The following is a 72089-nucleotide window of genomic DNA, read 5'->3' as shown; positions in this document are numbered from 1 at the left end:
TCAAACAATATATGCATTCGGAAAATTTTTATTACAGTTTCGTAATAGGCGTCATTAGTGCTTTCGATTGGTTTATAAGCCATCTTCCACTTTAATATATAATCTCCCTCTCTTCCCTTGTGTTTTGGCGCTTGGTCAATTGATGCATAGGTCTACACCGTCTAATTAATTGTCTATCTCTCGAGTAGTTTCTAACAAGTTTTCTTCCCTTTCTGGAACAGACAAATTTATGTCTCTTCCTAAAAAAAATAATGTAAAACAGTATCACATCATCCATATTTCCCCGTGTATTTTCATGTATTTAAACATTTTGGCTGGTTGATGAAATTTGCCTTCTTTGTGAATCAGTTAAAACAATCAGAAAAATACACTTGAAAGAAACAAATAACTAGATTAAATCACACAAGCCTATCATTTGTAATTTTATATCTACCTAACCTACAGAGATAACATATATGAAACAAATGAAATTTTGTGTACAAAATATTTTGTTATAAGCTCGAAGACCATATAATTGAACCTAAGGTAAGAAATCAAGGAAAACATGATTGTTCTATAAACGGTCGCTGATACAGATTTGTAGATATTTTGGAACAGGAGCAAGCAGAAAATGAAATGACAATGTAGCAACTCGAGATGGGACACGTCGCTAAATCAAAGAAAGCGAAGTGGTGACGCCTTTATCGATGTATTGTGAAATTCAAAAGAAGGGTTGGATCACAAGAAATAGTCATAATACAGCACTTTGATGCTGAAGTGTCTCACTACATTTCATTTATGTGTGACTAGTGATTCTTGGTGTTTTATTTATTTTATGATTTATGCAAACTTTCGTATAATTTCTATCACTTCATTTTATGTTTTGTTTTCTGTAGGACATTTTGTAACTTCGTGTAACATTATCACAGCTCGATGTCAAGCGTACATATACCGTAATTGTGCTTAAGTTTTCTGTAGTAATTATGTAATTTCATCTAACATATTCATATTTCGATGTTAGACATATAATATCAGTCATATACTGTCATAGTCTAGTCATATACTGTAATTGTGCTTATACTTTTTAAATATGTGCCTTTTAAATGTACATTTTTTTTTCATTTAAATACAAATTTTTAAGTAATTTCTTGACAGTACTACCAACACAATTTCGCATTAGGCAAATTCAAGATTCGCCTTCACTTTTTCTTGAGTTAACATCTGTAAATTCCATTGCCTGGGGTTATTAGGCAAATCTTGAATAGGCGAAAGTTGAAGTCACCCTTTGAAGAGGATTAGTGTTTCGGATTTCCAAATTAATACATATATTTTTGATTTAATCTCTAGACTTTCAAAAAGCTATAATAGATGCATATCTTAAAACGTGACTTTATTTTAGATTTTTTAATACTAACTTAGTGGTTGTTTTATTTTTACTTTTAATTTTTGACGTCTCAGTATTTTAGAAATTTGACATACACTATCAGTGGTTATCTTTTTATCAATTCATGTTTATAAGTTAATGATTATTTACCTCTTTTACTATATTATCCGTGTAACGTGGGTTCCTGTCACCACGGCATGGCGTGTCCTCAGGTTGCGGATCGAGGAGAAGGCCTCTAGATATAGAGGTTAGCTGCGAATATACTGAATAAGCAGTCGCGGACAGCCGACTAGGAGTGGTCCTTCAGCTTGGGGGTTTGGGTAGGGCTAACAACCTCATCCTGTTAAAAAAAAAAAAAAAAAAAAAAAAAAAAAGCACTTGTTCAGAAATATTCACAAAAGCCTCGGACAAGGACTGATAACTTGGCACGACCTCAGCAAAAGAAAATGGACATGAGATTTGGAACATGGAATATTAGGAGTCTTTATAGGGCAGGCGCGTTAAAATCTGTAACGAGTGAGTTAGAGAAATACAGGATGGACGTAGTAGGAGTTCAGAAAGTTAGGTAGGAAGGAAATGGATCTGAGAATTCCGGAAATTTTACGTTCTTTTACGGGGAAGGAAATAAAAGTCACCAGTTAGGAACAGGGTTTTTCGTTCATAAACGTATATTACCAGCAATTAAACGGGTTGAATTTGTTACTGATAGACTTTCTTTTATTACTCTTAAGGGACGGTGGTGTGATATTATTGTTTTAAATGTACATGCCCCAACTGAAGATAAGGATGACGATATAAAAGACAGTTTTTACGAAGAAGTGGAACGAATATTTGACCAACTCCCGCGATACCATATGAAGATTCTATTAGGGGATTTCAATGCGAAGGTAGGACGAGAGGATATTTTCAAACCGATTATAGGGAACGAAAGTTTGCATTAGGAAAGTAATGACAACGGTGTTAGACTCGTGAACTTTGCAACATCCAAAAACCTAATCGTGAAGAGTCCAAAATTCCCACATCGCGACGTTCATAAGTACACTTGAACATCACCAGACGGAAAAACACACAATCAAATTGATCGTAGGCAATCTAGCATAATTGATGTCCGGTCGTTTAGAGGGGCTGATTGTGACACTGATTACTGCCTGGTAGCAGCGATAATACGAGAGAGGTTGTCGTTGAATAAAGGTAATATTCATTGTCCGAAAACAGAGAGATTCAATTTAAAGAAATTAGAAGAGAGCCAGGTAAGAGAGAAATACCAGATTGAAGTTTCGAATAGATTCTCGGCTTTAGAAGATTCGGAGTGCACTAGTGTTGAGGATACCTGGATTGAAATTAGAGATAGCATTAAAATTTCAGCAAAAGAAAAATTGGGACACGCGGAAATCCGTAGGAACAAACCATGGTTCGACCAGGAATGCATTAAACTAGCAGAGAAGAGAAAACAGGCAAAATTACGCTGGCTACAAAATCCGAATGAAATAACTACACAAAATTTCACAGATATCAGGCGGGAAACTTCCGAAACTTTTAGAACAAAGAAACGCGATTTTCTGAAAGCTAAAATTAAGGAACTTGAAGATAATAGTAAAAATAAAAACATCCGGGACATGTATAAGGGAATCAACGAATTTAAGAAAGGCTATCAACCTCGTGCTTATATATTAAAGAAATCTGACGGTACAGTTCTCACTGACACGGATAGCATCTTAAATAGATGGAAAGATTTCTTTGACGATTTGCTTTACGCGCAACCAAAAACTAGTGTGCGTGGAGAGAAGGTGATACACACCGCAGAACCGTATATTCCAGAACCCAACCGAATAGAAGTAGAAATCGCTATAAAGAAATTAAAGAAACACAAATCTCCGGGTGTAGATGAAATTCCGTCTGAGTTAATTTTAGCTGGAGGCGAAAAATTGTGGAACAGAATACACAAACTCATTCTCCTTATCTGAAAAAAAGGAAGAATTGCCACAAGAGTGGAAAGAGTCAATCATTGTGCCAATTCACAAAAAAGACGACAAAACTGACTGTAATAATTATCGAGGCATTTCTCTTCTGTCAACATCCTATAAAATCCTTTCAAATATTCTGTTAGCAAGACTGACCCCATACGCAGATGAAATTTTTGGAGATTATCAGTGCGGTTTTAGACGAAATCGATCAACTATCGACCAAATATTTACCATTCGCCAAATACTCGAAAAAAAGTGGGAATACAATACCCCGGTGCACCAACTATTTATTGATTTTAGAAAGGCGTACGACTCGGTTAGGAGAGAAACATTATACAACGTTCTTACAGAACTTGGAATACCGAGAAAGCTAATTAGATTAATTAAGATATGTTTAAATGAATCCCAAAGTAAAGTCCGGGTACGAAAATTTTTGTTCACGAGCTTTCACGTCGAAAATGGGCTGAAACAAGGAGATGCGTTGTCGCCATTATTATTTAACTTCGTTCTGGAATACGCTATAAGGAAAATCAAAGATAGCAACCAGGGCCTAGAGTTGAACGGCATTCACCAGGTTATGGCATATGCTGATGATGTAAATTTAATAGGGGATGATAGGAGAACAATAGAAAGAAATGCAGAGATCTTATTAAACGCGTGCAGGGACATGGGTTTAGAAGTAAATACAAACAAAACTAAATACATGGAAGTGCGTCGGGAACGTAATACGGCAAATTATGGATGCGTTAAAATATTAAATAATACTTTTGATAAAGTGGATAGTTTCAAATATCTAGGATCAATATTAACAGAAAAAAATCATATTCACGAAGAAATTAAATGTCGACTAAAAGCAGGGAATTCGTGTTATTATTCAGTTCAAAATCTTTTGTCGTCGCGAATTCTGTCGAGAAATCTGAAGCTTAAAATATACAAAACGATAATCATCCTGTTGTTCTGTATGGTTGCGAAACATGGTCGCTTACTCTGAGGGAAGAACATAGACTGAAAGTATTTGAGAAGAAGATCCTGAGACGAATATTCGGACCCAAGAGGAACGGGAATGGGGAATGGCGGAAACTTCATAACGAGGAACTACATAATTTATATGGTCTACCCAACATTGTTAGGGTCGTCAAGTCTAGGAAGCTTAGGTGGGCGGGTCATGTAGCTAGAATGGAAGAAAGTAGAAACGCTTTCAAAGTCTTGACTGGAAGACCAATCGGAAAACGACCATTAGGTAGACCTAGGCGCAGATGGGAGGATAATATTAAGATGGATCTCGCAGAGATTGGAATACAAAGTAGAAACTGGATGCAGTTAGCTAAGGATAGAAATCAGTGTAGAGCTTTTGTGAACGCGGCATTGAACCTCCGGGTTCCATAGGCCATAAGAGTTAGTTAGTTAGTTAGTTTACTATATTATAGTGATAAAATAATGTTGCAGAATATGACAAAGTGCTGCATTTCAGCCGTTCTCAGCATGTAAATAATAAATATTATTATTGAAGATTTGAGAATTAAATACTGCATTTAAAGTCGCAGAATGGATCAAATGAATAGAACGTATGACAACGAGCGAGAAGGATTGAGACCGCTAAGTAGGCAGAGTTGACGAACGAGGGCGCCACTTAAAATAGATTGAGAACTACTAATCTAAACAAACTCAAAGTTTTAGAGGATAACTACTGAGCATTGAACTACGGGTCTGCCACGTAATTCTTGGTGCACTACACACAACACACCACTCTTATCTAACACATTACATGCACTTCCTCTAAGCCATTTTGTAAATTCCAGTGGCTCAAAATGGTGCCAGTTGGAGTAAGAGATTTGCGCCAGTGCCCGGTAGGCAGTGGCGGCTTTAGCGGGTAGGCACGGGCCTACCCAAAAATTTTGAAAAAAAATATAAACGCTAAACGAGTAAATGTATTTTCCACTGTTTATATTAATGGTAGATTAATTATTTACTAAATAGCATGAACCATTACTGTAAAAGTACTGTAATTTCTTACTGTCATCAATCAATCAAATGTGTATATGTATTCATAAGCGGGGGACAGGGCTAGTGATGGGTAAATTCCCGGGAAAATATTTTTCGGGAATATTCCCGGAAAGATTCCCCAAAATGGGAATATTCCGGGAATTTATGCACAAACACAAACAAAATTGCATTTTATCACTAAATTATGATTTTGAAATAAAATTCCTTTTTGTCACAGTATACTTATTACTCTTTTCTCCAGAGGATTTTTTAAAATATATATTCTGAACGGTATTATGATATTTTATTATTATTTTATTCTATTTAGAGACTACTGTACGCATAAATGTATGTTTACTTGCAATATATTTTATGCGAGTAAATATGTAGGAAAACATTTGGTATAGAAAGTCCGCGTACCTTTACACCGCTAAGCAGTTTAAATTTATATATAAGTGGATTTTCTAAACCTGGCCCTGCTACTAATATTATAATCATACTAATTTTTTAAATATTATAAACAAATTAGGTTGATACTGCCAGAAAACATACGTAGTCTCTCGAAAAATTCGTAAGGTTGCCAGTGTATAGAATTGTATTTATACAGAATGTTGATTTGAGGTACACTGTGCTCTGTTACTGTGTTCTTGCTGTGTACTATTAAATCTCTAATTTTAGAAGATATGCTATTTCGAACAATATACACGGTGTTACAAAAATTTGCCAACAAAGCTTGGTACATGAATACAGACGTAAAAGGAGGCAAACAAATCCTAATTCTTTGAAATCTTTGAGTTTCACGTACCACGCTTATGCCGGCTAGACTAAAGGAGACGGTGATAGCTAATGGGAAAGTGGGAGGAAACGAGAGAACCCTGAGGAAACCCACGCACACGGTGTTTGTCCACCACAAAGTTCACTTGGCGCGAGCTGGGATCGAACCAGGGACCCCATGCACCAGAAGTGAACGCTCTACCACTGAACCACCGAGGCCCCTACAAATCCTAATTAACACAGACCTGGAAACACCGGTACTAATGAAACCTCCTGAGAAGCAACCCTAATTTTAATATGTAAACATTACATTTTGAAAGTATATATAGTTACGACTACAAACTTTTTATTCAATATCTGATTATTTCTCAAACAGCGAAATTCGAATCAGAGATACCAGTTATCGACATCTATTACTGACGTGGATCGGGGTGTCTTGATAGTACTTCACCTCCACCTCTACAGAATTTCTAGATTACTTTACAAACTGGTTCCTTTTGATAATTTATAAATGAGTACCGGGTACTTTGCTACTTTCTAGTGCAAATGGAAATGGAAATTAAAAAATCATACTATTAATTAGTTACCGGTATATATAGAACAGTCAACGAATTTCAATTTTTTTAAACTTTCAAATTATTTAAAACCTAGAAGTGAATGACAATAAATGAAAATAATGGAAACAAATTCCTTCCCGGGAATTTAAACGCCGAGGAAAAACCCCGAGAATATTCCCGTTTTTTTTTTTTTTTTTTTGCTTCCCAACGAGAATATTCCCACTGCCCATCACTAGACAGGGCCTACCCAAATTAAAATACTAAAGCCGCCCCTGCCGATAGGAGAACATTAAACGACATGGTGGCTCGGATTCCACCTTAAACTGTAGGCTCACATCTCATATAGCCTCGCTGCTGAAAAGGTACTCTAAATTTCAACAACCTAACCAAACAATAATCATATTTCATTACCACCTGTAAAAATACGGTACCGATGTTTCACAGTACAAAATTTCAAACTTTTCATTGTTTTCACAAAATTGGTACGTAAGTATGTGATACATAAAAAGTAATTACAGACTTGATTTTCTCAAGCAAAATACATATGAGAAACATTTCTATGTAAAGGACAGACTTCGTGTAATACAGTGTTACTTCAAAGTCAAGGTGACCGGACGTCCCGTTTTAGCCGGGACAGTCCCTTATTTTTAACCGTTGTCCCGTTTTTTTCTGATCCTCAAACGGGACACCTAAATGTCCCGTTTTTAAGCAAACATGACCCAGGTGTCCCGTAATTATTATTCAAAATATAAATGGTCAATGCTAATTCTACACTCTTCCATACCAACACTCATTGGGAAGGTTCAGCCGTGCCTAGAACTTCTCAATATTCAAATGAGAATTGAGTGTTCTGGGGTTCAAGTGGGAATTGAGTCGGAATTCTGAGTGTTGAAGTACTAAAATGTATTTTTGAGTAGTACTTAAGTTAGAAACGCTGTGTTATCATTCTTAGTTGTGTATTTTGTAAATTGAAAACACTGCTGAGTTCGAAAATGCAATGTGGACGTCACCCCCCTCCGCCCGTCGCCGAGTCGTATGCGTCCCGTTTTTGAAAGTAAAAGATCTGGTCATCTTGTTCAAAGTAGAAAGATCAGGTTCAAAATAATTCAGATAAATATATTCATCTATACTAACAGTATCTATGTACGTATTTTACTTTATAGTTAATATTATGCTCAATAGATGGCAGCACATAAATAACTTACAATAACAAACCAAATTTTCAAGTTTGCAGCGTACGTATTTTCAAATTATACATTACTCTAAAACAATTAATTTGTTTATTTTGAATTATTCTTATAATGTATTCCTTTGTTCAAAGAATACGGTTACTGCAATAGAACTTAAAAACTCTCATAATTCATAAACTAATGATACCAATACTAGTTCCAGACTAGAGTTTTTCATGTCAGCTTTGCGCAGTGGCGATATCGTAACCAATGAGGTTTAACCGAGGTGCGATTATTGCTAGTTGAAAACTTTTCCCAATACCCCGCCTGGGGGACGTGAAATACCGTCCACCAAGGCAATTTTTGAAAGCTCCTACGGGAGTAGTAAATGAATTTAAACGTAAGTTAATGATTAATACGGCAATCCAAAAGCTTAACAGCAATTTACTGGTTGGTACCTTCAACATGGATTCAGTCTAAGGATTCAGAATTTTAAAGGCATAATTTAAAATATATAGCACAATTCTTGGAAAATTCTGTTTAACTGCAAGTTTAACATACTGTATTAATATTTTTTTAAACCAATATTTACAGTGCAAAACCTTTGAGAGCATTAACAATGCAACAATGAAAAGCTTATTCTTATAACTGTAAACTTTTCGGTGTAATCCTTTGTAGAGAAAAGAAAACTTTCCACCAACAATGAATACACAATAGTTTTATTCAAAGTGTAACTACGCAGTTATGTATGATAATTCGAAATGTACAAAAAGTGCACAAGAACTCCACTTGTGTACCTCCTGAACTTGAGCACTTTTGGTGCCATCTTTTACTTTCTCTTTCTGCATATATGCACCTCAAATGCGCACAGAAGTGATTAAAAAAAACTGACTCGAGTAAAGCATATCTCTCATGCATTAAGTGAAAAGTTCATTAAATATGAAAGAAACAGGTTGCATAAAATATTAATAAATAGATCAAGATATTTATTATTTTTAATGTATAGTAAATATTATACATTATACACGATTTATGTTAAACACTCATTGAAATTAACAATAAAGCATAATTTGGAAAAATATAAAGCATAATTAAGCAAAAAATAAAGCATAATGTGGGTTGCTCTAATGATTAATATAGGATATTATAGACCTATAAAGTAGAGGGTTCACCTCCTGTGCTTGGGGTCCCTGGTTCGATCCCAGCTCGCGCCGTGTGGACTTTGTGGTGGACAAACACCATGCTCGTGGGTTTTCTCGGGGTTCTCCCGTTTCCTCCCACTTTCTTCATTCCACCATTTCATTCGTTTCTCATCGTCACCGTCTCCTTTAGCCTAACCGGCATAACCGTGGGACGTAAAACTTAAAAGATTTCATTTCATTTTTATAGATCTATAAAAATGGCTTTACAGGGTTCGTACTGATATGCAGAAATCTATTTCCCTGACTTTCATGACAGGTGTCGGGTGACGTTGACATAAATAACGGTGAATATTTATATATGAGAACATTTATTTCATAGAGACAAATAATCAATTGCTTGTAGGCACATTCCACTTACCACCCATAAAAATCTGAGCAACGTTCCATACTGTGATCATTAATGGTTGGCTAAGCTGAAATTGGTGTACAATCAATGTTAGAAAAATATATTTTAAAAAATAAAATTTCCCTGATTTCCAGTCAACCACAGGATTTGTAAGGGAAAACTCTCAACCTATGAAAATACTTAAAATGAGATTTAAAAAATACTTCAAATAATTAAATCATGAGATTTACAAGAAATTAGCGCAGAAGTGTACACTTTCAAACAAAAATAGGAACATACACTCGTTGAATTTGGTTAATACGATTTTCACACTATACCCGATGTGGTATTTCATAGTCTAGCACCGAAGACTGTAACACTATCTCGTTTAAGCACTTCAAAATTTCAGAACATATCTTTAAAACTAATGAAACAGGGAACCACCAACTAGAGATGTTAATGCAACTGCTGAGGGGGACGCAGCACTAGTCCTAAACGGCACAAGAACTAAAAATTATTTCGCTGCACAAGTCCTAAACGGCACAAGACAAAAATGATTTCGCAGCACAAGTCCTAAATGCCACTAGTCCTAAACAGCATAAGACCTAAACGGCACAAGACCTAAAAATCATGTCGCAGCACAAGTCCTAAACGGCACTTGTGGCGCTACCATCGCGTCCGTGCCGAGAATACTGTCAATCTGTTAATCAAAGTTTTAGATACACTGCTTCATAATACAGAACCAGATTCTAGCTTAGTTCTTACAAGTAATTTGTATAAATACATATTCTATCGTTCTGAAATTAAAATAAAGCCTATTGTTCTTTCTTAGCATTTGTATGGTGACAAAATATTAATTACCCATATCAAATGTGATTCCCAGATCTTTCATATTGTCAGTTTATATATATATATATATATATATATATATATATATATATATATATATATATATATATATATATATATATATATATATATATATATATATTGCCACACCATTGACCTCGTATTAGTACCACGATGTTGTGTTTTAGTTACATGTCATAAATTTTGCTTTCTTTCTGCTGATTTGAAATAAATTATTATTTTTTTTAATCATATTTAACTCTTCCTGTAATAAATAGTTGTCATACTCGTAATTAACTACTCTTTACTCGTTAGCACTATTAACAATAGTTTTATATTATTATTATTATGTTATTAATAATAATAATAGTATATTTCAGATAAGTTTTATGCTACATTTTTTAGACCTGAGCCTTGATTGTACGTAAAGTTAAAATGAAATATTGTCACAGACGGCAAATGATGGCTTAACACCCAAAACAAACTCTTGGCCTCCCAAATGGAGGTTAGTCTGTGTTTAATAATTACTACAAATTAATAATGTTTATAATAGAATATGAAAGCAACACTTTTTTAAAAATTAAACTACGTCAACATGTTAAAGTAACTAAAGAACCCAATTAATTATTCATTTTGTACTCTCATTTGCGTAACTGGACGAACACAGACCTAAAAGAAAAAGAGTTTTTTGCCCAAATCTCATAAACAGTGAGAAATTTTAATATTATAGAAATTGACCTTCCTTCCCTCACATAGAAATGTAATTTTCAAGACACTGAAACATATATTTTATTACTTTTAGTTAAAAGTTCAAATACCGAGTTTCACGCATCCAGCTTAAACAAATCCTTTTTTACTTTATAAATATTTTCTGAATAAGTAATGGGGAATTCGAACATTAAAGAAAGTACACCCTTTGTTCTTTCGCTTTTGTGTGTTGAATTTTCTTTTTTTTTTTTTTGTTTGTTTGTTTGTTTGTTTGTTTTACAGTGAAAAGTTTCATTTTACTAGCTTCCGAGATTTGCGAGATACACTATTCTTTAAAAAAAAAAAAAAAAAAAAAAAAAAAAAACGATACGTATTTTCGAAAATTCTTATATCCTGCTTTCATAAGAAAATGACTTTTAAAATTGAAATTTAACGACTCTACTTGTAGTAGTATGCCCAGAAAGTCATTTATCTTAACTCTTTTATATACGAGTACAGAAGATAAACACAGTCAAACAAATGGACTTCCATGAACATTTTCCGATTTCTTATGATTAATTTATTCGTACATTTCCCACCAGCTAAGGTTTTAAATTCACGCATTGTCAAGACCCAGGTTTCAAAAAACGTAACAAACTGGAAATGTAATAATAATAATAATAATAGCATAATAATAATAATAATAATAATAATAATAATAATAATAATAATAATAATAATAATAATAATAATAATAATAATAATAATAATAATATGTATTTATGTATGTGCGTAACAGGTATATATTTATTGTCTTATTGAAGCTTTCGTAATTTGGAAATATACTTTTGGTTTGCTTTTAATATGAAAAAAATCTGCTCCCCTGGAAAAGTTTGCAGGTTACATCCCTAAATGACTATGTATTGGTTTCTTCAAACGTATTGTGTTACGTATTACATTAGTAATTTAGCGTTATTTGTTGATTTTTCTTGCTTATACATATCAACTCTATCAAAACACACTGTGAAATATACTAACTGTCTGCGTTCTTAATATTTATAATCGGTATTTAGTGTTCACTTGTGAAATGTCCAGTGGACTTTTGTACTAATTAAGTAAACTTTGGTGGGCATTTGTCCTACCTTTGGAAAGTTAGTGGGCTTTTGTCCTACTCTTAATAAAATACACTCCACAGAGTATATATATTGCAATACTGAATGCTTACTTGATTTCAGAAAAGTCTGGTAAAATATGTTGTTTAAACATTTTCATTAAATTCTTTTTCAGAAATTTGTTATGGGGTTCCTGTATCTCCATTTGAAAGAAACGAATTTCTTAAGCAATTATATAATTAATTCTTAGAATGAATAGGTTATATAATGTAATTCATATATAACTACAGAACAGGTAATGATAATAATTTTAGAACTACAAATATAGCTGTTACCGTTGGAATTAGCTACGTTCGTAACATAATTGTCAATTAGTTAGTGCATCGACGCAATGTCGTGGGGTAATGGCAAATTTCAGAACTAAAGGAGGTGAATGAAAAAGGCACAAGTCCTAAAAATCATTTCGCGGCACTAGTCCTAAACGGCACAATACCTAAAATTTAGGTCTAATGCCTATTTTTAGGTCTTATGCCGTTTAGGACTTATGAATGTTACCCTTTGCTGAGCTATTGAATTTAAGAACTTTGCATGATACTGTTTACATCTACTGCAGCTACTTATAATTATTTTATTCTAAACTTGAGCTCCTCGGTGGCTAATCGGTTAGCGTACGCGCCTTTGGCGTGTGAGACCCGGGTTCAATTCCCGGCGGTACCTCATGTAGTTCGGATTCCACGTTAATCAGTAGGTCCCGTCTCATATAGCCTCGCTGCTGAAATGGACGTTAAACCCAACATCAACTTAACTCTATTCTAAACTTTTTTTAAAAAAAACTAACTTTTTGTCAGTAAATAGGATCTAATTAAGGTTTCAGGATAGTTTTAAGAAAGATGGACTATATATATTTTTAAATCTTTGTTACTTCCATGAAATATCTCCGCCACTCATAAGCCATCCTTGTTTAATCCTTCCGTTACCCTTTCTTCCCCATTGTTGTGCATCTTAAAATTTGCCTTTACCTCATTGAACTTGTGATTGGAAAAGAATAACAGTCGTTGCATGAGTAGTGATCAGCGTAATATTTTTACTGCTAGCTTGTTTCTTGTTTAAGTTTTCTGCATTGGTGTTATTCTAATTCTTTAAGAATCGGTTCTCTACAAAAGTTTTTTTTTTTTTTTTTTTTTAACAATATACCACAAGTGACAAGTAGGGACCTACACAGCATCCTAATAAAGGTGGTGTGACGAACTCACAAAACACCGCGAATATCTTGGAAACAAATTATCCAAGATCGATGGTTGTGAAAAAGTATTGGAAAGAAAGATCCAGCAATGAATCGACAATTGTTGATTATAGTATGTATGCGTTTCAAATGTGAATAACCCTCACCACTTCACTCATATGAACCGAGTTCTCATTCTTGATATGTGAGCATTTGAGATTAAGAAATAAACGTTTATACTTTGTTTTGAGAGATCTACATTCGTCATTTTTGCGCTAAATTTCGAATCTGTTGTAATGGAGGAGTGGCATTACCAGAAGTAGCCCCTTCTACCGCATTTCCTCTTAAAGAGTAATGTGTTAATAGACAAGCAATACATGTCACGTTTATTTCAGTGTTACATGAAAAATTATGAACGTTTCATTTGAACAACCCAAGTATCGTCGTCTATGCTCCAATGAGAACCCATATTGACTCTTTCTTTGATCATACTATCTGCCTTCACTTCCATTACACATATTGCTAAGCATTCAGCACTTCAAATACAGGCTGTCAAGATAAAGCCTGTGACTATATATGCATATAACGTGGCTATTGTTAACTATTTAAGTCAACTGGTGACATTAGGAGAAACTCCGAGTTTTACAGGTAACCTCCGACACATTTAATATGTGGTTCACGTGTTACATTGCACATATCAAAGTGATATTTCCACTCACGCCAGACAAGCCTCAACATGTCAACTGGAGTGAACTCAATGATGGTATAATGATACGGAGTTGCAATTCTTTCAAGTTTTCAGGTAGGTTCTTTCTAGTGCTGTCGGAAACGGTTTTTGAAAAAAGTGAAACTTCATAAAACCGAAATGTCGGTTTTGAAAACCGCATTTGCGGTTTTCGGTTTTCTCAAAAACCAAAAACCGCAAATGTCAAAAAAATTCAACAGCACTAATATCAAGTAACGACGAGAAAACAGCTAAGAATCTTTCCCTACTTCGGCTCACTGTTGTCAGATGGAGGGAAATTTCCCTCGGCGTAGGGAAAAAATGCTCAAAATTTGCAGAGGGGAAAGAAAGTATTTCTTAAAAAGTCTTAAAGTATAGGAAAATTCTTATTGAGTGTACTTTTACAATTGGCAGAATAAAAAATAAATTGCAATTTCTCACAAAGAGGCACGGCTATCGTTATTGGTAAGTAAAAAGATACAGAATAAAACATGATCGGTGTTTCCATCACTATAAACTATTGCAGGTGTCTGGGACTTGCGATAAGAAACCAGTCAGCACATGCAAAACCACAACATTCACATTTATCGGAGTGGCAACAAATCAACAATAAAATTGTATATCTAGAGTTTCTTTCTTTTTCTTCTTTCTTTAAGAAAGGGAGGTGGCTTTTTTGTTAACAAAAGAAAGAGTGGCAGTACTATTTTTAAAAACAAGGGGAAAGAGTAATAATAATATAAAAGATCTCAGTCTAAGTGGATGAGATTCCAAATTGAATTTCATGAGTTGCATTTGTTGTAGTCTTAAATAGGGATATACATTATTTTCTATTTAGCTTACGTTAGTGTTACCACATTACCCGATTTTAGCGGGTACCATCCGATTTTCAGGTTCTATATTCGTCCCCCGCTTAAACATATCAATCACGAAAAACGACCCGCTTTTTGGGATTGGAGAAAAATCTAAGACGACTTCGTTGATAAAGTGTTGGTATATTCAACTAAACCGCTACACCTCTGACAATCTCAACCGCGATTGAGTTAATTTTGGACTCGCGCTCAGGCTCAGGCTGTGGACTACAGTACGCGTGTGCAGGACCATTTACTAATAGATCTGCTCTAATGCACAATGGTTTTCTTTGTGTAGTTCATGTGTTTTTAATATAATGTATTGGAGGTTCTATACGAATGAATATTCGTTTGTAGATGTTGTGACAAACATACCTAAATTATTCATGCCTTCATAAGCTACAAGAATGCCGAACGACAATTTCAAGTGTAATTTTAAAGACTTATAGAAGCGAATTTACGGCTGCAGGGAAGCAAACTGGACCCCACCTGATATTTATATATTTTGTAAATTAGACCACGAGGAACACGAATCTGAAGGAATTTTGACATTCCGAATTTCGGAACTCGGGATATTGAAACTTAAAGTTTAATATAGACGCTATGTATCTATATGAAAAAAGAAACATTCTCTATACGAAACATATTATGTCCTATGAGATATATAAAGGTAAGCAAGAAGTTCTATCGCTTTTTGTGGAGGTGTGTGTTCAATTGGCCCTCACACCGTGAGTTGAATGCGAATGGAGTTAAGGCGAAGGTCAGTTGTTGGTGTGGATATATTCAACATTCTACCTGGTTGTGGCAGTTCAGTTACAATGTGAATTTGTGTAAGGACAGAGTGGATATGGAACCTCCACAGAGCGTCATAAGGGCGTGTATGCTGTACGAGTTCAAACTTGGCTCAAACGCCATTGCAGCGGGGCGGAAGATATCTCAGGCCTTTCGTGAGGGTATCGTGATCACGCAGACAGTGCAAGGGTAGTTTAGCAAGTTTAAGGACGGTGACGAAACATTCACGAAAGACGCACCACGTGCCGGAAGACCAACACATGTACAAAATGAAGATCTTCAGGTAGCAATTGAGAACAGTGGGCAGACATGTGAGGAAATGGGGCTAACATTTAATGTGAGTGGACAAACCATTCGGCAGCACCTCCATCAACTTGGGAAGCACTACAAGTTGGGTCTATGGGTCCCACATGATTTGACTCCGGGCCAGAACGCTATGCGAGCAGAGACATATGTTTCTTTGCTGTCTCGTCTGAGGAAGGAGCCATTTCTGGACAGGATTTTGACATGTCATGAGAAGTGGGTTCTATACGAAGCTCCACGGCGTCGTCATCATTGGTTAAAATCTCATGAACCGGTTCCAAAACAGCTGAAACCAGTAATGCAGCAGAAAGTCCTGCTGTGTGTTTGGTGGACTGCTCGCGACATCGTGCATCGGGAACTGCTTCCGGCTGGTCAGAGCAGAACATTAATGCAACTGTCTACTGTCAGCAATTGAGCCGTGTTCAAGAAAAACTCAAAACCTCTGGTGCCAGCACTTCTCAATCGCTAAGGGGTTGAGCCGTTACGGGACAACGCTAAGCTCCACATGGCTAGAATGACCCGGGACACCATCCTACGCCTTGGATGGGAAACACTATAGCATCTGCCATACTTCCTGGACATTGCACCGTCCGATTATCACCTGTTCCATTACTTGGACAGTAACCTTAGAGGATTCCAGTTCAACTTTGTTGTAAATGTGCAAAATGCACTTGATACCTTCTTCGCTTCACGGCAAACCAAGTTCTACAACGAAGGAATCCATGCCTATCCCGAACGTTGGCAGAAGGTCGTTGATACTCTTGGGTACTATTTTTGATCTTCCAGGTACGTCTTAGGTGACATATCGATGCTCTAAGGTGATAGGTCAAAAAGCGACAGAACTTTCTTCGTTACTTTTATACATACTATATAAAACTACTGCATAAATTCTAATATCTCGAGTTCGGGAAGTCGGAATGTCAAAATTCCTTCAGATTATTGCTCATTTTGGTCTAGTTTACAAAATATATAAAAATCAAATTGGGTCCTTTTTGCTTCATGGACTCTTTATGTTCGAATATCTCGAGTTCCGACATTCGAAATGTCAAAATTCCTTCAGATTCGTTCCTCGTAGTCTAATTTACAAAATGTGTGAAAATCAGGCGGGGTCCAGTTTGCTTCCCTGCAGCCGAAAAGTACATTGGAAGTGTCATCAAAAAAATAACTATATATATATATAATAATAATAATAATAAAGCGAAGGATCCCAGATCAGTATTTGTAACACAAAGTTCACATCAGTACTTACGGTTTAGAACCCTCATCTTTTCTGATTTTAAAATAGGGCAACCCTAATTTAGCTGTGACTTGTACAACCATCGAATTATCCCTTTCGCACAGTGCTGCAGATATTACCATAATAGTCTTGGAGCAAATAAAAAAAGTTAAAACACACATAAATCAGTACAATTGTCTCGATTAATAGATGCTTTCACAATTGTTAAAAGGTGTAATTAAAAACAGTAAACATTGTTTCTGCTTTGAAACGGACAAACATAGTTTCGCTTATAAAACCGCAAACACGGTTTCGGGCGGCTTTCGCTTTCGAAAAGAGCTTTTGCGGTTTCCGTTTGGAAATCTGCTTTTGCGGTTTCGGTTTTGAAAACCGGTTTTCTCAGAAACCGAAAACCGCAAATGTCACAAAAATTCGACAGCACTAGTTCTTTCACGTAACTCACAAAAAACAAACAACAGGCATTTAAGTCAAGGGATGTGGATGGCCACTTTCAAGAAACGTTAACTTCGTCTTCAACGCGCTCAATTTATCATCCTGTTAGGTGTTCATTTAGATGTTTCCGAAAGTCGAGGTGCCATGCCAGTGAGAAAGGGCTCCATCTAGTTGGAGAATACAATAGTTTTCTTCAAATTATGGAAACAACGGCAAGATTTTACTTTGACTCGGACAGTGACTTCAATTGGTTATTATAGGTTCAGTCACTTCATGGAACTGTTTGTGCCTTTGGTGCTGTCACGTGGTAGCTATATAGTTCACTTCTCTCACACAACTTACTACACACACTTCTCATAAAAAAAAAATACGTTACTAAACAGCTGAGCGAGCGTCAGCGAGTGAAGGGAGTTAGAAGGCCCGCAGGGCTCGTTTTATTTCACCTTTAGCCGCAGGATAATAACACGTAACATTCGTCACGATCGGGAGAGCAACTTCAATGTGATTCCTAAACTGCTCCCGGAACCGGGTCAAATGAATCGGTTGCAGTCACTGTCAGAATCAAATTAAAAACTTGGAAAACAATTAATTAGTGAGCATGACAATAACTCCTACCGATGTTTCATCGGAAGAAAAATGGACAGTAACAGTTTTCACACGGAACAAAATACATCTAGCTTTGTGGAGTCTATTTTTGGCTTCCCTAAACTCTAGTGTTGCCCATGTTTAATTTTCCAGGGATGTAACATATTTCCTTTTCGCTGAAAATGATTTTTGATGCAAATTCTTCGTCATTTTCTCTTCGTGCTAATGTTCACAGAACGAAGTCTTTTTACAGGAACATGAAGTTTTAACTTATGCACTAATTGTAAGGGTGAAAGAATAGCCTATACGATCTTGGACACGGTGGATTTAAAGATGACTAACCACAGACTAGCTGTAATACACTTTTCAGAACAGCGTACAAACGATTCCTGTAAACGTTCTACAATTTCCTCATTGACAGGTCATTTTCACCTGAACGCAGTGGTGTTATTCTAATTTTTTTAACAACCGGTTCTATATGTAATTAAACAGGGTGTTTGAAAAGGAACTCCCTAGTTTTAAGTATAAATTTAATTGGGAAATGAATTAAAACTTACATCAATGAGTACATATCATGAAAGAGAATTCCTTCAAGTTTTGTTTAATGTTGGTAGACTTCAACGCGGGATCTATTTGTGGCCCTGCACACGTCGAAACGATATTCCACTTGAAAGACTTCTTTCCTTGAAAGACTTTAGCCACTGACGGGTAGTTTTTGCTGTGGCGGTTCACCACCATACTGACGTCTAAAATTACGTTGCACTGTTATAACTGACTCAGTTTTCACAAGCCAAATAACACACTGCGCTTCCTGTTGCGGAGTACACATTGTTGCTGAGTTGCTCTGCACTGTAAGCCTGCCTGGACTAAACTGAACTGAGGAAACAGAGGGAAAAAAAAACAGCACTGGTACCGTCTCAAGGTCAAGCAGACCTGCCAACTGCAAGGAAGCCAAACTTGGAGAGTTGATGAATCAAACACCATAAACTAGAATAGTGAATGTCACTTTGAACAGATTCTAGGACACATTAAAACTAGGAAGTTCTTTTTCAAACACACTGTCTAAAGAGATAGTAGATAGATATAACTCTATTAAGAAACAAACCGTACAAGGTAGACAAAAGTAAAAGTTTTAACTGGATACCACAAGTGTACAAAGTGGTGTGACGAAATTAGGTAGCACAGAGAATATCTTAGAAATTTGCCATCTAAGACGGATCGTTGTTAAAAAGTACTGGAAATACCTTAATCTGCAATGGATTGACAACTGTTGATAATGGTAAGTATGCGTTTCCAATATAAATAACTCTACCACTACACTCATGTGATCCTTTGTTCCGAGAGATCATATGTTTAACACGTTCGCTGCGGTAGTGCTTTAGGAGTCACCGTGTGTCTCGTTGAAGGCTTGTCAATCGGTGCGTTATGAGTCAGCAGTGACTCGTGCAGTCGTCCACAGATCTTCCTTTGAGCTTCTCTTCACAGATGACGACACGGTATTACAAATTCACACTTCAGCCATCTAAAGACAGAATCTAAAGCTACATTACTCCAAAGCAGGACGCGTCACCGGTGACTCGTGTAGCACATGGATACTAGTAATGTTAAGAATCTGTACAAAAGAAAATACCAGAAACGCACAGAGGCAAAGGAGCCCATCAGGGGAGGGGGTTGCAAAGTGGGGCGCTTGCCCCCCTAAGGGAAATTGTACTTCTCAATATCGAAAATCCAATAGAATTTTTACATTAGTTACAGCAAAATTTGAAACTATTTTTGAAACGTTGCTTATATTTGCCCCCCTTGGAAACCACAACATGGGGGCCCTTGCACAGAGGTAATACAATGCATACCATGGCACCGCATAGAAACGAAATATCGCAGGAGCGACCAGTGACTCGTAACGCAGCGAACGTGTTAACTCTGTAGCTATAAAAATTCCTAAAAACAAAGACAAACTAAAATTTACTGTTCCTGGGTTTAACTAGGTAAAATTTACTGTTACGTCTGGATATAAGAAGCGGTTCTGCGAACTAGAAATATTTCAACAACCGGTTCAAGCGAACCAGCTGAATAGCACCACTGCCTGAATGGCCATTCCTTTGACCATATATACATCCATCTTCCACAAAATTTCTGTACCAACTCACAGTCGTCTTCTCACTAAATGCCTGGTATTGAAATACGTCTAGAGTTGCAATGAATCATCACTACACTCTTCGTCATATGCTAATTCCAAAATATACCAACTACATGCCTCTTCATTCATAAGTAACTCACTATATCGCTAGCATGTGTATGTGTTTATGGACCATCTACTGTGTTCACTGGCAAACACATATTCTATGATTATCAAAACAGGAATTCTTTGAACCATTCTTAATAATGGTATCCATATAAATTTTGTAACTGAGACAAAGTTTATATAGAGAGGTTATAATTTTCTCATTAAAGATTCTATGTACCGTAATCTTACTAGTGTTACATTAAAGAGATTGATAAAGTATATGTGATTATCAGCTTCGTCTCAATATATGCCATGGATATTGTACGGCATAAAATTTTATGTTTACAAATAGTTTTTGTGGATTTTCTCGAAAATTACTCTTGAAGAATTACATTACACTTATCCTCAAATGAGGATGTATCGATCGTATACGTCTACACTTCGGACTTTTTTCATTAAGCACTAACAGTATTGCAGAAATTAATACGTATTAACTGAAAAAAAAAAAGAAGATATTTATTCAGCACATGGAATGGGTAAAATAATATGGGATTCAGCATAATGTAAGACATATCACAGAGTGTAATAAAAATAAGAGATTTCGATGCTGCTTTACACTTTTGCCAGCTACCACAAAACCCACTCAAGTATTTTTTTTTTTTAATTTCACGCATCATTTACTTACTTTCTTATTTTATTTTTCTTTCTTTTCTTTTTTTGATTAAAATATCCCCTATATTTCAATCAAAAACTTTCTTGTACGCCTTATATCTGGAAAAGTACATATAGTGTAGCCAAACCCAAACTACAGGGTGTCTGCTAAATTTCACAATGAAATTTCGTGACTTTTTCGTGACCTTTTCTTTATCAAATCATAAAATTTCCTAACATTTTCAAGAGCGAATTTGGGTGCGAATTAGGCCGACTTTTCATCCATGCGATACAAACGTACTTTGCTTGCGATTTGGTAGTGTTTGAAGCTGACCATAGACATTTTTGATGGTGAATTTTGATGTTTTATAGAACAGAAATTTCCAATCTGTACTTACATTTACACAGTTTAAAAAAAAAAAAAGAAAGAAAAAAAAAGAAAAAAAAGAAAAGTGACCCAAAAGCTAAATTTCGTGACTTTCATGACGGTTTTCTAATTTAGTGACTTATTCGTGACTTTCGTGACCGATAGACACCTGAACTATCACTTAACTCAGTATGATGTCCTTGTTTCGTATAGAACATGAAAACTCGATTTAGAGGCCGTTCAAAAATTTAACTCCTGATCCAAAAACTAATTATTGGCCAAGATTGCAATTTTTTTATCCATTTTTTTTGATCATTCCTAAAATTCTTGTTTATTTCACGCATCACTTACTTTTTTTTTTCATATTATATGATGTACACATATAATATCACCATATACACATGTACACATATTTTTAGTCCTCTCTCTCAAAACTGAATAAATACAATTTTTAACGGTTTTTATCTTTATTAGAAAAAATCAACACTGAACTCTGAAAAGAAAATTAATAGGAAACAATTTTAGATTTTAAAGTCTTTTTTAAAATATCTCACTTTTGAAAGTATGAGAACACATGACTGGTTTCAGTAAATAACCGGGTAAGTCGACTTTTCTTTTTAAAAATTGAGATTTTACAGGTATAAGCTTATTTTGGTGAGTTTTACATTGTGTAGAAGCAGATAAGGCGAATTCATAAAATTGAGAAAGTTACAGCATTTGGTTAAGTCAAAATCAGCATGGTAACTGTTGTAAAATTTAACTCTAAACTGCTCTTCTGTAAAATTTAGTTTTCTCGACTTAGCCGGTTATTCACTGGAACCAGCCACATTATAGAAACACGGTGTTAAGTGTATTTGAAAACGAATTGAATACTTCATATTATCCACCTCTCTTGATAAAAACACAGCACAGAAAGAAATAGTTTTTCCCCTATGATCATTCGTTCTTTTGTAGCATAATTTCTTTTTTGCTTTATTCGGTTTCCATAGATTCAGGTGGACCTTCTCCGGCTGCTGGTTGTGCTGGCGGAGCTTCACTGGATGGAGCAGCAGTTCCACTTCCAAGTCCTGCGCCCACACGTCGTTCTTCACCCTCGATGCCTGAGAGGAATGGAGCGACCTTCTCGTCTTCATAAATAGTAAAAGACTGGTCCTTACCTACGATTCCTACGGATACGTTCTGGAAAGAAGTAAAACGGATGCATTTAGTCACACATGGAGATACTGTCCTCTCGATTTGTACCATAAATAACATTAGCTTTAAATGAAATGAAAGCTTTTAAGTTTTACGTCCCACGCATATGCCGGTTAGGTTAAAGGAGACGGTGACGATAAGAAATGAATAAAATGGTGGAATGAAGAAAGTGAGAGGAAACGGGAGAACCTCGAGAAAACCCACGAGCACGATGTTTGTCCACCACAAAGTCCACACGGCGCGAGCTGGGATCGAACCATGGTCCCCAAGCACCGGAGGTGAACGCTCTACCACGGAGCCACCGCGCCCCCAACATTTGCTTTACGGATTGTAAGGCTGATGTATTTGTCAAACAAACCTCGTACTAGCTGGACGAAATGAAATCAAAATCTTTTTCAGTGCAATTTCATGATTATATCCATTAGGCTAAGGGAGACGGATGATTAAGGCAAGTGAATAATGTTGGAAGAATTTGAGGAAGAGAATGTGGGAGGAAACGGGGGAAAACCCACAAACATTTTAATTTAAAATGTGGAAATTGTAAATTTTAATTCCTATTTTAATCAATTAATTTTGAAGATAATTTTAATTTAATTGTTACTTTTTTGTGACGGTAAGTTTTATTTTAATCAATTATATTTGGTCTAGGAATTAATTCGTGCGGTTGGTACGCACACATTGAAGCTGTAGTACAAACACAAAATACATAAATACCTTAAGAAAAATATTGTCCATCGCTAGCCACCACTTTCGCCCATTTGTCAGGCAATGTACGGATTCCGTGGCGAAAGAAGTCCTCATCCTTGGAAGCGATCCAGTCAGAGACCCATGTTTCGATATCTTCTGAAGAAGTAAACCGCTGTCCAATCAAATCGTTGTTCATGCAATCGAACAAGTAATAGTCCGAAGGAGCAACGTCTGGTGAATACGGCGGGTGGGGTAAAACTTCCCATCCGACATTTTCTAAATAGGTTTTGACCGGTTTTGCGACATGTGGGCGAGCGTTATCATGTTGAACAATAAGTTTATCATGTCTGTTCTCCCATTCTGGTCGTGTTCTGGCCAGAGCTTGCTTCAAACGCATTAATTGTCGTCGATAACGTTCTCCATTCATAGTTTCACCCGGTTGCAGCAGCTCATAGTACACCACACCTTTCATATCCCACCATATGCACAGCATAACCTTTGCACAGTGAATATCTCGTTTTGGTTGTGATGGACCTGGTTCACCTGGTTTCACCCAGGCCTTTTTTCGTTTAGGGTTCTCGTAATGGATCCACTTCTCATCACCCGTAATAATTCGATGCAGAAACCCCTTTCTTCTCTGTCGTTGAAGCAGCAATTCGCAAATGGTTTTTCGTCTTTCAACGTCTCTGTCTTTCAATTCATGTGGAACCCAATGTGACATCTTTTGAATCATTCCCATGGCTTTCAAGCGTTTGGAGACTGTTGTTTGATCAACGCCTAATGCTGCTGCAAGTTGTTCCTGCGTTTGACACGAATCCTGCTCGAGCAATGCTGTCAATTCTTCGTCTTGAAATATTTTTGGCTGTCCAGCTCGCTCTTGGTCTGCCAAGCCGAAATCACCACTTCTAAACCGTGCAAACCACTTCTGACACGTTCGCTCAGCTAGAGCATGGTCACCATACACTTCCACCAAAATACGATGACTTTCAGTCGCACTTTTCTGCATGTTAAAGTAATGCAGCAGGACACCCCGCAAAAACACTTTATCAGGCACAAATTGCGCCATGTTCACTTAACTACAAACTGGTGTTGTTGACGCTTTAATCCACTGCCCTATACTACGAACGATACGCGATGACAGCGGTTTGCAACACATGTGTGGATACACGGAACTGTGGGACGCTCCGTTCGTTGCGCCATCTCTTGTCCACCCGCACGAATTAATTCCTAGACCAAATATTTACTCAGGCTTAATTTTTAATTTTATTTTTTATTATATTTTTCAACCTATGGTAATTTGAAGTTCTCTTGGCGGAATTTGCTCATCTACAGGGAGGCTACATCAAACACAAATTACAACTAGCATATTTCTTTCAGCCGCTTTATTGCGCATTTGTTTGAAAACATAAATGCTACTCAAACACAGATAGAAATAATTTTACACGCTATTCACGATATTTGCAAAGTAACCGAACTTCGCTTAAAACTACTGTCTTCATAACAAACATATGACACTACCAGAGAAGATAATTAAACCAACAGATACCAGAGACGTACTTAGACTGAAAAATCAAAGTAGCTATATTCAGATAATGAAATTGTATTACGAATCGCACTTGGATTATGCGTTACCCGAATACCCACCATCTGATCATGTTACCTAGATACAAACTTTTAGCGAAAGGTTAAGTTTTTGGGGTGAGATTTACACGCCCTACACGAAGTACCAAAACGTCGAAGACGACTGTTTCATATTTTGTAATATTAAATACATCAAAATACCGGAAAGTCCAAAATTAACCTACCAAGATTATTTCAGCTAATACCAAGTGTAATTGGTATGGAATTTGAGTGATAGGCATTTTGTTTTTCTTGTCTGCACGATTAAAAACAAAATCAATAGATAAATCAAATGGCCGTCTGCACCACACTGAGCAACGAATATTCAAAATGGAACAGCATCATTCGGGCAGCTGAAGAACTCCGGAACGAAAAAAAAAAAAAAATTTCAATTTTACGTCCCAGGAATATGCCGGCTATGCTAAAGGAGTCGGTGATGATAAAAATAAATAAAATGGTAAAATTAAGAAAGCAGGAAGAAATGGGAGAACCCCGAAAAACCCACGCACACGGTGTTTGTGCACCATGAAGCTCACTTGGCGCGAGCTGGGATGGAACCAAGGACCCCATGCACCAGAAGTGAACGCTCTACCACTGAACCACCGTGGCCCTAAAAGTCCGGAACAAGTGTAAATAAATAACATTCCACGTGAACTTTAAAGCTAACTCACAGTAACAAACCTAGTGAACAAATTCAGGACGACACGCTCCGTTCTGGATGATCACATGCACTATGAGAGGTCGCCCACACCGAAATATTAAAAGAACATTGCCGAAGTCCATGAAAACTTTCGAAGAAGACAAACGAAGTACATGAGGCGTGCACGATAGCACGCAGTCCTGTGAAACTCATTTTAAGGCAGATTTTAAGTAGTTTCCCAGCGAAGTCTAGATCAAACAGCGATTAACAAAGAAACACATAGAAACTACAACTACAATTTGCGCAGACGATGTCCACCAAACTCCAGGAAGAAAGCCGATATCGTTTGGTTTTCAGATGAAGCATATATTTCGCTGGATGGTTTTGTAACCGGCAGAACTAGCAAATACGGGGATCAGAAAATCTGGATGGTATAGATCTCCATCACACAACTGCCATTTTCGAACTCTTGCATGAATATTTCGGATAATATCCTAAGATATTATGATTGTTTATATAGCAGTATTTGGTCTAGTCAGATTACACCAAAAAGTTCTCGAATGTTACATGCTCGTTTAAGAAACCCATTTCTCTCTCTCGAGATATATACCATAACTCCATGGCCCATGGAACCTGGTGGTTCAATCCCGCGTTCACAAAAGCTCTCCACTGACTTCTATCCTTAGCTAACTGGATCCAGTTTCTACTTTGTATTCCTATTTCTGCGAGATCCATCTTAATATTGTTGTCCCATATGCGCCTAGGTCTTATATATACAGAGTGGGCCATTTTAATTAATCCACGGAAATATCTGAAAAATGATAAAACATAGAAGAAATTTTTGAAGTACACGTTATATATTGCTAAGGGGGAAAACCAATTCCGCCAAAAGTACCCCTCCTCGCCCCCCCCTAAATGGGGGTAACTTTGAAATGTCAAATGGGAACATGAGTCGAGTAATACCTCGTTCGAAAGGTCTTGGAAAACTAAGTAACGCTGTACCAAAAGATGTTTCATATTGTGCACCAGTTTCAAAATGGCCGCCATGATATGGTTCGGAAACTCCAGTACCCGTAGTATGAAAACCATGGAAGGTAAATGAATGGAACAAAATTGAAATACGTAAATATCATAGGGCATATTGAATGATGTAATCCCTGTGAGCCCAGTGGCCTCCCTGAAGGGGTCTTGTGGGCTAACTTCAAAATTTCAATGTCCGACCGGACAACGGTTCGGGCGTACGCTTGACCTACCCAATGCTGTTTGGAAGGCAGACTTCATGCATAGAGAATTGGTGCACTAAGTTAACGCGGATGGCCACAGTTACATTTTGATTAACTATTAGCATTCATGTCATATTGTGAGCTTGAGGGACGAAACGGTGTGTACGTATATCCCCGAAATGCTTTCTGAATAACCAGCACGCATTGCATAAAAGTTTCTCTTTTTTTAGTCACTACAGCGTCATCCTTACAAACAATTGCTTCAACCACACCATACCTATTTGTAAGGTTAGCCTTAATTTACGAATTAAAGTAGAGTTCTCGTTTGAACTTTCACTTTACTTTCCACCCCACTCACATACAGAGCGCAGGGAGAGATTATTCTGCAGGACTTGGATTTCTCTCTATACATTATGGCAATTTTACTCTAATATTTTTATCTCTGTTGTATTATTCTCGAGCCTTGGAACGCCTCCGTGGTTTTCCTATTTAATTTTCGTTATTTTCATTTATGTCTAACCGTATTCATACTATGGGCACTAGACGTTTTCTTAGACAGAGTCACCATGTCTTTGCGATCATTTTGAAAACGGTGTCTCATGTCGACAATTTTCTTACAGAAGCTGTTTGATATTATTTTGTCTATGTAACGTGATGTTACTCGCTTCAAGCTGCTATTTGAAATTTTCAAGTTGGAACCGGATACCTTTCAGTTGGCCCTTGGAGTCACCCCGACAACACCTCTCGATGTGCCTTACGTCAGTTAGCTACTCCAGTTTTTCTTTTGTTGATTTATCTCCAATCGCTTTCATACTACGGGTACTAAACATTTTCTCTGACACGGATACTATGTTTCGGCGGCCTTTTGAGAACACTGCCATTTCACATCAATCGTTTTCTCCTGCAATATGTTAGATTTTGCAAGATTTATCGAACGAGGTACCACTCGACTCATGTTACTATTTGAAATTTTGAAGTTAGCCCCCAAGACCCCTTTAGGGAGGCCACTGGGATCACAGGGACCACACCGTTCGATATGCCCTATGATATTTACGTATTTCAATTTTGTTCCATTCATTTACCTTCCATGGTTTTCACACTACGGGTACTGGAGTTTCCAAACCATATTATGGTGGCCATTTTGAAACCGGTGCACAATATGGAACATCTTTTGGTATAGCGTTACTTAGTTTTCCAAGACCTTTCGAACGAGGTATTACTCGACCCATGTTCCCATTTGACATTTCAAAGTTACCCCCCGTTACCCCCATTTAGGGGGGGTGAGGAGGGGTACTTTTGGCGGAATTGGGTTTCCCCCTTAGCAATATATAACGTGTACCTGAAACATTTCTTCTATGTTTTATCAGTTTTCAGATATTTCCGTGGATTAATTAAAATGGCCCACCCTGTATATGTGTGTGTGTGTGTAATGAATTTGTACGAGGGCGAGTCAAAAATTATCAGCACTTTGTTCTACAACTTATTTACACAAAAGTATGCGTTCAACATGTACATCATTTTTCTACATAGTCCCTTGTTAATGCATTGGTAAAGCGGTCCGCAAACTTGTGTATTCCTTCTAGGGTTTTCATTGTTCGCCGAGCTACTTTTGCATCGCTTCCTCTACGTCTGAGTCAATGATAGATAAGCAGAACCATGACTGATATTTAAAGACGACGCTACCTCATCGATCAAAACTCGAGCTTTCTGCCTTGTGTGTGGTAGATGTTGATGAGCGTCCTGCTTCCTCAACTTCTCGATTCCACTAAAAAGTATTGTAACGACGTGATAGAGTATTGTTCCTATGTTGTTATAAAAGTCTATGATGAATTTCACCCCTCTTACATCCTCCGACGAGAGAAATCGGATAGAATCACCGTTCCTTGCTGTAAACTTCAAGCAAACCGGACATGTTTACACTAAGCGGAAAACAAATGACGCGATCGAAATAAAATTTCACATACGTCACCAAAGCCGTACTAACTCGAAACACGCGTGCTCAAGAAGGTACTATGACACTTTTGAGGATATATTATAGCGAAAGTGTCGATAATTTTTGTTTCACCCTCGTAAACAAGCATTTAATATTTATTTAAGAAACTAGATCTTTCGACAGCAGCCTCAATGGTCGTCTATTGCTTTTAAGAAGTTGAGTTGAGTTAATTTTGAGTTTAGCGTCCCTTTCAGCACCGAGGCTATATGAGACGGAACCTACTGATTAACGTGGAATCTGAACCATATCAGCTCGCACCGGGAATCGAACCCGGGTCTCCCACTCCAAAGGCGCGTACACTAACCGCTTAGCCACGAAGGAGCTCTTGCTTTTAAGAGGTAACTGATCTGGATATTACTGGTGTAGTCAACAGTTATCCGTCCATAAAAAAAAAGAAAAAAGGAAAAAAACTTTTTGTTCAAAACTAGAACAATGTGATACTTTAAAACCTAAAAGAATGGTATTGCTGTAAAGTAGAACTTACCTTAGTACTTAACTCTACTTCGTTTGGGAGAGTGTCCCGTAGAGCCCGCAAGCCATGCTTAATCAACTCCTCTGAGTCACTGTCTGGAAACTTATCCAGATTCTTCTCCAAGTAAGTCCTCGCACTCTGAGAACGGGATCCAATAGCCATCGCCTTACAATCGAAGTAATTAGCTGACGGACATGTTTGGTAAATATGAGGTCCCTGATCCTACAACAGATAATTAAAAGGTAACAGAAAGACATAATAAAAAGTAAGTGAAAAAATCAACTTTCAGATTAATTAAAAGTTACTACATATACAGGATGAACATGAAGTCTCTCCCTGAGAACAAACATTAGTAACAAGAAAACAAAGAATGATAGAAGCATGCGGTCTGAAAACATCGCTTGTATGATACTTCAAGATTTTGCCACAGCCTGTGCTGCCATCTAATGCAGCTGAGCGCAGCGCGACAGTTATTTGTTTAAGTGTGTGTTGTGGTATCATTAGTGTTGTAAAATTTCCGGAAATTATGAACTGGCTGGTAAAAAACAGTTTCTTTTCCGGTTTGTTTCCGGAAAAATTGGGAAAATAACAAAAATCTTTGTAGTAATTTAGTTTTACTAGTAATGGAGCTTTTTTTTCCGAACACGTAAAAATGTAAACTGAGAAATTTCAATATTGAATATTTAAAACAGAAACAATCGAAAATAAAACTGTTGTAATTATTTGAAAATTAATAGTCTGCACTCATTTCCTCTGTGTGTCTTTTAGTCGTTTATTCCTGGTTGTGCATTAATTACAAAACTTTTACAGTTGCATACAAGTCTATCATCATGAAGGGTTCCTGTTGCAACAAATAGGGCTCTTGAATCAACCTCAGTTCTTAATGTGTTCTTCGATCTGGTGAAATTTCCTTAATTTTAACTAAATTACTTCTTAAAAGAAAGAGCAGTAGACAAATTTCATTAACTAAGACATATAATTACTATTTAATATTCAAATACAGACTTTAATATAAACTTTATGTACAAAATTTTGTATATAAACAAATACTTGTTTTCTAGTGCGACAAATTACCTACATATATGAAAATGAAAGTGACTATATTTGCAACTCTTGAACTACCTGACTGATCTCGATAAAAATTTTCAACATAGATGAGGTTCGGGCCTGGGATGGATTTTATCATTTCACTTTGAACATGTAACTTGGAGAAAGGAAGTGTGGATATATATTGAAAATTACCGATCTTAGTTTTCGGGGTTGCTGAGATGAAGCTTAAATTCAAATTCAGGCCCGCAACTTAGGGGAGGGGGAAGGGGATATATATATATATATATACTGTATATACTATATATATATATATATATATATATATATATATATATATATATATATATATAATGATTGAAAATAGCCGATGTCAGTGTCGAATCCATAGTTTTCGGGGTCGCTGAGGTGAACAGTGACACTTTCGATACCGTTTAAATCCAAATTTATCTCCGCAAACTGAGGGAGAAGGGAGATATATAAAAATGGTGCAAAATGATCGATATTAGTGTGAATCTATAATTTTCAAGCCGCTGAAATGAACAGTGACATTTCCGATGCAGTTTAAATCCAAATTAAACGCTGAAACTTTAGGGAGGAGAAGAGGGTGATATATAAAAAAAATGATCGAAAATGACTGATATTAGTGTCGAATCTAAAGTTTTTGGGATTGCTGTGATGAACAGTAACACTTCCGATGCCGTTTAAATCCAAATTCAGGCCAGCAACTTGGGTAGGAAGAGATTTATAAAAATGAATGAAAACAGGAGCGTCGTTTCAGCTTTTGCTTGGAAGTGGGAGTGGGGGGCAAGACCCCTTGATATAAGTAAAATTTCGCACTTTTCACTGATTTACTACTATTTTATTGATAAAACTCAGGCTAGGGCAATTGCCCCTCCCTGCCCCTAAATGATGCCCCTGACTGAAAATGGCCGATATTAGTATCAAATCTATACTTTTCGGGGTCGCTGAAATGAGCAGTTACATTTCCGATCCTGTTCAAATCCAAATTCATCCACGCAACTTGGGGGCGGGGAGATATATAAATATGGTAAAAATGACCGATAATAGTGTCGAATACATAGTTTCTGTGGTCGCTGAAATGAATAGTAACACTTCCGATGCCGTTTAAATCAAAATTCAACGCCGCTACTTGGGGGAGGGAGAAGGGGTTGCATATTTAAAAATGATCTAAAATGGCCGATATTAGTGTCGAATCCATATTTTTCGGGGGTTGGCTGAGATGAACAGTGACATTTCCGATACCGTTTAAATCCAAATTCAGCCCCCCTTAGATACTCCTAAGGGGGAGGGTAACACGTAAAACTAATTGAAAATGACTGATATTAGTGTCGAATTCATATTTTTTGGAGTCCCTACGTTCATTGGTGACAGTTTTGTTGCCCTTTATACCCAAAATGAAACGTATTCTCCCTGTGCGAAAACCGGGTATTCTGCTAGTCTTTAATAATAATCAACGAAAACTGCACATGTTAAATTCTTCAATATATTTGACGCTGCTCAAATTTGTGCACTTGTACGGTGTATATGTAAATAAAATCATCTCTCTTTCTGAGTTGTTGGAAAAATATAATTACAAATAATAAAGAGAGATTTTTATCAGAAATCAGAAAACTCAAAAATAAAATTAAAAGCTGTTGCTCTAAGTATTTTTCCTGAGCGAAATACGTTGCATGTATATTGCAGACACGTTACAGCAAGATTAGTATCAGGCGAAGAAACAGTTTTTAAATTATATTTTCCGGGTTTTGCCAGTATTTCCGAACAAAAGATTTTTTTTTCTAATGGGTTCATAATTTCCGGAAATTTTACACAGCACAAGGAAGATACGTATCTCCATAAAATATATATATTTGATTTTAACATACTGGTAATAACTAAAATGATTTTGGCTCTTTTTTTTTAACACTTCTCTGCCATAAAACGGTAACTTTATAAGATTACTTAAGATAATTAAAATGCGTCTATATTAATTAATCTAACTAGGATTATATTTTAGGATCTTTTGTAGCCATAACTCCATTCTATCACGGTGTTAACTTTAAAGGAGTGGTACAAATATATTTGTTGCCCCAAAATTTCCCTATTCTAATACAAGAAACATAACTACTTAATGATCTTAACTGTAAATATGATAGTTAAGACTACTATCTAGTAGTAAACATAAAACAGTTTTCATTTTAAAAGCATAATGTAGTAAAATATTAGAAAATTTCAATTTTTCCCAATTTTTTCGTTTTTTTTTCCAAGCTCGGGGGAAAACTGGTAAAAAACTGTTTTTTTACCCATTTTTTTTTCAGGCCTTTACAACACTAGGCATCATGAAACAAAATCTCCCGTCACAGTTCAACGAACATTCAGGAGAGAGTATGGACAGCAGCCACCAGATATTAAGAGCATAAAGAAATGATATAGCAAGTTTATTGCAACAGGAAGTGTTTTAGGTCGTGATAGAAGCGGTAGACCGAATGTTAGTGAGGAACGTGTGGAAGCTGCTCGTGTTGCTTTAACCCAAAGCCCACAAATGCAAGTCGAGAAAATCTAAAGTACGCTAGTGAGAACATCGTAGGTAGTTACCTATGAAGGATATAATCAGCAGCTTGAAATCGGTTAACTTGTATCATGCAAAAATACTGTAAATGGGAATGTTGTGGTAAATTGAGAAAACATTTGACGAAAAAAGAACGCAGTTATTTTCGATACAGCGAATAACTGGGATAGAAACAAATGGCTTCTACCTTATAAGATGTTATAACGACTGTAGACAAACTGAAATGGAGGCGAGACGATTACAAATCTTAAAATACTGATTGAAGATGGATGACGTGTTCTCCACTGGATTATTCGAGACAGGAATCCAGTTAAGAGAAGATCCCTCATAATCAGCCACCTATTCAGTACACACTAGAGTGCATTAGGTTTCCGTGACTTGAATTTTGTTCAAAAACATATGGATGTTACAAAATTTCGTAACCAACTAACTCATCCCAATGTGCCATTATATTTTACAAATATGTATTTAGGGCAATATGGACTTCACCATTGTATTTCTCTAAAAATTCTAGCCCAGATTAATATACCGTATTATATGACTCCCTTCCTATTTAATATAATCGGGTGAGATACGAGATGGCCAACTTCAAAATGGCGGCCATGGCACGCCTACCCTCTAATAGATGTCTACTTCCTCCCGGTGTCTATTAATGTGTTTTTGTTTCCCTCTTTACCTGTTTTACAAATACACTTAAATTTTCAGAATTGAAATACAGTGTTCTGGTTTATTTTAATCAATCAGGTTTTTGGCCACTGCGCTCGTCTTTATGGACGGAAGCAGTTTAAATTTTGCTTACGTTCTTTTCTTGATATTCCCAACTTCGCTGCCAAGTTTCGTCAACAAAGTCAATTTCTACATCCAAAACGTTTACTTGTCAGTGTTGAATGGAATGGAATCTTTGTTTTACGTCCCACGCTTATGCCGGTTAGGCTAAAGGAGACGGTGATGATGAGAAATGAATTAAATACTGGAATGACGAAAGTGGGAGGAAACGGGAGAACCCCGAGAAAACACGCGAGCACGGTGTTTGTCCATCACAAAGTCCACACGGTGCGAGCCGGGATTGAACCAGGGATCCCAAGCACTGGAGGTGAACGCTCTACCACTGAGCCACCGCGCTCCTCTTGTCAGTGTTAAATTTTGTGAAGGTTGTCCATTCACTGTGGCACATGAATCAACCACAAGTTCTTATGCCATAGTTAAGGTTTTGGATGCGAAATGTATATCTACTTTCAATTTTATATCCTTTCCTTTTTACCTTCCACATGCTCTTACTTTTATTTATTTATCAATATTACCTTACTTATTATAAACTTTTCGCAAACATAAGTATGCTGAGGATGAAACCGTGTTCTTCAAAAGTACTACTTAGTTTTATGAGACATTTTTGGTGACTATGAAGCTTTCTAATTTAGTTCTCTTTGCTATATTAGCAGAATTTCATATCTGCCATCAAAATATCATGTTAATACACTTTTGGGAATGCGGAAAACCAAAAAAAAAAAAGTTCACAAATTATGATTTAAAAAATGGCTGCAATTTTTTTAAATATTTTAAATTTACAGACCTTCTAAACATTAGAACGACGTCACAAATGACAATAATAAGCAGAATACATCCTTCACTATGTCTCTTCTAAATATAATAAATACTGCTTTGTTATATCACAATATTGCGAGCGGTGGTGATATTTAATGAGAAACAAGCAAAAGGTAAAAAAGTTAAAATGATTAAGAAATGTAGAACACAAATCTGTCAGAAATTAAACACATGCGAATAGGCACTCACTATCACTGTTCACTGCTGTTTACTGTTTTTTCTTGCTTTCCAGATGGCAAAAGTATGTAGTAAAAAGACTGCTCTAAACATATTTATTTCTTCCCTATCTAAATTAAGTATGAGTTTCTCTTATGGGTGTAATATGATTCGTTGATTTTTTTTTCCATTTCATTGCTGTTTTTGCTTTCACAAGTAAACATGACTTTGCGATGTTATGGGCTATAATCTCTTAAGATCGTTGCTAGACCAGACAGCTGTTGCGAGCTCCGAGAGTTCGAAATACGAACATGTTCAGTTATTCTAGTGCAAATATTCGTTTTTGTTTGACCTATATACACTTTATCACACTGAGATTTCACCTGATAGACGCCACTTTTTGTAAAGGGTCAGTAAAAATGAAAATGAAATAAAATCTTTAAATTTTACGTCCCACGATTATGCCGGTTAGGCTAAAGGAGACGTAATTATGAGAAATGAATGAAATGGTGGAATGAAGAAAGTGGGAGGAAACGGGAGAATCCCGACAAAACCCACGAGCACGGTGTTTGTCCACCACAAAGTTCACACGGCGCGAGCTGGGATCGAACCAGGGACCCCAAGCACAGGAGGTGAACGCTCTACCACTGAGACACTGCACCTTAACATTTGTTATGTATTTAGGAGGAACTTCTGAAATTTTGATGATGTGTTTTTGCAGAATCTTCTTAATTTTTGCCGGTCCCGTATCTAATTTTTGACAGAAGATTTATGTTCTACATTTCTTAAACCTTTTGATTTTTCTCTCTCTCTCTCTCCCTTTTTTTTTCTTTTTAATCTTTCTATATTTTCCTTTATGTTTGTAAATCCTTTTTGAATTTTAAACAAGTTGATGATGGAAGAAGGTTTTTTCGAAAGCGCTTCTTACATCTCTGCTAATTTTTGCGGTGAGTATTAGCCTGTTTGCTTGTTTCTCATTACTGCTTTGTTATATTTTAGTTTCTTTAACAATTACTAGGACTATCAAAAAAAAAAAAAAAAAAAAAGGGTTAGTGTGAAACACGAACAACAACTAATATGCCTGAAAGATTGATGGCACAGAAACTACTTACCCTACCCTACTTTCTAAAATGTTCGTTCTTCGCACGGGGAGAATATGGTTATAGAAAGTCCCCCACCCGCCTTAGGTATGCATTTCAATGAAAGTACGAGCTCCGAGCTTCGTATAACTCCGTAATGTCATTTCCCTCTCAACCCAAACCCGATTGGGATCTGAACCTGAACTAAAACGGTAACTGGAGTATCACTATTCATCTCAGCTATCCTGAACACTAAGGATTGACATTAATACCAGTCGTTTTCGGTTTATTAATGATGTCGAAATAATCACAGCCTAATACGCAAGTTACGTAAACTGTATTCTTTTTACTATACGCACGTACGCGTATACTATACGTATTACACAAAATGAAAATTTTTAACTTTTTATACCATGACCATGAACGGGTTGAAAGAATAGGCGTATACTTACATCGTAGCCAGCTACAAGAAAACCCACCCCATAGGGTCGTCGGTCATATCGTTGCGTGCATATCTGCATCTTATTACCCAACATTGCCATGAGGCGAGATACTGGTATCGGGGCATCATGTGAGTATCTGTAATTCAGGCACTCCGTTCTCATGTAGCGGCTGCAAAAGGAAAACATGTATGTTAAATCTTTTTGATCAGAACATGTTAAAAACAAACACTCACTTTTGTACCGTTAAAGAAAGCATGCGTCTGACAGTTATATGGAATACGTAGTACACTGCAGGCGTTGTTGCCAAAAAGACTCTGACATTCTTGCAATACGTGACCTACCAGGACGGTGTCTATCACAACACGTAACCTACCCTTTATTTATGAGTATGAATTATCTAATTAATGACCGGTGTTTCTTGCGATTGTTACTTAATCTAAACAAACAACAGCAGGATGTCTACTATTTCAGACAAATCAAATTCCCTCGCTTTTTCAGGTTTTCTAGATCAAAACAGAAAATTTTCCAGACTATATTTTAACGAAGTTAAGTAACCGCTATCCTCTAAATATTTGTAGTTTTATAACATCTGTTCTCTTAGTTGCGACAGCTGTTATAAAAATACGACCAACGTTAAAATAAGTACCTATTTGTTCCTGGCAAGAACAATTTATTGTTAAATACATTTTTTGATGGCCTCTCAATTTCCTTTATAGCCATCCCTCTTTGCTCCTTGTTTCAATATAACTGATATATCCGATTTAAACTACACTCTGAACAAAATAATACGTTTATTCCTAAAATTAATAACACGTAACAGTTTCGCCAACTGTCCACTTGGTTTCATCAGACATTATCAAGTCAGACAAGAGATAGTGTCTGCTGAGGCCAGTAGATAGTTGGCGAAACTGTTACGTGTTATTAATTTTAGGAATAAACGTAATGTTTTGCCCAGCGTGTAGTTTAAATCGAATTTAAGTCTACTAAAAGCAAAGTTTGTACAATGGGAAATATAACTAATATATATATTTGTTTCAAATACAAAAAAGTGTGAATGACAAAACATACATAATAATATACAAAAATGAGTATAAAGACTTTATGTTTCATAGCACATACTTGTGAAGCACACTCAGTTACATAAACTGGACTGTTCAAGTGATTTACTTCCAGATCTTTTATTATTCCAGGACATGAAGTAGGGCTAACACATACGCGATAATACACATATATATATGGATACTAACAAGAATGTCGTTGCGAGATACAAATACTGACAAACATTGTGGATTCTAATATTCTAGATTATAAAAGTATTCTATGCTTAGTATTTCTATGTCTGTAGATAAAATTTTTATAACCTAAAACGCTAAAATCTACATGGGATTTCCAATTATGATCACGTTACTGGATTTTCTCTTAAGATTTTTCATGTTGGTTTCTTTTGCTGCCTCCTCAAGGATTTTTTCCTTCTTTTCCTTCAGTTTTTCCAACTCTGCAGCTGCTCTTTTTCTTCCTTTCGAATGATTTTTCTCTGTATCAGTTGTTGTCTGCTTCCTTCTGAGAGCCTCTTTCCATTTGGCATTTGCATTTCTTGCTGCATGAATTAATTGGTTTTGAGATTAGCATTGCCTAAACACTTCCGTGAAACGTGACAGCGTCATGCACTATTCTCTGCGAAACTAAAGACTCTTCGTGTAGATTATCCACAAAAAACTACTTATTCAATGAGAAACTACATCAGTTTCCATGTGATAAGACTGGAATTTTCTTAACGAACGCTGAGAAGTTGCTGCTGGTGTTAGTGTTGACAAGAATGAAAAACCATACGTGATCTAAACGATCTTTAGTCACGTCCAAATTCTTCATTCTTGTGATAACTGAATCTTGAGTACAAATTTCACTGTAGAGTTGCTTTACTTCATCAGCAGTAGGACCAGACAAATGATGATTCTCTACAAGCATTCACAATGCTGCGGTTATTTGTTCCTCCTCAAGTCTCTTCTATAAAACTGATCGGGAGAGAGACGTGCTGCACCATAAATAAGTCTGTATTTCAATGGCAATTTACACAGAATCTTTTTACAAAAACCATTTAAAATATGCAAACAATCCCTCCTAAAACGAAAGATATCCAGTTCAGATTTTAAAGCTGTTCGTGTTGCAAATCCAACATTAACCTGCTTAGCCGGACACTTAATACGATCTTTTAGCAAACTTTCATCAGGTCTTCAGAACTTGCTGCTTTAATCACAATCTATTTCTTTTTCTTTCTTTTTTTTTTCCTAAACAAATCTACTCATAAGTGACTTCAGAAGTTTAAGTATTTCACCATAAAAGAAGGAAGCACTGGTGAAATGAAATGAAATCTTAAGCTTTACGTCCCACGTTATGCCGGCTAGGTTAAAGGAAACGGTGATTATAAGAAATGAATGAAATGATGGAATGAAGAAAGTGGGAGAAAACGGGAAAACCCCGAGAAAACCCACGCACACGGTGATTGTCGACCACAAGGTTCACTTGGCGGGAGCTGGGATCGAACCCGAGACCCCACGCTCTACCACTGAGCCACCGCGGCCCCTAGGAAGCATTGGTGAGACTGACTGAAATTTCGTAAGATAAGGTTGAATGACTGCAGCAATGGTTTGGAAGAACGCTAATTTAGCTCCAAGCAACGAATCTTTCAGACAGACATGATTTAACAATTTTAAAGCTGTCACAAGATGGTTCTCGATTACTACCTGAAACCGAATCGACATATTTCGAGTGTGGTAATAATCGCTGAGCTCTGTCTTCTACATTCACGTTTTCTATAAAAATATGAGCACTTGCTAGAAAAAATGATCTTATTTAAAAGTTACAAGCATACCAAAAATATTCAAAGAAATTAACTGCAAAATAATAATAAACATCACAAAAGACATGTGTAACGCCAAATTTCATTGAAAATGGAATATGAAGGAAATAGAATAAGGGTTTATATCTAAGTAATGTAAGTACGCATTATATTATAAATTAGAGTTAACCATACATAGGCTCTTACTTATCACTACAATAAAATCACAAAGATCAGAACATGTTATTTAGGACTTTATTTGGGGTCACCGGTTGCAATAACCTAGCTACACCCCTGGACATGAGGATCATTTTTTAACGTGGAGATCAGAAAGGATTTAGGATTTCTGTGCTCTCGGCATCTAAGGCCATTTAGCCCGTCACGTTTTCAGGGATGACGTCCCTCGGTGAGCACACTATCTGGGGAAAGGGAAGGAAAAAGGAAGGAAGGAAGGAAGGAAGCGACCTGGGACCTATAAGTTACGTACCACCCCGGTATTTGCCTGGTATGAATGAGGAAATCCCAGGAAAACCTCATTCAGGGTGGTTGGCCTGAAAAAGCGTTTTACACTTTTTCGACCGAGTGCCCCCCACCGGGAATCGAACCCGCGACAGCTCGCACCGAAGGCGAGAGCGTTAGTGACTACGCTACGCGGGGCTACGTAGAGATCAGAAACCACGAGCTCCAGATGCAAGGGTTGCCAACTCCTTTCACAAGTCCTTCATTGTATGATGACTTCTGCTGTAGCAAACAGTTGTTTTCTGAATATTGTGCACATAGAATGTAAAAGCAATGAAACAAACGCAACTTGACCAAAAATTTCCAGAATATACAGAAAATTCCCTGACTTTTCCAGGTTTCTCCATGTTTTCGAGACTAGTCGACACCCTACTTGACCGCCAAAACACTGCTAAGAGTACTGCGGTGATTAGCGAACAATTCTCCTCTTCGTTTTGTTTACAGCACGAGCAGTAATCTGTCAGACACCAGCTCTTTCTAACCACACTTTTAAGTACAGGAAAATCGCATGACGTGTTGTAACCTGTACGAGGGAAGAAAAGCGTAGCAATAAGTAAAATGATTAAGAAAGACAAGACAGCTAGGTGATTAACACAAATTGAAGCACGTTTAATTGGAGGTGGCGCATTCCTCACTTCGTGCATAACTTAATTTTTCTCCCCTTCCATTGTGTCACAAACCTACCAGGAAGAACAAAGAAGTTAAAGTGATAACAATTTCAAAGACATTTTTCTAACACCAGTTTATGAATTTACACCATGGAGACTATACTAAAAGAAATCATTAAATTGTAATAAGTATAAATCAGAATAACTGAACAAAACTAAAATTGGCGAGATAAATCATGAACCCACATGCTAACACCCAATTTTTGGTAATCTATATATTAAAATGCTACTTTATATGTTTGTGGTCAAGAAAAGCTTATATGTTTGTCTCCAATCCTTTCAACAATGAGATCTCAAAAACCACAAGTGCCAGAAACGTGCCGTTTTCGTTGGTCGATTTCAAGTTTTGTGTAGATTGTCCAGTTCTAACTAAATATTAAATAAATAAATAAAAAACGTTATTTCTTTATTACATTTTTAGAGGTACACTGGAAGTCTTGAAATTTTAAAAAAGTAAAGCACCATATACTTTTAATATTGATACCATGCGTATAATCGGGAAATATATATTTGTGCTAAATTGCATAGGAAAATAATTATGAATACAAAAATTAGAATGAGTAAAACAAAATGTTGCTAAATGGACAAGAAAGTTTTATTTTCGTTTTATTGTTCTTATTTACTGCTCTTTTGATATGAAATTTGCTACATACATGTCTTTGCCGATTATACACATATTAACATTATAAGAAATAAAAAAAAAATGAAATCTTTGAGTTTTACGTCCCATGGTTATGCCGGTGAGGCTAAATAAAGGAGACGGTGATGATGAGTAATAAATGAAATGGTGGAATGAAGAAAGCGGGAGGAAACGGGAGAACCCCGAGAAAACCCACGCACACGGATTATCAGAAACACCTGGCGAATTCGTTACCAAATTATATTGCTACAACAACACATCTATAGACATGCGACAATCATTTTGGACATGAGTGTACATTATATAAGGTTGTTAATAAAATGGTGATTTTTGAATAATTAAAATGGTTAAATGAAGAAATTTACATTCTTTTATTTTCACCCTGCAGTGAATTATCATCATCTTTGGTGGTAAAAAGAAAATCAGAAAACTTCCCTGGAAAATCTAATAAAAAATGAAGTAAAAAAAAAAAAAGTTCGAGCACATTGAACGGCATAACTTCTATGTGGGTATAGTACATACGTAAGACCAGACTTCCGAAAATAATTTACGTATTCGGTATGTAGGGGCTATGAAACGTGAAAAATAGGCTGAAATATAGAGTTGATTTATTTTAAGGATTACCATACTTTTTCCCCCTATCATCGCTTGGAGATAAAAAATAGAGGAGCCCACCCCAATATCAGATTAATCTTTAAGGAGTTTGGTTATCAAAGGTCCTTTATAATATATTTAATTTGTCCGTTTGAGGGAAAAAAAACTTAATAAAATCATTATTAGACAATGCAAAACCACGCTTAGGAATTCTATCATTCTGCTAACAGATTCCTGTAATTTCCGAATTTTCTTTAAGCTTCCAAGCTTTGGAGTCTCCCAATGGAGGTTAAAAAGAGAGAGAAAAAAAAAATAGAAACATCAAAAAATAGAAATGGAACAGACTTATCAAGGGAAAAGCTCTTACAGGATCCCAATAAAAAATCGTGTATTTATGAAACAAAATGAAGCTGCCGAGTAAAGGAGCATGTTAGAGTAACAAAAAAATGGCTACTTACCAATGAATCCTCCCTTGAAAAATTTTAAAGATTTTGACGTTTTCGGAACTCTCAGCTGGTTCCTTCCTCAGTGGCAAGGTAAAAAGGATTAAAACGGAAAGGAGATAAAAGGAGTAAAACCAGGAATACATACCACTATCTAAAAGTAACGTACAAAAAAGATCCTAAGATGAACAGAGCAGAGTGAAAAAAGAATGAACTGAATAAAAAAGAACGCTAAGAAAGAATAAAAAGCTTGTTAAGAGATTCAAAAGTGGAAAATCCGGTGTTATGTTTCATCGAAGCATTTAAGAGAAATGCAACACAAGGTAGAAAATTCAAAAATTTTATTCGAGGCTAGAAATGAAGTAGAGAGAGTTTTTAAAAAGATATTTGTTCATTTAATAAAACCCAAACTAAATTCAGACAAGGGACGGTGGTATGAATGACGAATGAGAGGTAGTAGTTACAAAATTTTCACAGCATTGGCATAACAAAAATAATAACATGAGGTGGGAACCTTCCAACATGGCACAAATTGATTCCGCAATATTTTAGTTTGTATCATTTTGATCTGGAGATTACTGACGTAATATTTGAGAACGTGTTTCCGTACAACGCAGCTCTTCTCTTGATTCTATTTTTATTCCTTAATGTTACTATTGTTTTTCTTCCTGTTTTTAATCTTCGTGAGCAAGACTGCAGGGGAAGCCGAAAGCTTGGAAGATTAAAGAACATTCACGTATTACAGGAATTTGTCAAAATGACAGATCACCATTAATTCCGGCTACGATGTACAGGATTAAGAGTTCGGTGATATTAAACCGGAAATAGCAGAAACCAACTGCTTCCGGTTTTTACATTGAATCAACATAACGCAAAGACAACGAGAAGGGGATTCTTGCAAATCATTAAATATCCTAAGGATACATTTCATCTCCATCCTTGAAAGGAAATGAAATGAAATCTTTCCGTTTAACATTCCACGAATATGTCTTTCATCTCCATCCTTGAAAGGAAATGAAATGAAATCTTTCCGTTTAACGTTCCACGAATATGTCTTTTATCTCCATCCTTGAAAGGAAATGAAATGAAATCTTTCTGTTTAACGTTCCACGAATATGTCTTTCATCTCCATCTTTGAAAGGAAATGAAATGAAATCTTTCCGTTTAACGTTCCACGAATATGTCTTTCATCTCCATCCTTGAAAGGAAATGAAATGAAATCTTTCCGTTTAACGTTCCACGAATATGTCTTTCATCTCCATCCTTGAAATGAAATGAAATGAAATCTTTCCGTTTAACGTTCCACGAATATGTCTTTCATCTCCATCCTTGAAAGGAAATGAAATGAAATCTTTCCGTTTAACGTTCCACGAATATGTCTTTCATCTCCATCCTTGAAAGGAAATGAAATGAAATCTTTCCGTTTAACGTTCCACGAATATGTCTTTCATCTCCATCTTTGAAAGGAAATGAAATGAAATCTTTCCGTTTAACGTTCCACGAATATGTCTTTCATCTCCATCCTTGAAAGGAAATGAAATGAAATCTTTCCGTTTAACGTTCCACGAATATGTCTTTCATCTCCATCCTTGAAAGGAAATGAAATGAAATCTTTCCGTTTAACGTTCCACGAATATGTCTTTCATCTCCATCCTTGAAAGGAAATGAAATGAAATCTTTCCGTTTAACGTTCCACGAATATGTCTTTCATCTCCATCTTTGAAAGGAAATGAAATGAAATCTTTCCGTTTAACGTTCCACGAATATGTCTTTCATCTCCATCCTTGAAAGGAAATGAAATGAAATCTTTCCGTTTAACGTTCCACGAATATGTCTTTTAAGCCAAGCGAGACATTGAGCAAGGTAAATGAATGATGATGGAAGAATTGGTGGAATGAGAAAGGAGGAGGAAACGGGAGTACCCCGAGAAGACCAACGGACACGATGTTTTCTAGCATAAACTTACTCGGCCGGGAGTCGAACCAGGGACCCCACGCACCAGAGTTGAGTTGAGTTGAATTGATTTTGAGTTTAACGACCCTTTAAGCAGCGAGGCTATATGAGACGGGACCTACTGATTAACGTGGAATCCGAACCACATGAGCTCCCGCCGGGAATCGAACCCGGGTCTCCCACGCCAAAGGCGCGTACGCTAACCACTTAGCCACGAAGGAGCTCTCCCACGCACCAGAGTTAAGCTCTCTACCACTGAGCCATTGCCTTCATCCCCCACCCTTAAGGTCATAGTATCAGACGTCATAGAAATCATCATTAGAACTTCCAGTTTCAATGTTGGACAACATAGAGCAAAAACGATACATGAGTATTCTGTATTGAAATCGGAAGTGGCAGAAACCAACCACTTCCGGTTTTAACGTTAATTGCTACGATATAAAAACGGTAATAGATAGCACGAAGAAGGTTTCTTTCAATCACTAAAACGTCCCACAAATACGTTCCATCTTCAGTGTAATTTCCTTATTAAAACGGGAAGTGCAAAAAAATCTTCTACCACTTCCGGTGTCAATATTAAGAAAATTTCACGCCATACAAACCAAATCTTCCTCACGTGGTGTACATGTGGCACTGCTACCTTTTATTTCTGTACGTTTTAAAATAAAACGTTGGCTGCATGTATTGCATTATTATAAAACGGGAAAACGAAATGAACACAAGAAGATCCTTTTGTTTCATCATACGAACCTAAGAATTCGAGCGTCGGCTGTAAGTCCTGAGATTGTAATTCCCATGTGGTCATCAATGGGCAGTATTTTCTTCTGATACGCTGAGAGCTCCGACGATGCTCTCTTCAGAGCTATGAGCACCGCATGAGTCTTGTTCTTCAGACCTACAGTCGCTGAACCCAATTTCACGGCTTCCATGGCATACTCCACCTAAAAAAAAGAGACTTTATGTATCTTATTTGAAAAAAAAAACTAACTTCTCAAATTTTATTTTACTTAAAATATACAGGGGTGAACTGTATTATTTTATTTATTTATTTATTTCGACTTGTTTTACATGTCGAGATTAAGGCTGTAAGAAGCCTTATCTACCACCTAAACATGATACAAAATTCAAAGATTATAGTTTACAATAATAATAAAAAAAAGTTAGAAAGTAAAAAATACAACAAAGAAACAGAGGCTCACTTACACACACACACACATACACACACAATACAAAGAGTACAGTGCTACACTAGAATAATGTATACATATGTGATACAATATGTAATAGTATTAAGTTTTATATCCTTTGACGAGCTTCTGTCTCTGAGTACACTTAACCCTGCTTCGATAACAATAAATTGTAAACTGCTCTTTTGAAAGACTCACGTATCGAGGTTGGCAAAGCATTCCAATCATGACAGGTTGAAATTATGTATGAGTTCGAGGAATAAGCAGATCTATGGAATTTCAAAGCTGGCCATTAAAACGTGATCTTAGTCCCTGTTACGGAAATTGCTTTAAAAATTAAGGTTTTTAGAAGGTAAGAAGGTTCTGTAAAAGTAAGTGTTTTATAGAGCAGTACCAACGAGTGCAATTTACGCCGTTGCTGCATCTTCAGCCATTGTAGCTTTTCAAAGAATGCCGTTACATGATTAGAGAATTTTTAAGTTAAAAATAAAACGTATGCAAGCATTTTGAACCCACCGTAAACAGTTTTGCAAATGTATATCAGCGTCAGTTAAGGAGGTGACACAATACTCTATATGTGGTACCATTAGAGTTTGAACATTTTTTTTCAACTGTATTTGTAAAAAAATTTTAAATTTGCTGAGGGAATGAAGTACTCCAAAAGCCTCCTTGCATGCTGTGTTAATTTGATCAGACTAAGGTAAATATTTGTTAAATATGACGCCAAGATTTTTCACAGAGAAAGAGAAGGGAATATTTCGCAGTCTTAAGTTATATTGGGAAGAAGTGAAGCATCTATTAATGTAGTCGCACGTTTGGAAGTAATTAAAACTGTCTTTGATTTAACTGGATTTACAATCAATTATCTGCTCACCATTTACCAAATTACTCAAACCTTCGGTCATCTTTGTTACACATGTATCTATTTGCCTTGGAGAAGAAGAGAGAAACAACTGAACCACGTCCGCATACATGTCATACAGTGTTCTAGAGATTGTGGTAAGTCATTAACATGAAGACTGAAAAGAAGACGTCCTAAATCACTACCTTGAGGAACCCCACAAAGACGCAACCAACACCACACATGTATATGGCTAGAAAAACTTTTTGACCTAGGCACCAGTTCTAAGAAACAGACAGCCCAATATTACAAACCTAATTTGACACAAAACTACTTGTTCTGGCCGTAAATTATGGACAGTAATGGAAAAATTACGAGCAACTGCATGTAACGTTATGCGTTTACAAAGTTAATTAAGAAGTTTCAACGCAAAATGCAAATTCTTACATAAGTTACCTATATTTGCAACAATGGGTGCAATTTACAAAATGTGACGTAAATGAAACACAAATCAGCCTTTCCAAATGTTCATTTCATGATCGACCCGGTCTAGCTTACTTATTCGATATTTAAAATTCTGTAGTCAGGTTGACTGACTGATTGTGGCTGGTGTAATGAAACGTCAGCTTCGAAACTATTTAGGAATGAATGAGTTAAAAGTATCCATAGGAACTTAAAACGTAAACCAATCTTTTAAGTTTTATGTCTCACGTTTACGCCGGCTAGGATGAAGGAGACGGTATGGTGAGAAATGAATGAAATGGTGGAATGAAGAAAGTGGGAGGAAACGGGAGAATTCCGAGAAAACCCACACACGGTGTTTGTCCACCACAAAGCTCATTTGGCGGGAGTTGAGATCGAACCAAGGACCCCATGCACCAGAATGAACGCTCTACCAACGAGTCACCGCGGCCCCACGTAGGAATATAATTTGCACAGTCATTTAACAAACGCTATCTATATTGCCATCCTAAGCGAAAAGACCTTAACTCCACATTTTTCGAAAAACGAGATATTGGTATGGGAATGTTCGTAGTACAATTCTGCATCTATATAAACTGAAACTGACGTGGTTTGACCAATAGGTAGGGGGTAATGACGTCATGAGTGTTTACCTTATGTTCAAAACTGTAACTGAAAGTAAGCAAAAAGACCTTAAGTGGTAATTCATAAGCAAAAATATTTAACTGTATTACCACACAAATTGTAGATCGTGAAAATATATTTAATAAAGTTTTATTGAAACATAACAAATTATAACGTACAACCAAACCGCGTTTTGCTTATTTTCTCGAAAGTATGTGAAATGGAGTTAAGGCCTTTTCGCTTAGCAGGGCAGTATTATAATACATAAAACGAATGTGTGTCATCAGATTTTCACATACGAAGGACTCACCCAGAGGCACTACATTTTATACAGAGATACATCTTTATCAGATGTAACCGCAATATCAAAACGTTTTCTCCATTTTTGACTCGAGAGGGAATTGGGATAGGTCAAATTAAAACTTATGTCTAAGTACAATGTATCATATTGTCTGAAGTAGCCAACTCAAACGTTTTTACTCTGTGCAAGTTTTATAACTCTCAGATCTTTGAATTCTTTGCATTGTTCTTATTCTTTGCACCTAATTCTTCATAAAGACGGACAAATTTTCTGTCTTACATCACTAATTAACAATGCACCTGCATATACCTATGACCGATTCCATTTCAAATCGTCCAGGCAAGACACAATTGGTAGTCATCATAGTCTCAGATTTCATTCATATTTTTTATATGGGATCTACATTCAATATTATTAAACCCATACTTTTTCTTTTCGCTGAAAAAAAATTTCTCATTCGATATACAGCTTTCCAAAATGGCGGCCCTCCTCTCATATTGCTCGAGAAACTCGAAAAACACCTCTCGTTAACCGTTCATCGGATTGTAACTGGAGATGAGAAATGGATATTCTACAATTCCAAGAAGAAAAACTACTACGCTATGCCCGATCGATCATTGTCATCGACCCCAACATCAACATTAAAGCCGAATATTCATGGTTCGAAGGCCATGCTGTGTATCTGGTGGGACCAAAAGGGTGTCGTATACTACGAACTTCTAAAACCTGGCGATTCCATTATGGGCATTCGGTATAGGGTACAACTGATTCGTTTGAGTGGGGCATTACGAGAAAAACGGCCGGAATATGACCAAAGACATGACAAAGTTATCGGCTCATTGGCATCATGTCGCAAAAGTTAAAAAAAAAAAAAAAAAAAAATCTGAAAACGCTTACGTGGCATATTTTACCGCACCCGCCGGACATTGCTCCATCTGATTATTGGTTGTTCCGATAGATACAGCACGATTTGGCAGGTCACCGGTTCATTCTTTCGCAGAAATCGAAAATTGACTCCTAACTTGGATAGCCTCAAAACCCAAGATCTTTATCAAGATGGAATTCGAAAATTGCCTAAGAGGTGGGAAAAAGTAGTAGTTGCGATGGACAATGTAGTTTAAGCTGTTCATTCATTTTGTTCTAAAATAAATGCGTTTTTGACCACAAACAAATTTGTAGTCCCAATAGTAAAGTATTCTTCAAAGTAATTTACTTAGAAAAATATAATTCCTTGTTTGTTGGTTGATTTGTACAAAAAATACTGACTAAAAAGGGTATGAATTTTCGATAACTATGCAAGTACAATCTATTATATGTTTCTGTAATACCAATAACTTACCTGATGTAACCGTCCCTGGGGACTCCACACAGTAACATCACTATCATACTGATTTCGGAACTGAAATAAATAAAAAAAAAAAAAAATGACCAGATGAGTAATGTATGCACATAAGTAAATAAATAAATAAGAAATTGTGCACCTTCAAAAGACCAAAGAGGAAAAAGGAAATAAAATACGATATAAACACACAGAACCACATTTCCAACTTAAGTATTTTACCTGTGAGTTATCACTACGTTGGTAGTATCTTTGTTTGTGAACATACACTTTGGCAAGTCTTTCCTTTAGGCAATTCAATCAGTATTTCGATTCAATGTTTCGATTCTTTCGGTTCAATCTGTTCCGGTTTTTCGGACGAATCAGTTCGTCAGTATGTCAGCGTGACTCTTGTGTAGCAGCAAACAGAAAGGTCACGTGACTTTTCTGTCACCTTGTACAGGCGGAAAAGAACGTATTTGACAGTTGGCATATTTTCTTTTGCCAATAACTCGGAAACAAATGAATTAATTTGGATCTTTTTGTTATTATCCTTAGAATAGTAACAATTTGATAGCTTGCCAAAATCGGTACTCTAATACGTTAATTTACTGTTGAGTAACTAGGAAAAGAAATGTTAACTGAAGAATTCTTTCTTTCGTGATTATACCATGCAGTAATCATCGCTCGGGTGGTGTGTGACAGGAGTGCAATGTGACGCACTGTCGAATGGCACTATTTGATTAGTTATTATTGAGGAATTTCTCTGTTATTTAAATTTATTTACATTGTCAAGTGAAGTTTGCAACACAGAAAAGATTTTTTTTTTTTCTTTTTTAAGTGACGGAATAATGAAGTTAAGTAAGATTTGTATTTCGTGTGATAAAGAGAATAAGTTATTTTCCACTTTTCTTGGTGAAAAACTGAAAGTATCATATATTTGATATAGTAGGTGTGCAATCGTATCTAAAGCTAGTTTCTGTGAGAAGTTGCACTTTTTTGAGCAATTCAAGGCTGGAAGTACGAAAATTATTGTTGATTTGTTGTGTTTGTCAATGGTATTACGAAACAAGGAAACATTATTTGTGAAAAACATTATCCTTTACGTCAAATGTAAGTTCAAAACTTGTTTGTGATTGGATGATCTATTGGAAAGAAGTATGTTTGGAAGCTGTTATAAAGTAATCCGTAGGTCTAATTGTGGGACCGGGGTTAACTGTTCAACTTGACGAAGCTCTCTTCGGTCGTAGAAATATTTAATATTTCTGAGGCTGCAACTGAATTATATTTACCTATATAATTTTTTTAGGTATGTTATTATTTTTAATATTATTCTTAATTTTTACATAGAGCACCGGTTGTAGTTGGTATCCAAGGAGTTAAAGGGGCTTGCCTCCCTTAAATGAATAAAAAACTATGTATTTCACTCGCTTTTCCTATAAAAATTCCGATATAACGGATAGTTTTAGGCTTTTATGAATTTTGTTCTATAACTTGCTGGAGTTGGGAAGTATGGTGGTTCCTGGTGTAACATTTTAATTTATTATTTTAAACACTGTAAACTTGAAATATTGATTAATTTAGAACTATTCTAAGAGTGGAAATTAAAATCGTAATAAATTTTTCAAAAGACTATCTTTAAAATAATTAGTGAAGGATGTACAGCAGGAACGATCATGATTCCTAAACCAATTCCGTTTAGGAGAAACTGGATCCTCGGAACATTAAAGGAACTGTTCCGAATAGTCTGTTCTTTCGGAATCGGAATCATTGAACGAATCGAAAATGAATGAATTGCTTAAAAGGAAAATTTGCCTACACTTTTATTTACCGAGTCTATTATTTAATGTATTTGTAAGGCAACTATTTTGGTGTTCCCTGACACCCTTCTCAACAGAGCCAAGCAGCCCTTCTCACTTCTTAAAATTCTGCCTTGTAGTACAAAGGAAGTAAACCGATCGCCTTTGTCGTTTACTTACATGTACAGTCTGCAGAAAAAAAAAAAAAAAAAAACCTGCAACATGAGCATGTAAGTTTATTGTGAAACGACGAAGTCTTTTGCTCCAAATTAAGTGTGCAGAGGAGGAAGCCGAGGTTTCTCCTGGCGTGATTCGTGCCACTTAGACGTTATGTTGATTCCCTGGGCTGTTAGGCGTAGTTTCACAATAAACTTACATGCTCATGTTGCAGGTTTTTTGCTGCGGGCTGTACAAATGACATAAAATCTCTAGTTAATTACGCCCTACGATTGTATCCTTTAGGCTAATGGTTCTCAAACTTTTCTGACTGACGGCATACTTTACAGAACGTACAGGCCATCGCAATACACTTGTTTGATATTTTGATTATAAATAATAATATCTATTATAATATATTATTATAACAACGTTGAAAAAAGGTTCATGTGTCTCTTATCCGGGGCCGCCATCTGTGGAAGATTAGCCAAGAAGAGTAAGGTAGGAACAAGTACAATAGGATCGGGTTAGGGAGGTAAGAATACCAATTGGAGTGTCTCTGTACACCTGCAGCCATGTTCGGAATACAAATTCTCGTCACTTTCCCAAAATCCAATCATATGGTAACCTTGAGCAAAGTAGTTCCCTCCGGTTGCGAAATAGTTCCATGTTTTTAACCGCGAATGGCATTTAATACCTCCCCCAACTCTTTAATTTGCCCATTTTATGTCGAGAACAGAACCCCTGCGGGGCTTCTAACCCGTTCCTACTACTACTATTCCTACTCCTACTCCAACCCTACCCCTACTACAACTCCTACTACGTAGATTGGGGGAAATACTACATATCAGCCATAACCGCTTATATAAAAAAATAAAACTTCATCTCTCATACATTATCATGCACTTAAACGAAAAAATGAAATGAAATTTCTGAAAATCTTTAATTTTTATTCCCACGGTTATGCCGGTTAGGCTAAAGGAGACGGTGATGATGAGTGAAATGGTGGAATGAAGAAAGTGGGAGGAAACGGGAGAACCCGAGAAAACCCACGCACACGGTGCTTGTCCACCACAAGGTTCACTTGGCGGGGCTGGGATCGAACCCGGGACCCCAAGCACCAGAGGTGAACGCTCTACCACTGAGCCACCGCGGCCCTTGCACATAAACGAGCAAATTACCCATTTCTTCCTGATAAATTTTCAAAATTTCAATAGAATTGGACGAACAACTTCGGAATTAAACCACACACTCTCTTTATACCTAAAACAACTTTGGAACTTAATCGCAACCTCCTTCTACCTTATCCAAAAGACCTTTTTCAAATTACAAGTCTGCAGAACTTAGCCATATCGTAAGACAGAACCTTTTACCACTTACCGGCTCTAGTAAAAACCCCAATAATTTATATCATATATAGCCTATATCATTTACTATCCACATGAAAACTAAAGGCATATATTCCGAAGTTGGGCGTCCGCTTTCGTCAAGTTTTTTCACTGTTATCTCGTTTCCACACTTTCTGCAATTTGTTATTAGGTTCATTAATCCGTGTTCTTCACAAACTTTTACTCGTTATCAATGTATTCCTTCACAAATGTTAAAACTGCTAGTTCATTGCCCTTGTACATTCGCCATGTTGGTAACATAAATGCTCGTTTCTTTCCCACAATGCAACTGTTCGGTTACCTTGCGCCAAGTAGTTCCCTCCGCTCGCCATATAGTCCCATGTTTATAACCGCTTATATATAACAAATAAACAGATTTTTCGAGAGACTTATATATTATCAAGCACACAAACGATCAAATTATCCATATATTTCCTGTAAATTGTAAAAATTTCGCTGGAAACGGACGCCCAACTTTGGAATTTAACCCAAACTAAATATATAATTAGGATACAAAATAACAGTAGCTTTATGCACTCGAAAATACGTAAAATTAATGTACGTAGTCTACACAAGTCTGAACTCAAATGCACGCAGACTATTACACACCATATTTTTAATATTTACACACTACTCTATTAAAATATTATTACAAATTTCTTCTGTAAATTTTACATCTGTGGACCCGTATAATCAATTTGCACCCTCACATGTACTATTATTTCTTACTATATGTATACATAATTATGCCTTTTATAAAAGGGTCATCTACATAAAGAAAACTTAATATCTACTCAGTTAAAATCCCAAAGAGTGTGTATAACATACCATTTTCAAAATAATTTGATGTCTTTAAAACTAGTTGACAACTTCCATGCAGCAAAACTTCTCCGTAACCGTGACGATGTTCTTTTGTTCAGTCATTTAAGTTCTATTCTGAAACTTTTTACTTCGCTCCGTATTGCATCACGTTCTGTTCACTGTCATGCACATCAAATAGGGTTACAGGCACATTTCGTCACGGTTTGCGTCAACGAAACGAAAATTTACGTAGTCTGCGATATGCGGCATACCAGTAGTAGTTTCTCCTATCTTTTGCATTACGTTGCTCTAAGCACACTTTTGCGAAGACTTGTACGGAATCTTAGATACGACCTGCTCAGTAACAATGATACATTGAAAATTTATTTTTACCGAATGTATTTCGTGGAAGGAATTTTAATGAGCGTGATACAATACCGAATTCGATTTCCAGTGAGGGCAAACATTAAACTCAGTTGCCTCAGCATCGATAGGCGATTCGGTAGGTAGTTAAGTAAATGAAAGTGAAATCCGTTTGAGAAACTTGAAGATACTGCGTTGGTATTCGGTGCACTGAACTCGTATTATGTCAGCTTAATAAGGCGATTCGGCAGTTATTTAAGTGAAGTTAAACAAAATGTATTCGAGAAAGTTTAAAATATGGTATTGGTATCACATACACCGGTCTCTAGCAATGAATCTTTCATTCTATTTACCCACAGGGGACAGGACAATCGGGAGGAAACCCTCTTCCTGTACATTCCATGATTATGTACTCTCCCACAATTTAAGATTCCGCAATCCTGAATGCATCAGAGGTTACTATTGAATTTATACCACCGGTCAATCTCTACGAAGATCATCATTTTCCTGATTTTGTGATACATGTGACGGCTGATCCTTCTTCTAATACTAAATCCCAATATTAAACGCAAGCATCACTTGGTAGACTCTTATTTCACAATAAGGTTCCAGACATTTAGTCTTCAACGGAAACTCGTCAAAGTCTTCTTCTATACCGGACAGCAGGTCAATGATTTCCTTACCAATCCGATATTAAGTGAGAACGGATGGAAAGCATATATTCCAACTTCACCACTCATTCCGTTGGAGTGATCACGGGGGTTGATTTTAGTTTAGCGTCCCTTCCAGCAGCGAGGCTATATGAGACGTGGACCTACTGATTAACGTGGAATCCGAACCATATGAGCTCCCGCCGGGAATCGAACCCGGGTCTCCCACGCCAAAGGCGCGTACGCTAACCGCTTAGCCACGAAGGAGCTCGGGGTAGATATCGATATCACAGATGCCTAACTTTAGATTTAGAATTTAGAGCAGCAGTAAAGCACATCTGCCGCATTCATCGGTGGCAGAACAATGAGTTTCTCCCGAGCATCACTGTAGTACTCACTTTCGCTTTCCAATGGCTGCCAGAGGAATGTTCTTTCTACTATGTGAAATTTCGCATTGTATCGTATATTCCCTCAGTCAAACAGTAGTGTGGGGATGTTTTCGCCTGGGACACTGAAAAGCTGCTTGGTGCTCCAAACAATCAATATATGCTAAATGTGGTGATTCTCTTGATCCCGACACCTGTATCAAGCCACTCTTTTTTGTATCAATTGCCATGGACCTCATATCGCAACTGAAAGCACCTGTTCTCCCCCGGAAACACCATGAACGCATCAATCAACTCATGGTGTTGGAAAAATTATCTTGCAACAAAGCGCAAAAACGAGTGCCTCCTTTGCGAAGCTCATTTCCCACCACTTACTCAGCTGTACCCACCTCTAATGTTTACTCTCCATTTCTTACACTACCTCAGCAGCTCACGCCAGGACGCCACTCACTTTCTTCCTATCCCAAGATAGCGAACACCACCTCTTACCGTTCTTCTCCCAAACCTCAACGGTCTCTCTCACTTTCTAAGAACTAGAGCTCTACGATTAACTTCGTCACGTTCTTCTTCCAAAACCACGGCGCCCGCCTGGACATGATTTCATCCACTTGGTACCACATAAACGTTCGCTTCTTCTAACCTCAAACAACAAATCTTCCTCAGAACAGGCATTAATAGCATCTTCAGCGTCCTCTCCCACTAGGAGGGCTCGCACATTGAGAGGAGATAACTTGCATACAATTGGCCCTTCCAAGGCAGCCTAACACCAAGAACTCGATACTTGTCATATCAATAAACGAGATCTATTAACGGAATTACATCACTTAACTCCCAAACTCCACTCCGACAACCAGCCATTCCCCCACACTAGATCTAGAGGCGCTACGTATCATTTGCTTTCTGGAATGAAGAATGACATATAAGAATGATTCAATGAAGCATATAAGAATGATTCAGCATCAGAAGATACGGATCCCTCAATGAAACTGTCAACAATTTCATGGTAAGGAGGTGTTTATATCGCAACTGTCCCGTTTCTTTACTCCGGCTATCAAACTGCTCTTAGAAACCTGGACTCGCCTTGAGGACAATTACGACTTCCTGGATACGAAGTTAACCCGGCTTCGGGATGATCACTACAGTGGAATTACCTTTGAAATCCGCACCTCTCTACAGGCTCTTGTCCTCTTAACACTTCTACCAACCGGCTCAACAAAAATACAAAGTCTGGTAGTGCTCTGTGCTGGACTACCTTTCATCATCTACTCTCCACTAGTCCTACAACTAAAATCTGACAACAACTATTTGCTTAAATCCAAGAACCCTGTTTTATTGGAGAGGATTCCAATTGTAAAAGTGTAAGATGAGGCAATCGTTACACCAATGTAGATGCCAGAAATCTTGCTGCGATGGACACTACAACTCACCTCATCACTAATAATGGGACTGCTACTCGCCTTCCGAACCCCAATGGATATCTCAGTGCACATGACATCACCATCATTAGTTCTGCTCTGTATGCAAACCACAGTTGGAGTGTATATGGATATACTGGCGGCAGTGATTACCTTTCCATCTTAACTACACTTGAAGGAATTGGTTTTACGATGATGCTCAATTCTCATCCCCCACCATCTTCCGCTATCCATCCTCGTATCTCTCAAACATAATCTTACAACATACCAGAGTGCGAAAGACGAACTTTTCCAGTATTTTTCTTCATAAGAAGACTCCTCCTCTTCTCAAATTCTCACTCAGCCTCGATTTCAAGCATCCCTTTCATCCTTTCCTTGGTGGAACAGACGTTGTCAGCAACTTCTTAGTAATTGAAAACGAACAGAAGCAAAATACCTTTTTCAAAGAGAAAAATCAACAAACTTATGTGGGCTTCTCCAACCCAGGTGATGTATAAACGTTACATTCAGCAATGTTGTAAACACCACTGGCAAGAATTTTGTTCCACGCTCCACCCACAGGCGACTTCTTCTATCGAGACTTTTATATGAAATCAAATTACAAGGTCTCCTTCAAGAGCTTTACCTACTAATGGTCACTCTCATTAAATTGGCGAATTTCATTGAACTCTCATGACTCTTGTACCATTGAATGACTGACTTTTCTAGTTTCGGAGTGCATTTCAAAAACCTACAAGAATTGAACCTGGTGTTAATCTCTTGGCGATCCCCAGCTCCCGGCAGAGATTAGATTAGATATCAACACCTGCATGACCTATCTCCATATGATCGATCCGTACTTCTTCAAATCTACTCTCAAATTTGGAGTACAGGACACATTCCACCTTCATGGAAAGAACTAATGGTAGTCCCTATATTAAAACCATATAAACCAATCAATCTGGCTTAGACTTATCGTCCGATTACTCTTATTCCATGCCTAGTGAAAGTTTCTGAGATTATCCTCTCTAAATTGAACTGGCACTTGGAATACTATTCATTATTTTAACCTGCATTAACTGGTTACCGAAAAGGAATGTCATCTCTGGACTCGGTCGCTGCTCTTCTTCTAGATATCCGGAACACCTTCGAAAATCGACAATACTTAATTGCTATTAAACTGGATCTAGAACATGCATATGATTCCATCATTCTCGATCAACTCTTCACTCATATGATACACCTCCTAATTCCTACACTTTTTATCCGCTATACTCATAATTGGTTAGTATAGCGTCTTATCTGCATCAAAAGAATAGTTATTCTTCTTACCTTTCAACATCCTTGGGAATCCCTCCAGGTCTAAGTCTCTGTCCAACATTATTTAATATTATACACACTCTCTCTCCATCAACGACTTAGGAAAATAGTTCGTACTCAACAATACTGTGATGACATGTTACTATACGTCAAAACCAAACTTAATAGAAGGGCACCGCATCCTGCACGACGCTCTTATAGAACTTCATTCCTGGACCTCTAAAAATAGCATATGAGTCAATTGGGCGAAATCTTCTTGCGAAATCTTCTTCTTCACCAGAAAACATATTCAATCTGCAATCCATCTCACGGTAAAAACCATCCAGTTATAAGTTAAACCTACCTTGCAGTATCTTGGAATACATCTTGAGTCCAAATTAAATTGGAAACAGCATCTTAAAATAATAGCACTCAAAGCCCAACCGTACTTCAAATTGATGTTCTGCATCAGCCACAAGGGTTGGGGAACAGACGTACACTCCCTCCAACAAGTCTGTATTCAATGTGTGGATGGAAAACTTCCCCATGGCGGAATTTTGCTCTCTTCACTACCTAAATGAATCAGCATCATATTCGTCTTCAGCCCAACAATGCGAATTATATTTCGACAACCGAAGATGGCAGCTTCTTCAGCACTTTTAGAAGAAGCTGGAATAATTCCATCCCCAGTAAACACATATTTTGCGGTCAAAAAATCACGCACGTGGAATGATGAAATATTTATAGTTACTCTATATACTCCCCCCAAAGTTCAGTACACTTCTAACAAGGTGCTGCAACTTTTGCAGACCAGTTTTCAAAAAATTCTGATGCCTGTTTCGTACTTATCAGATCCAAAATTGGCGTCCTTTCAAGTGTTGCTTGTGTTTGAGGAATAATTAATAGTCTGATGGAGCTAGATCTCGGGAAGAAGGATGATAGTCTAGACACTGAAAACCTAGATCATGCAATGTCAGTTGTATTTGCTATACTCCATAGACGGGGAAATTGTCCTAAAGGAACATAATTCCTCTTTTCCAATTTTCCGTTGCATTACACTTTCAATTTGTCTTTCAGTTTCGTAAGTAATGTAGAGTAATTCTTTGCACTAAATATCTGAATCTTGGGCAAGTAGTCTCTGAGTACGACTCCATCCTTATCCCAGAAGAATGTTTCAAACATTTCTGTCTCTTGAATTTCTTAAGGCAAGAGCAACCTGAGTGCTATCTCCATTGACTATTGTAGTGGTACAATCACGTTTCATCCATGATTACTATTCGTGACAGAAATTGGTCGGCATTGCAGTAAACACGGGAGATGGCTCCTGTTGATGTCGACTCTTTTTGATCTGCTGACAGATTTTTGAGAACCCATTTGGCCGAGAGCTTGTTGCATGTCCAAGTCATTATGAATTATGCTACTAACGCATTCCCGAAAAATGCTCACGATTTCTGCCATACGTTTTGCTGAGATTCTGTGATTTTTTCAAGAAAAATGTTATGAATTTTATCCATGATTTCGGATACAGTCACTGTATTTGGTTTTCCTCCACGTGGAGCATCATCTTTTGACAAATTGCTACTATCAAACTGTGCCACTCACATCTTCACCACTGCATATAACAGAGGAGTGTTCCGTAGTGTTTCACTGATTTCCTCATGAATTTGCTTCAGTGACTTCCTTGGGTGCAACAAAAATTTATATACAGCTCCGATCTCGATGTTCGTGAAAATCTCTGGTTGGGCATACGTGATCACTTCAAGGGACTGAAAAACACAATAAAAACTGCGATGTCAACATGAAAATTTGTGTTTGTGCATACAGTGAAATGTTCTTTAAAACTACACGATTGAGCTACGAAATTTTTAGCAGTCCGTCGTTGATCAAACCAAAAGAAATATTTATACCAGAAAAACGGAACATATTCATTCTACTTGGACTCTCAACCCTAAAAAATTATCTGGACTCTCATTACATCTTAGGGAAAATGAATACAATATTGATAATATATGCTTAATGGTTACGACTGAACGCAAAACTAAAGAATCTATTTTACATCCATAAATTGAACTCTGCACTAATCTTGACAAAAGTGAAATTAACCCGACTTGGAGTGATATCTCTACTTCATGTTGAGGCCATTTGGAAAGAAGAGCAATAACAACACTGAACAGTAAACAGTGACCAGCTTCATAGTCCCGTGTTGGCTTTTGTCCCATAGTGTTATTCTTGACGTCAAGTCTGTATTCACTTGAATTTTTATACTTTTCAAAAAAATATCAAACTAATGTAAGCTGAAGATGAGAATCGTGCTGCTCAGTTCTTGTGATCATTGCAGTGAGCATGAATCTCTTTCTGTTAACACAACGTTCACAAGAGAAAGTGAACTCACTTCCTTCTTGTTAAAACCATCACTAACTGTCGGATTTGTCATATTTAAAGTTGGCATTTATTCCGAAGTTGGGCGTCCGCTTTCGCCACGTTTTTTCGCTGTTATCTCCTTTCCACACTTTCTGCAATTTGTTATTAGGTTCATTAATCCGTGCTCTTCACAAACTTTTAAAAGATTTTGCTCGTAATCAACGTATTCCTTCACAAATGTTAAAACTAGTAGTTCATTGCCCTTGTACATTCGCCATGTTGATAACATAAATGCTCGTTTCTTTCCCACAATGCAACTGTTGAGTTACCTTGCGCCAAGTAGTTCCCTCCGCTCGCCGTATAGTCCCATGTTTGTAACCACTTATATATAACAAATAAACATATTTTTTGAGACTCTTATATATTATCAAGCTCACAAACGATCAAATTATCCATATCTTTCCTGTAAATTTTAAAAATTTTGCTGGAAACGGACGCCCAACTTTGGAATTTAACCCTTAAAGTTTATTAACCTTTCTTGGTAATGTTGTATAATAGTTACATAATTTCTGCATTTCAGGTGGATAATAAGGAGCAGGTGAAGACAGAAGGTGAGATTATTTTATCTCTGACAGGAATACAAACAGAAGAGCATAGACGCAAATTTGATAACCACTCTTACCGTACGAAACAAGACATTACAGTGTGAAGTGTAACGTCTGGGAAAAGAAAATTCAAATCTACAAAATAAATTACGCTGTCTAGGAGTTAAAAATATCTAGTTATTTTGATGAAAATTAGTTTCGTTGCTTATCATTCAGTAATGTAAGTAATTGGTCCAAAAATACAATTAAAAAAGCTCCTCAGATTAGATGTGCTGTTGGAGTTTCAGGATATAACTTTTTAACAGGTTGACTGCCATGAGCATCATATGTGGTGCTCACCTTATTTTCTTGTGGGGCCATGAGCGCCATATATGATGCTCATGCTCGATATCACAAATTACTAACCTATTCAACTTCTTGAGCATCATATATGATGCTCATTGTCACAAATTACTGTGAGACAATGAGCACGACATATGGTGCTCGGCTCTCATTGGTACATTTTCGGGAGAAGCAAAATATCGCGACAAAAATGTGACATGACTATCCATAATTAAACCAAAGGTAAGAAGAAATGTCTGGCCTCCTGGGAGCAGTACCCTCAAATCACCTTGGTAGTCAACCTGTTAATAAATCAATGATGGTTACTATCAGTGGCGGCTAATGTTAGTGTTGCAGCGTTGCGCAAAGACCAGCATTTCAATATATATATATATATATATATATATATATATATATATATATATATATATATATATATATATATATATATATTATCAATAGTAGTAAAGAACAGAAAAAATACTTTTTAATACTTGCATATATAAATTTAAATAACATATTTTTTACTACTGTAACTGTCCGTTCCGTTAATCCGTTTTAAAAAAGCGAAAAATAATCCGTCACAGAGTCTCTAATTTATATTGTGTTGCAGCGAGCATACAACGACCAGATTCCTTCAGCGCGGGAATTGGAGCGAATGTTAAGTCTCCTTTCCCCTATCAGAAGTTAAAGGGACTGGTCGTTGCAGTGCTTCTGCAACACAGCACGGTTTCCAGTGAACGAGAAGGTTTTTCGCGCTAAATAAGATTTCTGAATTTTCTTTCACCAGCAATTAACAAATGGAATTTGTTTTTATGCATTCATATTTTTAAATTACAGGACCATACTGAAGCAAATCAATGTAATGACAATTAAAAAAAAATGATTGCAGAATTACAAAATAAGAAAGAAAATATCTAGTAGAGGAGAAAACAAATGAAACTAGACCTGCATTTACAAGTTAATTCTTAGCTTATATTGATAATGAAGGCTTCTTCTACAGTAATTTATGAATCAAATATTAATAAGTCAGTATGTAGAATTGCTCCCTTCCCCCTCTGTGGATAGTATTTTAGTATAAACATATTTCTTTCATAAAATAAGTATATTTTATACTCTTGATAATTTCCCCATAAAACTGTATGATGGGGAACGCCACATTGAATTTGGGACTAGTTAGCAATGCTCAGGGGCGTAGCTACGAATGGGGTCCACCGGGTCCGGACCTCCCAAAAATTTCGAAACTCGATTAACATTTGTAGACTTTCTTAACGAACTATACTTGTTTAACAGAGAAACGATTGATGTAGGCTAAATATTTTATTTTACGCCTCATCATCTACTTTCTTTTCTTATAAAAATAATCGTTCTATCATTTTTTTCTAAAAATATAGATGACAGTAAGTAAGAATTACTTATCGTCTTTTCGGGTGCAGTATAAGACAGGTTCCATATTATGTAGACGTATTAGACCTCCCTCAATTACTTTGGACCCCTCCCAGTTAACATTTCTGGGTGTAGAACTGGCAGTGCTGTTTGTTTTGATGCTCTTTGATTTTTGGCTTCTGTTACATGCGAATCCTTCATCTGGCGGGTTTCGAGGTTTCCTTTTCAGAACATATCACATTGATAAGCATTGTTTCGCATCATGTGGAAGTATATTGTGTTCTCGTGCATTGCCTAACAACCAAGACGGATGATTTGGAGTATAGTTTTTTTTTTTCTTTTACGCACATGTGTGTGTGTAAAAGGCCGTTTGTATTTGAATACTAAAAAACTAGTTTATTGCCAACCTCGGTAGTCGTGAAGTCTAGGAGTCAAGGACATTGTTCACGAGCTTCTGAATTTGGATCTCGGGTTAAGTATTCGGGCTCGAGCCAAACACTGTTAAAAGTTATAGGGCACTGGCCAAATATCTTCGAAACTGCTCGGCCCTGGTTTCGAATTGTCAACTACTCGAGAAGCTCGGCTCACAGCTCATTCACTATCGACCAGAACCGAGAAGTGAGCCGAGCCAACAGCTCACCCAACCAACTCGACTAGAGCCCTCGACTCAGTTGAGCCGAACGGAGCAAATGACTAATCCCTACCAAGCCAGCTCGAGCCGATGGTTCACCCCAAGTAAGCCGGCTCGAGCCATCTTCTCAGTTGAGCCGAGCCGAGCTGAGCTTGTTATAAAAAATCTCTTGTGGTCTCATTATCGAGGCGAGACGAGATGCAAGCAGTGTCCCCTCTCGTGAGCAACACCAAAAGTATTCCATGGCTTTCGTTTTCCTGTGTAATCAGGCCATGATTTCAAGACGACTTAAAACGAACGAGCCATTTATCAAACTCGACTGGACTCGAAATTCGACGCGAAAAACTGAATCGGCTCGTAACTCGACTCGAGGATATTACCCTTGACTTGACTCGAAACTCGACTTGAATTCGAGTCGAGTCGAGTTTTAGCCTGACTCGTATTCATCCCTATGCGTTAGAAAAAATTGTTGCTTATTATTATTCTGCTAAACTAATTATATAATAATAATGATGTTGTTATGTAAAATTAAAAATAAAGAATATAGAGAAACATTACACTACTCTATAATCAACGGGACTCTAGGATAAGCAAACTGATCTGAAAGAACTCCAATATTACATACCATCAGCAAACTATTTTCTAGTAATAAAGTAGGCCTGCTCATCAAAACACAGTTTATTTATATTAACCCCATATTGTAAATCGTTAATTATGGCACCCTAGTTGTTCATAAATATTTTCCGCCGGGACACTTCAGACACTTTACTTTTAAATTCTGACCACCATCATCCTCAGCTCTTAAGAAAAAAAGTAAAAACAACACCAATCAAAGTAAAATAGACTACCGGTATCATTGCACTCCTAGTTAACTCACTGAATGTTGATTTGATGCTGTCAAAATCTACGGCAAAATCTTCCAGGTGCTTGCAATCAATACACGTGATTTCCCTAAGGCTGTCCTCATCTTCAAAAAAACAGCAAGTGGCACTGCGAACTTATCTGTTTCTCTGTGTGTCTGTGACTGTCGGTCACTGACATACGTAGTTCATGCTCCATTGTTTCATTCTGAGAAATTCACTTACAAGAAAGAAACATTTGTTTCCGAAAAAAAAAAAATACATATATTGTAGTTACTCATCCGAAATGTAACGCGAAGAAAGTAACGCAAACTAGGTACGTTACTTAAAAATTTGTAACGCGTTACCGTTACAGTTATTTTGGAAAAAATGTAACGCGTTACTAGGAAACGTTACTTAAAAAGTAACGCGTTACTTGCGTTACGTTACTTCCCAACACTGATTTGAACGAAATCTCCAGATTAAGTGTGCTGGACATTGATGAAATGGATATACAGGAAAAATTAGAATACAATAAAGGCGAAGGAAAAGTTTTTGGCAGCGTAATACTGGTCTAGTAGTTAGACAAACAAAATGTTGGTTTTGCTTGTAAAACGTATCTCTACCAAATGGAAACAATGGCATTTGACAGATGAGACTTCCATTCCGATGGGATCTATGTGGGATTTTATAATAAAAACTGGAATTGTTGAGATGGAGAATGACGGATATTCCGTGTGCGAACTTGTTTCGAACATGGAAAAAAAAAAAAAATCAGAGCATATACAGTTACTGTCATGTCATTGTAGGTAGATGTTCAATGGATAAAGTTAACGTATCGCATCCATGTGATTCAGGTAGACGATTTTATTTCTTTGCTGATGTTCCACATCTACTTAAAAATGTTGGGCCTTATGCAGAATCGTTTTGACGCTTGATTAACACCATACTACGGGGTTGACTAATGGATAGTTATCAAAATTGTATTCAGAGACTCTGATAAGAACTTAGTATTGGAAGAAGTTAATCACATGTGACTAATTAATCTAGAGCAGAGACTAATCTTTTACCCACGGTTTAGTGTGCGACACAACATTTCGTATTTCGTATTTCATGTATTTTCATTTTTACAGACTACACATGCGCTCGTATTCCTTTCCGTAGTTGCCACATTTATTTTACTCACCGATGCATTGGGGTTCTATAAGTTAATCATACTCAAATCATCATTACTAAATCATCATTAGTTGTACTAAAAGTAGACTCTGAATACCAAAAAGGGCACCTTCCTTAGTAAAGAGTTAGTATGCCTACTAACTAGGCGGAGACTAACCTTCGATTAACGAATTCTCTCTGAATACCGCTTGTCAAGTCTGGATTTCTAACCTATGATATAATAATTCCTACTGAAATAGCACAGACAGGAAATCTGCCTTGTAATATTGTATCTAGTAAGTGGTTAGATGAATAATTTCAGTGTCATATGTACAAAAATCTTCAGATACTTTTACTACGTACGAAAAAAAATGAGAGTAGGCCTATATTTATGCCATTCAACTTATGTCTAAGAAAACAACTGTAGACTTAAAGTTGCGGTAAAGTACAATATTATACATAAGGATGCCTTAACTACAGCTCGATTTATTAGAAAAGTATCTTCGTGGTATAAATGTACGACAAATCATCATACTACAAGTCAGTGGCGGCTCGTGGAATAAAGGTAGGGTGGGCCAAGCCCCAAGACAAATACTTTATGTTTATTGCTACTACTACCAAGATATTGTTATTATTTGATTATCAAGTGAATTGCTTAAAAAAAAATCGAAATTGCAGTCAGAAAAACTTACCATACTAACACATTTTGTGTTAAATTCCTTTATTGTGGTAATATAGTCTTTGTACGTAGACAACATTGTTAGTGTATTTAGTCTGTCTTGGCTCATCCAATTCCTTAGACAAGTTTTCACCCTTTTTAATGTAGGACCATTCCACGCGAAAGTGAGCCTGAACCTAAATTTTCGAAAACTGTCAAAACCAATGCATTTTTACGTATATATGAAGTAAATAGAACGAAATTTACTTTTTCAGAAAAAAAAACTTATTTATACTTAGAATTCACGTAAAATTATAAGTCTAAGTTGTGAATTTGTAACATGTCAGCTGCGAGGAAATTTTTTATTCTTGTTATCTGCAACATTTTACGGTATATTATGCATGTTTGGCTGAAGTAACTTCGAGCTATTCAAGATGCTTCTTTTTGCTACAAGCTGCAGTTGAAAAAGTGTTTACAGGATAAAAATTGTTTATAATATCATTAAAGATATAAACGTCAACTTGAGTGTCCTGCCCGTGACAGAAAACTACCAAAAGTTATTGTACTGAATTACTAAATTTGAGAATGTGGTTCGTACTTAGTAGAAGTAACAATTTGCACGTGCACTTCACACTTACCAAATGTTGGACTAATGCTAATAATATATTTCGATTTATTTTAATTTGAAAACTTGTCCTGCCCGTGACAGTGGGCATGCCACTGGTGGGATAGTTTGGTTATTCATGATAGGAAATGATTCCATGTGCATTAAAATAAAGTTTTCTAAGCATAAACATGATTTACTTAAATAGAGGATTATCTATTACTGTCAGCATGATGTTTTAACTTAAAATAAGTTTCATATAAATATTATCATTAGCGTCACCTTTTTGTTCGTTTCAAGGGAGAAGTGGATGGGATTGGAGTACGTACAAAAAGGCCAGTATGGAACTTTGTGAAACAAAATAAAGTACTTGTAGAATGTGCTGCTGATTTCGTAGCAGCTTTAAGCTCTTCGTTTCAAAATATATCTGTTTTACTACTAAAGTACGGGACAAGAATAAATGACCAAAAATGCCATTAGTTTTAATGTTATTTTTGGTCGTTTTTTCTTGTCCCGTACTTTATCATCAACAGAAATTGAAAAAAAAAAAAAAAAAAAAGACGCTTTGAATAAAAGACGGGAAAATGCTCTTCTCAATTGAATGTCTCCAATCAAAACAGTTTTTTCCCTGGAATTTGACAGTAAAAATTTGGTAGTTCGTCGAACTTTTAAATCAGAGCTTCATCCGTGTAAAATCTTTAAATTTCTAACAGACTTTTATTCAGATTCTGAAAATGATGATTCCGAAAGCCATGAAGCTATCCTGAGGGACGACTTAGGGGTACATATTAACAAGGCTTGTGTTAGATCAGCTGTTGAAGATATAACATAAGGAATTTTTGTTGATGGAATTTTTCTCTAGCGGACAGAAAAAGAAAACAGACTTGCAACTATCGCACAAAGCCCAGTGGAAGAGGACGAAGAAGTGAAGGAAATTTGTATGAAGACCGTAAGCGATTGCGATAAAAATTTTCAAGACTGTTGAAGATGTCTTACGTGCATTTCGATCAAAAAATACATGTGATACCAGCAGTGCCGTGCTGTGGGGGAAGGGGCGAGCGGGGTGAGGGCCCCGGGCGTCAAAGTAAGGGGCGCAAAACTCAGGAGGAAAAAATAAAAGATATGTATAAAATTGAGGGAAGAAAGTATTAAAAAGTGCTCAAAATCAAGGAAAAGCAGGGTTTATTTTTGAAAATGTTTTTACGCGTCGCGCCAGCCATGGTGACGCTTTGCGGCTGATCTGTCGACCTCACTCATATTTACGGGGCGCCGTCGCGACGCGTCGTATACTCTCGCCCCGGGCGCCGATTTTCCACGCCACGGGCACTGGATACCAGCACCTATTTTATATACTGTTAGACAGTGTTTTGTACGAATTTCCCTACAATGTGGGTGTAAATGGGCAAATAAAACCATTTCCTAAAGTGTAGGTGGTGAGAAATAAGTGTACGACATATTATTTTTATGTGATAAAAGCGAGGCTCAAGTAAAGTAAATAGAATTATTTGTGTACAATGCTATAACAGAACAGCAGAAATTGACTTATTTTTGATTTTATTTCATTTTTGAAATCATTCTTATTGAGATTTTGTGTATTGATTCACACGGTGTCCTGCCCGTGACACAGTAAAGTTTAGTTTATTTATCAATATAAATATTTGGCAAATTTCTCTTATGTGAAGTTTGTTTAAAAATTTTATCATTTATACATTTCCGTTTAAATAAAAACATTTTGAGGTAAGAATTCACAGAGTTTTGTAACATTCACCTGGTGTGTCGAAAGTCACTTCTCTTTTTTGTCCCCGCCCGTGACAGACGTTTAGGGATTAATATTTTCTACTCTAAACGGAAAAAAATACTGAAAACATCAGCTACATATACTCCTAAGTCTGTACTGCTCATATATCATACAATTAGCAGAATTTATGTTGTACTTTTAGAAATATACAACTTTAAAGCATCAAAAATGTAGTGTAAATGTCCTGCCCGTGACGATGGAATAGCCCTGTACTGAAATAATGTTCTGATTCTGCTGTAGCTACAGGCGTTGTCAACACTATGTCCACCAGTTTTGACACCTCAGAAAATGTATCTGTTAAGTCATTGTCACGCAGAAATAGTAATAAATCACTGGTGTTATTAATTGCGCAAAGATTATCATTGCTGTATGTGGCCGATAGTTCGGATTTGAGCTTTTTTTTGTTCAGCATGGGATAGGAACAACATACAACTGTTAAGTCATTTTCCGGGAAGGAATGTTTTAACACTTTCGATCCTAGGCTAATTTGACCTTGTTTATTCCAGTATCCTGTGGTTTTTAGTCTTTTTTTTTTAATAACACATTCCTAAATAATAATAGACGCACTAAAAACTCAAGGTCGGACGCGACGTTCCCGAGTGCTAAGAGGTGTGGCTATGGCTAAACAGACGAACTATAGCGCGATCAGGTGGCAGAGGATAGACGTGGATGTGTATAAAATGAACGTGGCAATACCGCTGGAATCTCATTTGCTAGCAACATTTAAAGGGAACTTCGAGCGCCGCCTTCAAATGCTAAGATGTTTGTCACGCCGTTTAGAATTGTAGAAGCTTTATCACCTACGTTCCGCGAATGTTCGTTTTTTTATTTATGGTTTCTTGCTCTGTATGAAAATATTTGAACGAAACTGTTGCTAATTACTGAGAGTATTCTTATGATATTTGACCATAGTAGGGCAATACTGCTCAATAGCTACACGTAAGACCTATTTTATGGCAATGTTGCTTTAAAATAAACATCCTGTATTTTGTAACCAAAGTACAAAAATACTTTAAAAATTACGAAATTATGATCAGGAAGGCTGGTTCATCCATAAAAGCAAACTAAATATTTTAATGGTAATGCTATCAATGCTTGCAAATTAAACGGTTAATGTAGTTTTCATGTTGTCGTTTCCTGAGGCTACTTGGAGACATAATCGGTAATCGAACCGAGCACTTACTGGTGCTAGTTTATAGTATACTGTTTCCCCTTTGCTTCTTTTTACAGATTGTTTGTAATTTTAACGTCCTACAGGTAATTACCACCGAATGACTTTATGGAATCTGAAAACAATGTACCGAGCCTGGACAATGGTTCTAAGCCAGTGGCGTATTGAGGATTTTGTTTCGGGGAGGGACTACTCACAAGAGTAAGCACTTACATTTTCCCTTTTGGATGCCGACAAATTTTAATGACATTGTGCAAATACGAAATTTGTTTCGGGGTAGTGGTGCTTGAGCCCGATAGCCAACTCCCTAAATAGGCCACTGGTTGTAACCAATACTTTTGTGTTAGGATTCGAGTCCCGGAACATACGGCAATTAAGCATACGCCATTATACTCTTAAACTTATTTCTAAATGAAACTATCATCTAAACTCACAAACTAAGCTTAGACATAAAACGCCTATCGCTTCTACAAAAACTAACAGCAAATTATACTTATCTAACAATTACTGCTAAATTAACTGGAGCTACACTGAAAGCAGCCTTCAAAATATTTGCTCGGAGGTTATTTAATATGGTGAGCAGCGATATATAAGCTTATTTTAAGAAATATATAAAAATTATTTGCTTACAGAATTGTTATTTTTTTTATAAACATTAATTTTCTAAGCTTGCAGGAAAGGTTTCTTTTAATTTTATTTAATTTCTCTGGGACAACGTAATAATGCTTAATTCTTGATTTCTGCTGACATCTGCTGGCCATTTTCAAATTAGTGAAATCTTCTTTTGTAATAGGCAGTGGATTTTGTTTCGAGCTGAGTTTAACAATATATTTTAATTAATTGTTTTCTAATATACTAGGAATAAACGTGAAAGTCGTATGTCGGTGGAGGGTCTTACCAGGCCGAGAGCCAGCCCAAAAATGTAGGGGGGGGGGAGGCTGAAGTTAGGGAGCGCCCGATCCAACCACATTATAGTTCATCACCATATTATAGTTCATTTGCAAGCTTACCGTGATAATTTTAGGGGTCCAGCAAAAATTTAGGGGAGCCCGCCCCCCCAGATCTCCCTGGATATGGGCCTGGGTATTACGGTACCTCCCAGGCAAATCTGAAATGAGGCTCCTGCAAACTCACGTTGAATATTTGTACTCTCATTTCAACTTAACTAATTTCATTCTAGAAAAGGAAAATGGAAATATTCAGTTTTATCTGTGTACGTTTTTACCTGAAAGAAAATGTTGGGACAAGTTGAATCTGAAATATAGGCCTACTGATTGCAATTTTAATGGCAAGAATTGCAGATTGATGATATGTGATATGATATACACAAAAATTTAGCATTAAATCTCACCTTTTATTCTATTCATAGAAGCACCGTGTGCGTGGTTTTTCTCGGGGTTCTTCCATTTCCTCCCACTTTCTTCATTCCACCATTTCATTCATCACTCATCATCACCGTCTTCTTTAGCCTTACCGGCATATCCATGGGACGTAAAACTCAAAGATTTCATTTCATTTTTCTATTCATAGAAGAAAAAGGAAGCATCCTCTTCGCCTACCTAATTTCCCGGGCTATTTATTCCCCTCTCCCTTCTAATTTTCTTTAATTCAATCATTTACCTTTATAAGGGGGATTGAAGGTCACCATGGCAGCTAGAAATACGAATCTGGCGGCTAACTAATTTAAGACCATACCATGTACGCCTATGTACCAAATTGGTCGCCAGGTTGGAATTTTTGACCGTCAGGTTGCCATTAGTGACTGAATATTTCAGTTTGGCGATAGCCATTTGCATAAATTATATCTTGCAACAAAACTCTATGATCTTGTTACTGGATTCAGACTTCAGGTTTCCTGGCGTGCCTATAATATATAGTAAAGCAATATATACAAGTCCCCTAACTGCACTAGATATGCTAGGGATGTGCTATTTAGATGTCCCAGCTATTTTTTAGGTACCCGACACTTGGTACATATGGTATTCATGTGCAAAGTATGTACTTCACCTACCTAAAATTTAGGTGCTTGTTACACCTAATTGATATTTGCGACTATGTACCACAAATGTAGCATTTATATACCTGGCTGTTTCGCACTGTAATAGTCATTTGTTCTTATGTCGTCACTTGTGACATATATCTTTCATGTCCGAGGTACTTCCTTTAGATGCATACTTTTTCAGATACTTATGACACATAATTGACATCTGAAGCGATGAACGAATGACAGTCAGCTGTTTACATTTGCTCACGCGCAGTAACATGCAACGGTTTCTCGCGCTTTCTGCTCCACTTTCTGTCCTAGTACATAATCGCTTATACTGCTTGTAGACGATCCAAGAAAGCTTGAACAAGACTCTTGTTCAAGACCATTCAAAACTATTTGATGAAAAAGATATCATCACTGACGTCATTTTTGCCTTGAATTCAATAGTTTCGTTCAAGACATTTCGTTTCGGTCCTGTTCTAAACAATCCAATTCAAGAGCATTCAATAGCCAATCAGCGTTCGAGTTGAGTGCAGGAAAATACGAAACAAGTATGATGGCGTCGTGAGACAGAGCTGCAGTTGTTGAATAAATATCTTTTCATTACTCTTTTCCATAATTATCTGATATTCCAAGTGTGCATTATATAATAAACAAAAGCTAATATTTGAGCCGGAAGATATTGTTAGTATTTTTTGCTGATAATATACATGATTTGTATAGTTATAATGCTTGCATGGCCATAACTTTTGTTAAAGTTTGAGGGAATGAGAAGTATTTGAGAATTTAATATACAAGAATACCGGGTGTTGATTAAGAAAGAAGAGTCCATTAAATAATATAATATATAAATGACTTTTCTTGATTTAATAAGAAGTTTTGTACTGTTATTAATCTATAATAATATCAAATACTTGCGTACAGATTGATAACATGCTCGCAAACTGAAGTACCCTGGAAATTATTACATGTTATCCTATTGTAATCTAATTATTTTCACGAAATCCACACGTAGTATTTCAGAAGTTATTTTTTAAGGTAGAGGTTGCTTTTATGCCTGCAAATTAATTTTACGAGTGCTTTCCCGTAAGATACAAATGTGCATACTAACATATGCCACATATAATGGTACAATTTGTACCATACGAGTGTTTCATGGTACCTTGCGTTATAACTCTCCTATTTGAGCTTTTTCGTCCGGGGTTATTTTTTTTTCAAGTCCAGAGGCATTGTAGAAGACCTTACGTATGGTTTCACACTTTCCTGCGTCGAGACATAGGAGGTGATGACGTCATAATTCTAAAATATATATTTTCTTTTATTAAACCTATGTTCATTATTTTTGGCGGGCTTATTTTTGCACGTAGAAGATTGAAATTTTGCACAAACATTCAGTCTACCGAGTAGTATTTAACAGACTTTTTCAAATATCTGCGTTAAAACAGGGGGGTCCAGAGGGGCTAAAAGTTGAAAAAAGGGATACTTAGACCAAAAAATTCCCTTTTTCGGAATTTTCCCGCCTTAGTTACATGATGGAGACATGTATGGTACCGCCTGAAAGGCAGTTCTATTCTGAAGAGAATGATTGGCAGATTATAGTCTTAGAGTAAATAGAGATGTCTCAGGAAATTTTTTACCTGAGATCATGGTGTTTTGCGGTAATTTGGGACATTGTGGGAATTCTTGATAAAATTTCTCCCGCCCTTAGCATTCAAGATAGAAACGAAATTTGGCAAACACATTCAGTATACCAAGTACTATTTATCATTTCTTTTTTTTTTTTTTTGAGATCTCTACGTTCACACAAGGACGTTCCAGAGGGGCACAAAGTGTGAAAAAATCCCCCCCGAAAT

At 36.7% G+C, this 72089-nt stretch overlaps 1 protein-coding gene and 1 non-coding gene across 2 annotated transcripts; one reads left to right on the top strand and one right to left on the bottom strand.

Annotated features, from left to right (window-relative positions):
* The first annotated feature begins 8051 nt into the window (after window positions 1–8051).
* On the top strand, window positions 8052–8192 carry LOC145670775 (U4 spliceosomal RNA). The gene has a single exon (XR_014128422.1). It is a non-coding gene; the product is annotated as a U4 spliceosomal RNA (small nuclear RNA).
* A 12655-nt stretch (window positions 8193–20847) lies between these two features.
* LOC145670506 (proteasome subunit alpha type-1-like) lies at window positions 20848–52805 on the bottom strand. The gene is made up of 6 exons (XM_081739256.1): window positions 52656–52805; window positions 48506–48565; window positions 44502–44692; window positions 36108–36267; window positions 29212–29421; window positions 20848–22549 (listed from the first exon to the last, which is right to left on the bottom strand). The coding sequence occupies exons 1-6, from the start codon at window positions 52656–52658 to the stop codon at window positions 22343–22345; spliced, it is 831 nt and encodes a 276-aa protein (XP_081595382.1). The 5' UTR covers window positions 52659–52805; the 3' UTR covers window positions 20848–22342.
* Window positions 52806–72089: the final 19284 nt, after the last annotated feature.

The sequence above is a fragment of the Thermobia domestica genome, chromosome 14, assembly GCF_964235325.1.
Source record: "Thermobia domestica chromosome 14, izTheDome1.hap1.1, whole genome shotgun sequence".
NCBI classification, from domain to species: Eukaryota; Metazoa; Arthropoda; class Insecta; order Zygentoma; family Lepismatidae; genus Thermobia; species Thermobia domestica.
Note: the sequence above shows the minus strand (reverse complement) of the source record. Positions and strands in the feature narration are given on the sequence as shown.

Bases quoted from the DNA above. Each gene is read 5' to 3' on its own strand.
- LOC145670506 (XM_081739256.1), bottom strand. The intron at 29,422-36,107 runs GTAAGTATACGC...TATCTGTTGTAG, and splicing joins TTCTTGTAGCTGGCTACGAT to GATCAGGGACCTCATATTTA. The intron at 22,550-29,211 runs GTAAGTTCTACT...ACTTCTTTCCAG, and splicing joins AAGTAGAGTTAAGTACTAAG to AACGTATCCGTAGGAATCGT.